Source organism: Oncorhynchus gorbuscha, linkage group LG21, assembly GCF_021184085.1.
Source record: "Oncorhynchus gorbuscha isolate QuinsamMale2020 ecotype Even-year linkage group LG21, OgorEven_v1.0, whole genome shotgun sequence".
Lineage (NCBI taxonomy): Eukaryota > Metazoa > Chordata > Actinopteri > Salmoniformes > Salmonidae > Oncorhynchus > Oncorhynchus gorbuscha.
Window position 1 is genome coordinate 25,221,931 of NC_060193.1, and position 56,052 is coordinate 25,277,982.

At 43.4% G+C, this 56,052-nt stretch overlaps 1 protein-coding gene and 1 long non-coding RNA gene across 3 annotated transcripts; one reads left to right on the top strand and one right to left on the bottom strand.

The window, feature by feature from the left end:
* Positions 1-12,278: 12,278 nt before the first annotated feature.
* Positions 12,279-40,163, bottom strand: LOC124008740 (coiled-coil domain-containing protein 149-like). Of its 2 annotated transcripts, none has more exons than XM_046320263.1 (12): positions 40,024-40,163; positions 27,946-28,107; positions 27,676-27,714; positions 24,303-24,410; positions 24,040-24,156; positions 23,673-23,845; positions 23,220-23,292; positions 22,797-22,953; positions 21,731-21,875; positions 21,371-21,447; positions 16,228-16,341; positions 12,279-14,918 (listed from the first exon to the last, which is right to left on the bottom strand). In XM_046320263.1, exons 1-12 carry the CDS (start codon positions 40,072-40,074, stop codon positions 14,371-14,373), a joined length of 1,764 nt encoding a protein of 587 aa, XP_046176219.1. In that variant the 5' UTR covers positions 40,075-40,163; the 3' UTR covers positions 12,279-14,370. The 2 variants fall into 2 exon arrangements, with proteins under 2 accessions (XP_046176219.1, XP_046176220.1); XM_046320264.1 differs by having other exon boundaries at positions 12,281-14,918; positions 22,869-22,953.
* A 4,596-nt stretch (positions 40,164-44,759) lies between these two features.
* LOC124008811 lies at positions 44,760-52,568 on the top strand. Its single transcript, XR_006834168.1, has 2 exons — positions 44,760-45,672; positions 51,153-52,568. It is a non-coding gene; the product is annotated as an uncharacterized LOC124008811 (long non-coding RNA).
* Positions 52,569-56,052: the final 3,484 nt, after the last annotated feature.

Here is a 56,052-nt window from a genome sequence, read left to right on the forward strand (position 1 = left end):
TATACCATTAGGAGAGACTAAAGATAAATAATATACTTCATTAGAGATCAATTTTTAATAAAGAAGTACAATCTAAGGTGAGTGTGTTGGGGTCAATGAAAAGTGTTGATTAGAATTAAAAAGGTATGTCGGGTATTATTCATCCTAAATCAGACAGTTTTTTTACATGGATGATATATTATCTCCAATATAAGAAAAGTACTCTAAACAATAGAACATTATGAAAAATATGGGAAACCAGACCTGGTACTCATAGCGGACTTTGAAAAGGCTTTTGATAAAGTACAACTGGAATTTACAGTGGGGCAAAAAAGTATTTAGTCAACCACCAACTGTGCAAGTTCTCCCACTTAAAAAGATGAGAGGCCTGTACACATCAACTATGACAGACAAAATGAGGAAATAAATCCAGAAAATCACATTGTAGGATATTTCATGAATTTATTTGCAAATTATGGTGGAAAATAAGTATTTGGTCACCTACAAACAAGCAAGATTTCTGGCTCTCACACACCTGTAACTTCTTCTTTTAGAGGCTCCTCTGTCCTCCACTCGTTACCTGTATTAATGGCACCCGTTTGAACTTGTTATCAGTATAAAATACACCTGTCCACAACCTCAAACAGTCACACTCCAAACTCCACTATGGCCAAGACCAAAGAGCTGTCAAAGGACACCATAAACAAAATTGTAGACCTGCACCAGGCTGGGAAGACTGAATCTGCAATAGGTAAGCAGCTTGGTTTGAAGAAATCAACTGTGGGAGCAATTATTTGGAAATGGAAGACATACAAGACCACTGATAATCTCCCTTGATCTGGGGCTCCACGCAAGATCTCACCACGTGGGGTCAAAATGATCACAAGAACAGTGAGCAAAAATCCCAGAACTTTTTGGTAAAAACTCAACTCGTCGTGTTTGGGGGACAAAGAATGCTGAGTTGCATCCAAAGAACACCATACCTACTGTGAAGCATGGGGGTGGAAACATCATGCTTTGGGGCTGTTTTTCTGCAAAGGGACCAGGACGACTGATCCGTGTAAAGGAAAGAATGAATGGGGCCATGTATCGTGAGATTTTGGGTGAAAACCTCCTTCCATCAGGAAGGGCATTGAAGATGAAACGTGGCTGGGTCTTTCAGCATGACAGTGATCCCAAACACACCGCCCGGGCAATGAAGGAGTGGCTTCGTAAGAAGCATTTCAAGGTCCTGGAGTGGCCTAGCCAGTCTCCAGATCTCAACCCCATAGAAAATCTTTGGAGGGAGTTGAAAGTCCGTGTTGCCCAGCAACAGCCCCAAAACATCACTGCTCTAGAGATCTGCATGGAGGAATGGGCCAAAATACCAGCAACAGTGTGTGAAAACCTTGTGAAGACTTACAGAAAACATTTAACCTCTGTCATTGCCAACAAAGGGTATATAACAAAGTATTGAGATAAACTTTTGTTAATGACCAAATACTTATTTTCCATTATAATTTGCAAATAAATTCATTAAAAATCCTACAAGGTGATTTTCAAATTTTTCAAATTTTGTCTGTCATAGTTGAAGTGTACCTATGATGAAAATTACAGGCCTCTCTCATCTTTTTAAGTGGGAAAACTTGCACAATTGGTGGCTGACTAAATGTGGCTGACCACTGTATATATAAATGCCTGGAATATTACTTTTTGGGGAATCTCTTATACAATGGGTTAAAGTTATGTATAGGCACTCTAGATGTAAAATAGTAAATTATGGCTATTAGAAAGTATTAAACTGTCAAGAGGAGTAAAACAAGGTTGTCCATTATCGGCATATCTATTTATTATGGCCATCAAAATGTTAGCTATTAAAATCAGATCCAACAATAATATCAAGGGTCTAGAAATCCAGGGCTTAAAAACAAGTGTCATTTTATGCTGATGATTCATGTTATTTTAAATCCACAATTTGGATCCCTCCACAGCCTCAGAGGATCTCCATCTTGTCTCATCGCTGCAACTCCCCAATGGGCTCGGGAGGCAAAGGTGGAGTCAATGGGTCTGAAACACTGTTCACCTGATGACAGAGGTCAGCCTGTTGGTATTTAAAATGCCATTGATAAAATGCAATTGTGTTCATTGTCAGTAGCTTATACCTGTCCATACCATAACCCCACACCACGGGGCACTCTGTTCACAACATTGACATCAGAAAACTGCTCACCCACACAAGACCAGACACGTGGTCTGGGGTTGTAAGGCCGGTTGGACGTACTGCTAAATTATCTAAAACAACGTTGGTGCCAGCTTATGGTAGAGAAATTAACATTCAATTCTCTGGCAAAAGCTCTGGTGGACATTCCTGCAGTCAGCAAGCCAAATTCACCCTCCCTCAACTTGAGACATCTGTGGCATTGTGTTGTGTGACAAAACTGCACATTTTAGAGTGGCCTTTTATTGTCCTCAGCACAAGGTTCATCTGTGTAATGATCATGCTATTTAATCAGCTTCTTGATATGCCACACCTGTCAGGTGGATGGGTTATCGTGGCAAATATGAAATACTCACGATCAGGATGTAAACACATTTGTGCACAAAATTTGAGAGAAATAAGCTTTTTGTGCATATGGAACATTTCTGGGATCTTTTATTTCAGCTCATGAAACATGGGACCAACACTTTACATGGTGTGTTTATACACTATTTTTGTTCAGTGTACATTCATGAAATAAACATTTATTTAAAGCGTCACTCAGCAGTTGAAACAACACGATCTCACCCGTTTCGGTAAACATTTGAGGAATAGGGCTGGAGAAATGTAGCCACTCTCAAATTTATAGGCAGGGCTATGGATGCAAGGACTGACCATCCATGAAATCAAAATGATAGTCTTAACCATATTGAGGCTATATAGTGTTTGTTTACGTTTAGAAATGTTGGAGTGAAGCAAGCCCCCTATTCTGGGTTCTGGTGGAGTACTACATTTTAACTAAGCTCATGAAGCATTTATAAGTTATATTCTTCAAGAATCAATAGGTTTATTTCATCAATTCAGAAGTCCAAAAATGGATGAAGCAACTGCAGATTGCCCCTTTAAATGTAAACATATTGTATTTTGTTAATGTCTAGTCCTGATATGTCTATTTACAATCTGAATGCATTTATACACTCAAAAGAAACAAAATATCTGCGCAATATACAATTAAATAACAAGAACACTATCACATTTTACAGGACCACTGTAGGAGACAGACAGCTTTGGGAAACTACAAATCACACAGTTAAACAGCTGCCCTACTCACCTTACAATAAAACCTTCTTTTTCTGTACATAGGACAAGTTAAAGCACTTTCAAGGGATAGTGTGACATTTAGGAAATTAAGACTTTTTTTTGTTTTTACCCAGAGTCCAATGAACTCATGGATACCATTGTTATGTCTCTGCTTGCAGTTTGAAGGAAGTGGAAGGCAGTTTCTGGAGCCATTACTAACTAGTGTTAGCGCAATACCTGGAAGTCTACAGGAACAGCTAGCATGCTAGTTGTTCCTGAAGACTTCCAGTAGAAAAAAAAGGGCTTAATTTCCAAAATGTCACAGTATTCCTTTATTAAGGTGTGGAAAATAAGACACCCTATGCCCATGCATGAATTGCAGCATTATTTCATAAAGTGACAGCAATATCCATGGTTTAATCACAAAGTTAGCCACATTTGGAATGTTAAAGGTCAGTGTTGATGAGCACCTTAGATGGGAAAACCACATAAATATCAAAATTGTATATTAGTTTTTTCACCCCTTATCCTTTCAGATATAGATAGAAAAGGTTTAATATGCCGGTGTCCCAACTTCAATCATTCTAACTGTAGACACACAAATTGATGTGGATATGTCTGCTTGTTGTCACATTACATTAAGCGAGCTAAAGCTGGTTGACTCATCAGCACTGTGTGAGCTAACGCTAACGCTAACTCTTCGACATCCACTGTATACATCTCTCTTGGCAACTGTGTGGTCTGGAATGATGTGTTAGCTCAATGTGACGCCCTAACCTGCTTTTAAAGGCTTAATGCGTGACTTTGCTCATGCAGGTGTGTCATTTCATTTGACAGAAATAGCTCAACCATTACTCACACTTGAAAAATAAAAGTGTTTTTTCCCCCTTCAACATTTAACTCTAGTCATCCCGATCTCATTTTAAAACACCAGCCATAACAAAGCGAGTGACTAACCAGGTTGTTGGATGGCTCATTTTGCCTGAGTGAGACAGTGTTGCAATGATCAAGAGGGAGTGTGTGGGAGTTCTAGATGACAAAGCTGGCAGTTTCTAAAGATGGTTGTCACACACTGGAGTAATGGAGGCCCTGCAGGTAGTGATGCCCCGAGGCGATGCACTGGAGCAGCCAACTCTAGGCAGGGTGGGCATTGAAACGCCCTGACAACAATGTGCCAATGTGCATGATGGGGCTTCTCTCAGCAAGGAGAGGGCACACAGACAGGCACAACACACATTTTCAATAGTTATGCCAAAGATTGAGTAGGGGGGGGGGGGTTGAAGGATACTCAATAACACAACATGTCAATTGACTATCCTGTAGAAGCTCCAAACATATCAGTCAAACTCATTCCTATCCAGACCTGGGTAGAATATGTATTCAACATAATCATAGTTGCGCTTGATTTAGCTACTCAGGCACAACAGCACTAACAGAATAGTCATGCAGGACAAGATAAACTGGTCTGTCCCCTTACTGCATGGGCTAGATCAGTGGTTCATGTCTCCTCTTATAGCTTCAGCCCACTCTCTTATCTTAATAGAGATCACACTGTAGAACTACACCTTGACAGTGTGCTGACCCCCCGGCGTGGCCTCTGCTTATTGGCCCACCACAACTCTCCCTCCATCATAACGTCATCTGATGCTGGCCTCACTGGGGCCCTTGGAGCCATTTAGGTGCCGCGGTCGCTTGTTTCCTTAAAGAATAAGCGGAAACTGCAAGGTAGGTCACAATGGATAAAGAACCCGTCAACAAATGTAGAAGAGCGACGTGGATGGAATTGTCTAAAGTCGAGCGAGGCGCCACTCGACACGACGCGATTAGCCACTCAACTTGGGTGATTTACAAAAATAATTTGCATAACTGCCCACGGATTCTCCAACTCAATTCCCTGTGCATAAACAAATCAAATTTAATATAAATAAGGCCATAAAAAGCAACAACCCGAGCGGTTCCGCGTGTTGTTTCCCTGGGACTTTGCCCTTGTGAGGAAGCACGACACATGTAATTGAATGTAATAAATAACAGTGGAGAGACGTAACTCTACAGTATATCTAGGACATTCGTGGAGGTTGATGTTGGGTTTGGGTGATTGATGCTAATGTTAATCCTAACGGGCGGCTGCTTTATTTGCTTCTTTAATCAAGGACAGTATCATCGAAGCCATTGCACTGACGTATAGGGATCCGAATGAATAGACGTAATGTAATAATCACAACATTGTTCAATAACCAGTTGCTCGCACAAGGGTGGGAACGAGGCGTATGGCTCATCCATGCGTGGGTGACAAACAAGCAGGAAAAAAGATCTGACAAGACATTTCACATTGTTTTTCCACCTCCCCATGAGAGATAATGACAGACCCGTCATCCACCGAGCAGAAAGTTACACTTTTCACATCACCAGGTGACAACCTGGTGGGCTCGCTCGGTGCACTCTGATTGGTTCCCTCTCTCAGGGATTGCTGACAGAAGTCAGGTAGCATAAAGAAGAGAGAACTGAGTGAAGCGCAGGACATAGACACAGCCATTGGCCATCAGTGGCCAGGGCACCTGGCTGGTAAAGTAATTAACCCCGCTGAGTGGTTGGCGTGGAAACCGCTGACTCCAAGTGTCCCACCCCCTCCTCTATCCCCCTAGTTCCCTTGGCGATGATGGGGTGTCAATTCCCCCCACATCCAGCTGCCTCCTGCCTCCTCAAATCACACCTATTAGAGCCAGCAGGCCCCGTGGTGACCCGGCTGGGCCACTGCGTCTGTCTGTCCAGGGTAGTGTGTGTGTGTGTGTGTGTGTGTCCGTCCAGAGTAGGAGGAGAGGGGGGCAGGTAGCTTGGCTGAAGCATTTGGAGCACAGCATCTCACCACCACTCCCTGTGAGAATGTGATTAGATTGCAGTGCTGCCAAAATCACCACACTGGATCTCACACACTCACTGAGAGGCACATATAATAAAGGCACAGCTGTGCACACACACAGTGTTAACAAATACTATTCTAAACAAAACTGCATTACTATTCTAAACAAATTCATACTAACAAAAGGGTGGGGTATGGGTCGTGGATGTCTCTGTCAGAGATGTGGGGCTGAGATGAGTTTTGGCAGGGGCTGCACAGTGGTGACCATGACCTAATTCTACCTGCCGTGGCAGAGAGACCCACTCACAAGGGGCAACAGCAAGCTAGCCTGGCAGCGCCCTGCTCTGTGACAACTACTTAACAACCAAAAATAGCACATACATACATACATACATACATACATACATACATACATACATACATACATACATACATACATACATACATACATACATACATACATACATACATACATACATACATACATACATACATACATACATATATATATATACATATATATATATATATACACATATATGCACACACACACAGTTGAAGTCCGTAAGTTAGGTTGGAGTCATTAAAACTGTTTTTTCAACCACTCCACAAAGTTCTTGTTAACAAACTATAGTTTTGGCAAGTCGGTTAGGACATCTACTTTGTGCATGACACAGGTCATTTTTCCAACAACTGCTTACAGACAGATTATTTCACTGTATCACAATTCCAGTGGTCAGAAGTTTACATGCATGAAGTTGACTGTGCCTTTAAACAGCTTGGAAAATCACAGAAAATTGTTGTCAGGATTTGGCCAGGGTTGTTCAGGTTTTTGGTCACTAGATGCACCCATTGTGCCTTTTGACCTTTTGTTTTCCCTTGATCCCCATTATTATTTGCACCTGTGCCTCGTTTCCCCTGATTGTATTTAAACCCTTTGTTTTCCTCAGTTCTTTGCTCTGTGTTTGTATGTTAGCACCCAGCCCTAGTACTCTGTGAACTCTTGTTGATCCCGGTGGACTCTCTTGTGGAATTCTGTTTTTTGTTCTTGTTTGTTTGTTTTTGAGTATCTTTTGAGGCTTTTTGTGCTATACCTTCCACCTTGTGGATTTACCTTTTTGTCTTGGAGGATTACCTTTGTTCTTGTGGAATTCCTGTTGAGGTTGTGGAGTTACATGTTTTCCTGAAGAACTTCACTTTTTACTTCATTAAATACACCGTCTCAAGTACTGCTGTGTCTGCCTCATCTTCTGGGTTCTGCCGACTATTTGTGGCTCAGTTGGTTAAGTGACTGTTTCTCACTCCGGAGACCCGGGTTCGTAACCGGGTCCTGACAATTGTGGTCCTTCTATAGCTCAGTTGGTAGAGCATGGCGCTTGTAACGCCAGGGTAGTGGGTTCGATCCCCGGGACCACCCATACGTAGAATGTATGCACACATGACTGTAAGTCGCTTTGGATAAAAGCGTCTGCTAAATGGCATATTACAATTGTCATGGCTTTAGAAGCTTCTGATAGGCTAATTGACATCACTTGAGTCAATTGGAGGTGTACCTGTGGATGTATTTCAAGGCCTACTTTCAAATCATGGGAAAATCTAAATAAATCAGCCAAGACATCAGAAACCAAATTGTAGACCTCCACAAGTATGGGTCATCCTTGGGAGCAATTTCCAAATGCCTGAAGGTACCACATTGATCTGTACAAGCAATAGTATGCAAGTATAAACACCAGGGGACCACGCAGCCGTCACACCGCTCAGGAAGGAGACGTGTTCTATCTCCTAGAGATGAACATACTTTGGTGCGAAAAGTGCAAATCAATCTGACAACAGCAATAGATCCTGTGAAGATGCTGGAGAAAACAGGTACAAAAGTATCTACATTCACAGTAAAAACTAGTCCTATATCGACATAACCTGAAAGGCCGCTCAGCAAGGAAGAAGCCACTGCTCCAAAACCCTCATAAAAAAAGACAGACAACGGTTTGCAACTGCACATGGCACTTGGTACTTTTTGGAGAAACTGTTTGGCCATAATGACCATCGTTATGTTTGGAGGAAAAAGGGGAAAGCTTGCAAGCCGAAGAACACCATCCCAACCGTGATGCAAGGGGGTGGCAGCATCATGTTGTGGGGCTGCTTTGCTGTAGGAGGGACGGGTGCACTTCACAAAATAGATGGCATCATGAGGCAGGAAAATTATGTGGATACATAGAAGCAACATCTCAAGACATCATTCAGGAAGTTAAAGCTTGGTCGCAAATGGGTCTTCGAAGTGGACAATGACCCCAAGCATACTTCCAAAGTTGTGGCAAAATGGCTTAAGGGCAACAAAGTCAAGGTATTGGAGTGGCGATCACAAAGCCGTGACCTCAACCCTATTGAAAATTGTGGGCAGAACAGAAAAAGTGTGTGCGAGCAAGGAGGCCTACAATACGGACTCAGTTACACCAGCTCCCAAGTAAAACAATTTAAAGGCAATGCTACCAAATACTAGTTGAGTGTATGTAAACTTATGACCCACTGGGAATGTGATGAAAGAAATAAAGCTGAAATAAATAATTCTCTCTACTATTATTCTGACATTTCACATTCTTATATATATATGGGGAGAACAAGTATTTGAAACCCTGCCGATTTTGCAGGTTTTCCTACTTACAAAGCATGTAGAGGTCTGTAATTTTTTATCATAGGTACGCTTCAACGGTGAGAGACGGAATCTAAATCAAAAATCCAGAATATCATATTGTATGATTTTTAGTAATTAATTTGCATTTTATTGCATGACAAAAGTATTTGATACATCAGAAAACCAGAACATAATATTTGGTACAGAAACCTTTGTTTGCGATTACAGAGATCATACGTTTCCTGTAGTTCTTGACCACGCTTGCACACACTGCAGCAGGGATTTTGGCCCACTCCTCCATACAGACCTTCTCCAGATCCTTCAGGTTTCGGGGCTGTCACTGGGCAATACAGACTTTCAGCTCCCTCCAAAGACGTTCTATTGGGTTCAGGTCTGGAGACTGGCTAGGCCACTCCAGGTCCTTGAGATGCTTCTTACGGAGCCACTCCTTAGTTGCCCTGGCTGTGTGTTTTGGTTTGTTGTCATGCTGAAAGACACAGCCACTACCCATCTTCAATGCTCTTATTGAGAGGTTGTTGGCCAAGATCTCGCGATACATGGCCCCATCCATCCTCCCCTCAATACGGTGCAGTCGTCCTGTCCCCTTTGCAGTAAAGCATCCCCAAAGAATGATGTTTCCATCTCCATGCTTCACGGTTGGGATGGTTTTATTGGGGTTGTACTCATCCTTCTTCTTCCTCCAAACACGGCGAGTGGAGTTTAGACCAAAAAGCTCTATTTATGTCTCATCAGACCACATGACCTTCACCCATTCCTCCTCTGGATCATCCAGATGGTCATTGGCAAACTTCAGACGGGCCTGGTCATACGCTGGCTTGAGCAGGGGGACCTTGCGTGCACTGCAGGATTTTAATCCATGACGGGGTAGTGTGTTACTAATGGTTTTCTTTGAGACGGTGGTCCCAGCTCTCTTCAGGTCATTGACCAGGTCCTGGCGTGTAGGTCTGGGCTGATCCCTCACCTTCCTCATGATCGTTGATGCCCCACGAGGTGAGATCTTGCATGGAGCCCCAGACCGAGGGTGATTGACTGTCATCTTGAACTTCTTCCATTTTCTAATAATTGCGCCAACAGTTGTTGGCTTCTCACCAAGCTGCTTGCCTATTGTCCTGTAGCTCATCCCAGCCTTGTGCAGGTCTACAATTTTATCCCTGATGTCCTTACACAGCTCTCTGGTCTTGGTCATTGTGGAGAGGGTGGAGTCTGTTTGATTGAGTGTGTGGACAGGTGTCTTTTATACAGGTAACGAGTTCAAACAGGTGCAGTTAATACAGGTAATGAGTGGAGAACAGGAGGGATTCTTAAAGAAAAACTAACAGGTATGTGAGAGACGGAATTCTTACTGGTTGGTAGGTGATCAAATACTTATGTCATGCAATAAAATGCAAATTAATTACTTAAAAATCATACTTGATTTTCTGGATTCCGTCTCTCATAGTTGAAGTGTACCTATGATTAAAAAAATTACAGACCTCTACATGCTTTGTAAGTAGGAAAACCTGCAAAATCGGCAGTGTATCAAATACTTGTTCTCCCCACTGTGTGTGTGTGTGTGTACACACACACACACACACACACACACACACACACACACACACACACACACACACACACACACACACACACACACACACATATATATATACATATATATATACAGTGCCTTGCGAAAGTATTCGGCCCAATTTTTCGGTTATTGATTTGTTAAAAAAGTTTGAAATATCCAATAAATGTCATTCCATTTCATGATTGTGTCCCACTTGTTGTTGATTCTTCACAAAAAAATACAGTTTTATATCTTTATGTTTGAAGCCTGAAATGTGGCAAAAGGTTGCAAAGTTCAAGGGGGCCGAATACTTTCGCAAGGCACTGTACACACACGCAGTGGGGCAAAAAAAGTATTGTCAGCCACCAATTGTGCAAGTTCTCCCACTTAAAAAGATGAGGCCTGTAATTTTCATAGGTACACTTCAACTATGACAAACAAAATGAGGAAATAAAATGCAGAAAATCACATTGTAGGATTTTTAATGAATTTATTTGCAAATTATGGTGGAAAACAAGTATTTGGTCAATAACAAAAGTTTCTCAATACTTTGTTATATACCCTTCATTGGCAATGACAGAGGTCAAACGTTTTCTGTAAGTCTTCACAAGCTTTTCACACACTGTTGCTGGTATTTTGGCCCATTCCTCCATGCAGATCTCCTCTGGAGCAGTGATGTTTTGGGGCTTTGCTGGGCAACACAGACTTTCAACTCCTTCTAAAGATTTTCTATGGGGTTGAGATCTGGAGACTGGCTAAGCCACTCCAGGACCTTGAAATGCTTCTTACAAAGCCACTCCGTTGCCTGGGCGGTGTTTTTGGGATCATTGTCATGAAAGACCCAGCCAAGTTTCATCTTCAATGCCCTTGCTGATGTAAGGAGGTTTTAACTCAAAATCTCACGATACATGGCCCCATTCATTCTTTCCTTTACACGGATCAGTCGTCCTGGTCCCTTTGCAGATAAACAGCCCCAAAGCATGATGTTTCTACCCCCATGCTTCACAGTAGGTATGGTGTTCTTTGGACGCAACTCAGCATTCTTTGTCCTCCAAACACGACGAGTTGAGTTTTTACCAAAAAGTTATATTTTGGTTTCATCTGACCATATGACATTCTCCCAATCTTCTTCTGGATCATCCAAATGCTCTCTAGCAAACTTCAGACGGGCCTGGACATGTACTGGATTAAGCAGGGGGACACGTCTGGCACTGCAGGATTTGAGTCCATGGCGGCATAGTGTGTTAATGATGGTAGGCTTTGTTACTTTGGTCCCAGCTCTCTGCAGGTCATTCACTAGGTCCCCCCGTTTGGTTCTGGGATTTTTGCTCACCGTTCTTGTGATCATTTTGACCCCACTGGGTGAGATCTTGCGTGGAGCCCCAGATCGAGGGAGATTATCAGTGGTCTTGTATGTCTTCCATTTCCAAATAATTGCTCCCACAGTTGATTTCTTCAAACCAAGCTGCTTACCTATTGCAGATTCAGTCTTCCCAGCCTGGTGCAGGTCTACAATTTTGTTTCTGGTGTCCTTTGACAGCTCTTTGGTCTTGGCCATAGTGGAGTTTGGAGTGTGACTGTGAGGTTGCGGACAGGTGTCTATAATACTGAAAACAAGTTCAAACAGGTGCCATTAATACAGGTAACGAGTGGAGGACAGAGGAGCCTCTTAAAGAAGAAGTTACAGGTCTGTGAGAGCCAGAAATCATGCTTTTTTGTAGGTGACCAAATACTTATTTTCCACCATAATTTGCAAATAAATTCATTAAAAATCCTACAATGTGGGAGAACTTGCATAATTGGTGGCTGACTAAATACTTTTTTGCCCCACTGTGTGTATAATATATATATATGAATATGATATATGATATATATGAATATGAGAGCGAGAGAATGAGAGAGAACGAGAGAGAGAGAGAGAGTCCCAGGTAATCCTGTCATAGAGAGAGAGCAAAAGTAACCCTCGATGTCAATCAATCTGTGAGATAAGATTGTCTTTAATAATTATATATTTTTTATATTTGTGTTTTTTATTCTTCTAAATCATGGATAGTTAAGCCTCCTTCTGGAGAGCTATTGTGTGTGCAGACTTTTGCACCAGTCATGCTCTAACACATTCGGTTCAACTGCAGGACATTGATTCACTGATGTGTTAGAGCAGGGCTGGAGCAAAGGCCTCCACACCCAATAGCTCGCCAGGAAAGGTTGGCCACCTCTGCTTAAGATATTGGAATGTCACGTCTGATACAAAGGAATTGGATAATAAAGTCAAGCCATATCTCATGAGTCTTAATGCAATTTGTTGTACAGACCTGAAGAGTTAAACAATGAGCATAGCTACTTTCCTTTGCAAATGAGAATAGAAATTCCTCTAAGAGAATATAAAGTATACTGGTAGTGAGACACGGGAGGATTCTGACTTCCCACAGTGCAAGCGGCAGGCTGTGACAGACCATCAGGGATCGGTGCAGGGGGGGGGGGCAGAAAAGGGAATTGTCAACTTCAATCCATGTCACAACTTGAGCAACCCAGCGAGAGCAGCTGAAATTGCTCACTTCTTCAATGCCCAGGGCTCTCTGAGCGGCAGTCAGTTTTGGTTGACTAGTACAGGGCAGGTCACGCATTGTAACCTAGGTTACAGTCTCACTTCTACAAAACGACAACTACCAGCTCCACGCCACTGCTCAGAAAATAACACATTTGTAGTTCTACTGTTTACCCCTTTGAGTAGTTAAATTTCACATAGACATTAAAGTCAAATTAGGCAAGATACCGGAGGATGAGGAACCCCCTTATCGTGGTGAATTGGCACGCAGGTTAGGCATTTCGCTAAAGCCCAAGGCACCACGTCGTTTCACAATTTCATTAGCAGCAAATCCCATCTGCTTTATAAAGTCATCAGATTCCTCGAAACGCCTCGCCAATATGCCAAATAAGCTGGCTGGCAGCGGGCCTACTCTGGCTGTGTGAGTGTGTGTGAGTGTGTGCGTACTGCGAACACACCACGGCTTCCCGGGATTCTAGATTTTTTTTCCTTCCTCCTATTTTGTGTCAAAGAGTAAAAATAGCAAGCAGCCTTCTGCAGAATAAGCACTTCATGGATTCTGGCTTTGATGCCGTTTGCTTGGAGGCCAGCTGCCACCTGAATGTGGGAAAAACTGAATCTGAATACCTTAGCAGGGCCTGGACTTTGGCTGTAAGTGTGTGTGTGTCCGTGTGTGTGTCAGAATTCTGGGGCAAGTACATGAAACTTTGTGTGACAAAATTAGTCAATGTGTTTATTTACAAAAGTGTAGTAAGACTGTGTGTGTGTGTGGTTATGCAGCTGGTAAACAAAGCTTTATAAGAGTAGACAACCATGACAAGCAGTTGGTTGTGAAAACAAGGACATTGACATTCCTCAGGCAGCAGTGAGGCTCATATTGATTATACGTCTGTGCTCCTATGCAACAAGTTAGACATGTGACACTGCAAGATATGACATTCAGAAGGATTTGAACATGTAAAATGAAATATTCCAGTGTATAAGGCACATGCAGTCACAAGCCAACATCTACTTTTCCATTAGAAACAGAATAAGAAAACGGCTCCATAATTGATTAGTGACTGTAACTATAATCTATATACATAAAGCTGCGATAATACAAATACATTAAACTCTCGAACAGTGTTCTTCACAGATTTCCATGCAAATCTAATACATTCATCACACTAACTCACAATGGCTCCTGTATGTGGGCAACAGAAAAAAAATAAAACAGCTCTCATTTAACTAGCAACCCGTAGGAATAAACAGGAAGCAAACAGCTGGGATTATCCTACCATGGAGGCAGTTTGCGGGGGGACTTTGCCATCTTTGCTATTTTCTTTGCTAAATTACTCCTGTAGGACATTAGACTTGCAAGTGGATTGATTTCAAGATTGTCTGCTCTTTTCAGAGCAACAACACTATCTAGATGCAAAGTACACTTCAGGCACTGACTGTCAATGGGAGGCTGAGAAAGCGTTCTCTCTATCCATTCTATGGCTGGGAGCACAAAAGGGGGGGGGGGTGGTTGGTCTACATCATCAAACATCACTTTTCAATGATTGTCGCTATGGCAACTGTCACTCTGTCCTGATTGACAGTGCAGGTCCCACCCATCTGTGCCACCCCAGTCTGGGGTCTTGAATATGGAAGCTGGCTTAGAGGCATCTTCTGTGTTAGGGAGTCCTGTAGGCTTCACTGCTTGATCATGGCAGGTCAAATGACCCACCTCAAGGGTGTCATCTATGGTAGCTTGCCTTACAGGCAGCTGTGGGAGGTTACCCAAGTCTGACTCCGCCTCTAAGGGTGGGGCGTCAAGCGCCAGGGCCGCCTCCTCTCCCTCCTCCACTGTGGAGCCCAGCTCCTCGTCCACTTTCACCTCATGCCCCTCCTCCTCCACGGGACTCTGCCCCTCTTCCAGCTCCGCGGCAGCCTGCTCCTCCGACAGCGTCACAATCTCCACTCCCCGCCTGTCACTCAGGCAGATGCAGTTAGCCTCCGCCCCGTCACTGGGCTCGGGTGCGCCCTCCCCGCCGACGCCATCTGCGCCAAAGTCACCGCCAGCTGTGGCCCGTTCCCACGACGATGCTCCCATTCTGTCGTCTAGTCACATTGGGAGAGAGGAGAAGAGTTCATTGTGAGAGGGTAGTTATAATGAAGCTGTAACACCCTCTTAACTCTACCTAGTGCTAAACTGTCCTCCCGGAGAGCTTCTGCGTGTCCAGGCTTTTCCTCCTAATCTGCTATAACACAGCTGGTTCAGCTAATCAAGGTTTTGATAAGCAGCTGAAGCATAGTCGAGTTTTAAATCAGGTGTGTTAGAGCAGGACTGGAACAAAAGTTCCCCAAAGCCCATTGGTAAACTAGGTTGAGCTTTTCCTTCCACATATACAGTACCTTAACAGTCCTATCAGGGCCAGTTTCATAATGCGCCTCAGAGTAAGAGTACTGATCTAGGATCAGTTTAGCATTTCAGATCATAATGAACAAGCGCATATGGACAGAGGGGGCTGATCCTAGATCAGCAGTTCAAAAACACCAACGTGTTCAGTGCTAGGGGACGCAGTCTGCTGATATTTGCATGTTGCAGTAATGATGGATAGTGGTCAAAAGACAGTGGTGACCCAACCAAATTCCTGTGGGTCCTTAATCCACATGCTATATCCAACCAGCCTGGGTGTATGTGGAGCGTAAGCTATGTAAAAATCAACCAAGTTACGTGAGTGAATATGCAGTGTGAACGTTACGGACATTCAAAACAACTCCACACCACATTACTCTGAGCACCTGTAAAGAGTTGATTGTTCCATCCTCCATTTCAAATTGAACAGAGAATTAAGATGTCATTACAGGATTAAATAACTAGCCACCCCTACTTCTCTTTGGAGTTGGGGGCTGTGTCAATCGACAAAAGTTATTTCAATAACTTGTGACTCAAGCACTTCCACGGCAAAGGGCCAAAAATAGCGACGCCCCTAAATTCTGCTTCCTCTCCAAAATATTTCTCCCATTCCGCGGATTACTGACCCATATTTGTGAATGTTCAGTCAAAAAGGTTGAAGACAGACCACAGAGAACACTTGCCCCCACAAAAGAGAGGGAAAGAAAATTCATGCCAGCATCCATATTTATAGGGCCCCCCCCTTCCCAAAAACACACCAACTTTTTGAATGTCAGCGGGCGAGAATTGTGCTCACATTTCCAAAATGCCATGGCATTTGAGGAGCATCAGGTACTTAGCCATCAGCACCAATGAGAGGCCAGCGTTGGAGGAGAGGCGGGAAAGGGGACTGGGCGCAAAATGAAGGGTGTGTGGGGAGAGGGGATGGAGCTAATTACAGCGTTTTAGCCGCTGCCCGAGGGTGACGTTTAACGAACGGCGAAGCCCAGTTACACACAATTACACACTCACCTTTAGGTGGCTGCGTTGCTGCGTGCGTTTGGGGCGGAGGTGGGCACGGCGTGATGCTGGGCGATAGGAGCTCAGGTCGCTGGCTCTCGCTCAGCATAATGTTGTCTCGTCCCCCTGTTAACCCAACAAACCCACAGGGGAACAAGAGTTACCTTCTGGGGAAGTTTTCCCCCACCCAGTCAGAAAATAAAAAACACCCAACAGACACAGATGCTAAAAACATGAGGGTGGTTTTCAAAAAAGGTGCGTGTGTAAGCAGGTAAGGACTGCGCGTGCTCCTTCACACAGATAAAGTCATATTCATCCAAATGCGCGCACACACACACACACACACACACACACACACACACACACACACACACACACACACACACACACACACACACACACACACACACACACACACACACACACACACACACACACACACACACACACACACACACACACACAAAACTGTGCTCACAGGAAGTGGCTGCAGTTCCCTGTCATCAGTCTTCATTAGTGATGGCTGCACGCCTCCTGGGCTGACGCCATATGCTACTCACAGGGGACCGTGCACCGTATACCAGACATCACACACATACCCACGCAAGCACAAACACCCTCGACACAAACTAGGGTCACTCAAGTGTGAATTAGGAACTAAAACATTAAAACATAAACAAAAGCAGATGAATGCTAAACGTGGATGTCAGCATGTGAAACATGTTGACTGTCAAACATGAATGGCACAAGCACTTGTGTTATGAACGCAGGGCACTGCTCATCTTTTCTATAGCACACCAGGGGTTGGGGTCAATTCCTCTTCACGTCAATCTATGGCACTGGATGCACACCGTACTTTGATTGTCCTGCGAAGTTCCCCCTTTTACTTTCCTCGAAAGCTGTTTATGAAAAAGGACTCTGCAACTTAAGTTTCTGTACACCTCATTTCACACATTAGCATATTTGTCTTAAATAAATGCCCGTTGGGATACATGCAATGGCAAGGCTAAGTAATACTTCAAACTTTCATCTAGGCGCTAGCCCTCATACAGGCTGAGAGCCTTGCTCGTTCGGAGTTGAGAGGGCCTTTGGTGACTTGAGTTTCTCAGGCTGCTTTTTAAAGCCAGTATTAAAGTGGTGATTATGTATGCAGAGCAGGGCCTGGGCTGAACGCAGCAGGTTTCAGCCCACGCCGTGCTCAGGAGGAGGTATGGAGGAGTGGGTTTATACCCTCCTGACAGCTGCCCATCCATCCGTCCATTCCTCCTCTCACAGACGTGCGTGCACACACACACACACACACACACATTAATAACTGCACACACACTAAGAGACAGACATCCCAACTCGCACGCACATATGCATGCATGAAGGCATTCATCCTGAAGCCGATTTCTGCCAAAACATATCCTACATACATGCTAAAACAAAGATAGTAGAGGTACCAAAGGAAGTACTACCTCCACGAATAAAACTACTGCTTCTACCTTTACACTGACACCCAAACGATAACACCCCATACTGTAGGCCTATCTCCCTCATCCAAAACAGACTTCGGACATCTCTCTGGTACCCAGCTTCTCTAGTCCCTACACCAGTCTCGGGGGGGGGGGTCACCCATCTCTTATTTTGACAACGAGACAGGTCTGTCACACCCAATACACCGCCTTTGTGAGATGCCAGCCCGCGACCTCGTGGATGTTGATCCGCGGAGAGGTGGCAACAACGACAGGGAAGAGTTTGGGAGAGTTTGGGAGAGAAAATAGAGAAATCTTTGTTTAAAAATACCTGGGTAATGACATGTCTATCTATCAGGGCATTGCACAATGCATCTTCTTCTCCAGTGTAGTAGGCTACTGTATATGAGAGTCTCACCCCGTTTGCTATTGAGTGTGGCTGATGCGCCCAGACAGGCTTTCAGTCTGCGTGTATTCCAGCGCTCATTGAACAGGGTATCACTCCCAGGGGGGGTTTGGGTTGTCGAGTAAATCACAAGTCTATTTGAGTGAGTCGCTTTTGTTTTTTTACTCTCCCTTTTAACTTGTCGTTCGGGAACAGCAACGCATGGCGTGTCCAATGTTTTGACTCGGGGCCTGCCCCCAAATCGGCCCCTCTGTTTTTTTTTCGCCCCGTCGTGACTGTCCATCTTGACAAGGCCACTCTCTCTCTCAATCTCCATCTCGCCCTCTCCCTCTGCCCTACGCCGATTGTGGTGGACAGAGTCATGAGGCACTTTGGGCCTCGTCTACAAATCCCCTAATAACAGCACATTCCCCTAAATGTGTTTGTAATGTGGGCAATCATTTTCAGTAATGGATGCTTGTCAGTTTTATGGCGGGAGAATGACAGTCTCATGACAGGCGAGCTTCATCGAGCTACAGCTCGCCACCTAAATCCCACCAATGCACTTTAAACACAGCACAACACCCCCCTCTGGTGCACACTGGAGAAACTCTTCTATAATCTCAACGTCTGACTGGCATGTCTGTGCATTGTACATTTGCTGTTCTTTCCATTAGATTGAGGGAAGCTGTTAAACTAGTTCAGATATTTACTAAATCATACGCTTAAAAAGTTAGTCTATTTCAGTATTTGAAAGCAGTAGGAATTGCCCATTTCGCAGGACTCTTATGTGACAGCATCAATCTCCCCAAATTACATGTCACTCATTAACCAGTAGTTTTGGAACACATATATTTGTCATGTTTCACTGCATGTACAAGTGAGTAACCTATACAAGTGTGAGGTGTGAAATGGAAATGCGTTTTTTTTTGCATATCCCAACCCCCCCCCGAAACATCAGAGAGTGGGGTCACGGCCAGGGATCAGCCATTATTTACGGCGACCCTGGTTAAGTGCAGAGTGACAGATTTCTCACCTTGTCGGCACGAGGATTAGAATTATATAAATATAAAATGCAACATGTTAAGTGTTGGTCCCATGTTTCATGAGCTGATAAGATCCCAGAAATGTTCCATACGCACAAAAGCTTATTTCTCGCAAATGTGGTGCACACATTTGTTTAACGCTGTTAGTCAGAATTTCTCCTTTGCCAAGATAATCCAGCCACCAGACAGGTGTGGCATATCAAGAAGCTGATTAAACAGCATGATCATTACACAGGTGCACCTTGCGCTGGGGACAAAGGGCCACTCTAAAAAAATTTGCAGTTGTGTCACACAACACAATGCCACAGATGTCTCAATATTGAGGGATCGGGCAATCGGCATGTTGCCAGAGAATTTTATGTTAATTACCATAAGCTGAAGCCAACACCGTTTAAGAGAATTTGGCAGTACGTCCAAACAGCCTCACAACCAGACCACGCCATCCCAGGACCTCCACATCCGGCTTCTTCACCTGAGGGATCTTCTGAGACCAAACACCCGGACAGCTGATGAAACTGTGGGTTTGCACAACCAAATAATTTCTAGCACAAACTGTCATTAGCACCATCAGGGAAGCGCATCAGCATGCTCGTCGTCCTCACCAGGGTCTTGACCTGACTGCCGTTTAGCGTCGTAACAAACTTCAGTAGGCAAATGCTCACCTTCGATGGCCACTGGCGCGCCGGAGAAGTGTGCTCTTCACGGATGAATTCCGGTTTCAACTGTATCGGGCAGATGGCAGACAGCGTGTATGGCGTCGTGTGGTCGAGTGGTTCCATGTCAACATTGAGAACAGCGTTGCCCCATGGTGGCAGTGGGGTTATGGTATGGGCAGGCATAAGCTACAGACAATGAACACTATTGCATTTTATCAATGGCAATTTGAATGCACAGAGATATCGTGCCGAGATCCTGAGGCCCATTGTTATGCCATGTTATGCGATCCGCTGCCATCACCTCATGTCTCAGCATGATAATGTATGGCCCCATGTCACAAGGATCTGTACACAATTCCTGGATGCTGAAAATGTCCCAGTTCTTCCATAGCCTGCATACTCACCAGACAGGTTATACCTATTGAGCTAGTTTGGGATGCTCTGGATCGCCGTGTACGACAGCGTGTTACAGTTCTCGCCAATATCCAGCAACTTCGCATAGCCGTTGATGAGGAGTGGGACAACATTCCACAGGCCACAATCAACAGCCTGATCAACTATGTGAAGGAGATGTGTCGCGCTGCATGAGGCAAATGGCGGTCACACCAGATACTGACTGGTTTCTGATCCACGCACCTGCCTTTTTTTTTTTTTTTAGGCATCTGTGACCAACAGATGGATATCTGTATTCCCAGACATGTGAAATCCGTAGCTTGGGCCTAATGAACTTATTTCAATTCACTGATTTCCTTAGATTTGACTGAGTTACAGTTCATGTATGAAATTGTTGCATGTTGCTTTTATATTGGTGTTCAGTGTAGCAACCTCTCGGTTACTGGCCCAACGCTCTAACCGCTAGGTAACCTACCTGTAGTTGTACCGACATTCAAATACATACAAAAGACGGACTCACCTTTTATACTGATAAACAGAGCAGTAAGTAGTCTCTCAGGAGAGACTTAACACAAATGTTATGAATCGAGTAACCAAACTGAGTAGGTGGCCATTGTGCAAGTGTGATTTAGCTCTGGGTTCCGAGGTTAAGCCGTAAGTGACTACGTACAGCAGGTGAGAAGATCCCAACAGGTGACATGAATGCACAAGGAGTGGCCTTGGGCTAGAATGGAGGTAGCATTAGGGCGATGGATATGAGATGGTAGTTTTTGGGAGGATGCCAAGGTGGCATGACAATGGAAAGCATGGGCTAAGAAGGGCAGTATATACAGAACACATACTCCCTATTCCCAGAGAAACGTGGTAGGTCAGGCCTGTAGGCAGCCGCAGCCAGGGAGGAGATACCCAGTTAATAACACAGCATTTCATTGGACTCCACCACCAATTGGTTAGTTCATTGGTAAATTGAAGTGTCAATAACGAAATTCTCAGTAGGTAAAGCTGGGTAACATTTCATCATACAGTCCCATTGGAGCTAGCATTAACCAGATATTTGCAAATAAATGTTGGTGGACAGTGTGTTTGCTAATGGTGTGGTGCTTTGTTCTCTGTAGTGTTATTTAGCTGCAAGATCTAGTATTATTCACCCAACTAAAACCCCACTGTCTAGGATTTACACTCATGTCAATGCGTTTGAACAACGTTACTGTAACTAACCTGGAAGACTCCACAAGCCGGACACCTCTAATGTCTTCAACTTCCTCTCCAGCTCAGCAACTCTATTCCCCAGAATCCTGTGTGGAGAAGGTAAACTGGAGGGTGAGTCACAAGGTCCCTTATGGCCCAGCGGCCAGACTGTAAACTAAGTGTGTCTCCACTGTTTGACTAGTAGGAGTGGAGAACATTGTGTGGCAAGGTTTATGAACTTAATATGGGTAAAGGTCAATGGAGACAAAGCACACCAAGACGTAAATAAAGGATATGAAAGAATAAGAAAGGGAATGTGTGGACTGTGTGTGTGTGTGTGTGTGTATAGGCCTGTGTGTACTGTAGAAATGTGTGTGCCAGTGCATATACCGGTTGGTGTGTCTCTGGTGCTGAATGACCAGGTTCTTCTCATGGATGGTCTCCAGCAGGGCCGTGGCTAGGGACTTTAGGTCAGAGATGGACTGGGGCGTGGCCGGGAGACTGCAGCCCTGCTCCTCAGACAACAACTCCTGCACTGCAGAGACAGAGAGAGAATATAAATCAGGAAAAGGGGTAAAGAAGGGGGCATAAAGGGGGAAGAGGAGTAAGTCGTTGAGAAGGAAAAAATAAAAAATACAGGGAGGGAGAGAAGGGAATAGAGAGAGTACGAGGGGGGAAGAAAGGGGAGGACATAAGTGAAACAGAGCGAGGAGGGAGATGAAAACAGATAGCAAGACAGACAAAAATAGGAGAGAAACAGTATATAGACAGGAGCGACACACAGGGTAGATGAGGGATAAAGAAAGAAAAAAAAAGCGAGAGAGAGAGTGAGTGAAAGAGTGACAGAGCGATAGAAACAGCAGTCTGTACAATAGGTTACCTCCCTGCTTCCTCTAGCTTGAACTGCTGCCCTACTGTGCTGGCTCTGCCGAGAACTGTCAATCAAGACCTAAGCTTTGCATCTCTGCCAGAACTCTGAATACAAATTAGGGCGAGTCTCAGGTGTTTCAAAAGTTAGGCACTGGAGACTAACATAACTCTAATGAAGAAATAATGTCTACTTAAGACAGAATGGGCATTACAGGTACTTATTTTTTTTAAATCTAGAACTGGAACCCTGGTGGTGTAGAATAAATATGATAGGCTTTTACAAGAGCCGAAAATAGTTTCTACACGTCTGGGTGCTACCGTAGCTTGATTTCTTCAAGTAAATAATGTAATGCAACTCACACTGCCACGCTGCAATACAGGTTCTAGAATAGATCCTTCAAATCTCAGGGAAGGTTCAATCATTGCAGTGGGCTTGCACTCACTAGCTAGCTAGTTCACATCTTCTACTCTTATGCGTCCCTGGGCTATGCATTACCTAGATTCAATGACAGAGGAGATCACTTAGAAAGTTCCTAACTGCTCTTCTCGGATCAGCTGCTCTGACCAGCATTCTTATCTTACTCACAACGGAGCTGCCAGTCGGAATTGGGACCTGCCATGTGGTTGCTGGACGCATCTGTATGCGATGGTGGTGTACCTTGTCTGGCAGAGAGGACTCCTGTTAGAGCACTGCTGTTGGACTTCCCAGACAATTTAAAGCTCTTCCTCCTCTCCAACGCAGTCTGCAAAAACAAATACACCCACCTTTATCAGCTGTCATCTCTAACCCTCTTTGGGACTGTCAAGAGACACTGGCTAGAATTCAATGTAATTGCAATGCAATGTTGACACAGCGCCTTTGTTTACTGCACGCACACACACACACACACACACACACACCTTATTCTGAAGTATCTAAACGTGAGGAGAGTCTAACTGATGGTAAAAAAGTTACTCGTTACTGCAATGCGGGTATTGAGCACACTCTCACAGATAGACACCCCTCTACCTTGTATTTCATGATGTTAGACTTCAGCAAGTTCACCTCCTCTTGGACTTGGTTGAACCGCTCATGTAAATACCTGACAGAGGGGGAAAAAAAGCTTTAGATTAATCTTTCCGGGCAAAAGAAGAAGAAATAGCAGCAGCAAACAACAATTCTTCATCTAGAAACACACACAGGACACCCTATGCCTATCTGGAATAGGAAGACATTGAAATAGTGCCAACCTCACAGTGTATGAAAATTTCTCCTTCTATGGTGTACAGGAGTAAAAATAAATTGTGCGTGCATAGCCCAATATACATTGGGGGGTATTTAATTGTGTTGAACATTGTGTGGCATGTCGTTTTTTTACCTACCTTAATTGAATGCACTGACTGTAAGTTACTCTTAATAGGAGCTTCTGCTAAATTACTCAACTGTAAATGTAATACTAGCAGAGAAGAGTCCACCCCTCACCTGTTCTCCATACAGAGGGCATCCACATCAATGATCCGGGTCTCGTGGCCACCCAGGATATGGTTGAGCTCCAGGTTGAGGCGCTCAGCCTTCTCGCTGAACACGCCACGCTCTGCCTTAACGTCGTCCAGCTCATCAGTCAGTGCCTTAACACTGTTCTCCAGCTCCTCCATCTGAACACACAGAGAGAGACAGTGGGCGAGAGAAACAGCGAGAAAGCGAGCGAAACAAAGAACGGTTGTCTCCTATCTTCCATTTTTTGCACTATTCTGAAAGTGCTGAAGAAGGAGAGGCACTGGGTCGTGTTCATTAGGGCACGATGTACCATAGAAAAAGAGCATTCCCATTGGACAAGATCCCTTCCCACCTGTAGCCCTGCCTTCTCCAGTTGGTGGACCAGGTCTTCTCTCTCATGGGCGGGAAAGTGGCGTGCCCCCACCTCCTCATCCCCCAGCCTCTGTCTAGTGATTGTCATCCTCAGCAGCTGTGGACCAGGGAGAGACGGGTCAAACAGAGGAACAGATTCACTGAGTTAGTATGAGAGATGTAGGTTTGTGTGTGTGTGTGTGTGTGTGTGTGTGTGTGTGTGTGTGTGTGTGTGTGTGTGTGTGTGTGTGTTTGACGCCCTACCTTGTTATCCCCCTGGGCCTCTGCCAGTCTCTGATTCAGCTCCTTCACCTCCTCGACTAGCTGTTTCCCTCGCTCCCTTGCGTTTCTCAGCAGCTGAGCCAAGTTCACCTGGGGAGAGGTCAGAGAAATAGAAGAATGCTTTTCTTTAATTCATACGAGACATAAATGTCTTCTGCTGTACTCAACCCCTCAGACACACAAGGTTGGAGATTGAAAGTACAGGATCAAATCAAACTGGGAAAGCTTCAGAGAGTGTTGTCCATCATATAAACATTGTGATAAAATTATAACATGTGTAACAGTTTTGAGGGATATACAGTTTAAGTCAGAAGTTTACATGCACTTAGTTTGGAGTCATTAAACTCATTTTTCAACCACTCCAAACAAATTTCTTGTTAACAAACTATAGTTTTGGCAAGTCAGTTAGGACATCTACTTTGTGCTTGACACAATTGTTTACAGACAGATAATTTCAAATATAATTCACTGTATCACAATTCCAGTGGGTCAGAAGTTGACATACACTAAGTTGACTGTGCCTTTAAACAGCTTGGAAATGTCCGTCTTTAGAAGCTCCGGATAGGCTAATTGACATCATTTGAGTCAATTGGAGGTGTACCCGTGGATGTATTTCAAGGCCTACCTTCAAACTCAGTGCCTCTTTGCTTGACATCATGGGAAAATCAAAAGAAAATCAGCCAAGACCTCAGAAAAAAATTGTAGACCTCCACAAGTCTGGTTCATCCTTGGGAGCAAATTCAAAATGCCTGAAGGTACCACGTTCATCTGTACAAACAATAGTACGCAAGTACACTCAAAAAAATAAAGGGAACACTAAAATAACACATCCTAGATCTGAATGAATGAAATATTCTTATTAAATACTTTTTTCTTTACTGAGTTTGAATGTGCTGACAACAAAGTCCCACAAAAATTATAAATGGAACTGAAATTTATCAACCCATGGAGGTCTGGATTTGGAGTCACACACAAAATTAAAGTGGAAAACCACACTACAGGCTGATCCAACTTTGTCCTTAAAACAAGTCCAAATGAGGCTCAGTAGTGTGTGTGGCCACATGCCTTTATGACCTCCCTACAACGCCTGGGCATGCTCCTGATGAGGTGGCGGATGATCTTCTGAGGGATCTCCTCCCAGACCTGGACTAAAGCATCCGCCAACTCCTGGACAGTCTGTGGTGGATGGAGCGAGACATGATGTCCCAGATGTGCTCAATTGGATTCAGGTCTGGGAAACTGGAAGGCCAGTCCATAGCATCAATGTCTTCCTCTTGCAGGAACTGCTGACACACTCCAGCCACATGAGGTCTAGCATTGTCTTGCATTAGGAGGAACCCAGACCATATGGTCTCACAAAGGGTCTGAGGATCTCATCTCGGTGCCTAATGGCAGTCAGGCTACCTCTGGGAAGCACATGGAGGGTTGTGCGGCCCCCCAAAGAAATGCCACCCCAAACCATGACTGACCCACTGCCAAACCGGTCATGCTGGAGGATGTTGCAGGCAGCAGAACATTCTCCACGGCGTCTCCCAGACTCTGTCACGTGCTCAGTGTGAACCTGCTTTCATCTGTGAAGAGCACAGGGCGCCAGTGGCGAATTTGCCAATCTTGGTGTTCTCTGGCAAATGCCAAACGTCCTGCACGGTGTTGGGCTGTAAGCACAACCCCCACCTGTGGACGTCGGGCCCTCATACCACCCTCATGGAGTCTGTTTCTGACCGTTTGAGCAGACACATGCACATTTGTGGCCTGCTGGAGGTCATTTTGCAGGGCTCCTACGACTTCCTCCACGTCTCCTGATGTACTGGTCTGTCTCCTGGTAGCGCCTCCATGCTCTGGACACTACGCTGACAGACACAGCAAACCTTCTTGCCACAGCTCGCATTGATGTGCCATCCTGGATGAGCTGCACTACCTGAGCCACTTGTGTGGGTTGTAGACTCAGTCTCATGCTACCACTAGAATGAAAGCACCGCCAGCATTCAAAAGTGACCAAGACATCAGTCAGGAAGCATAGGAACTGAGAAGTGGTCTGTGGTCCCCACCTGCAGAACCACTCCTTTATTGGGGGATGTCTTGCTAATTGCCTATAATTTCCACCTGTTGTCTATTCCATTTGCACAACAGCATGTGAAATGTATTGTCAATCAGTGTTGCTTCCTAAGTGGACAATTTGATTTCACAGAAGTGTGATTGACTTGGAGTTACATTGTGTTGTTTAAGTCTTCCCTTTATTTTTTTGAGCAGTGTATAAACACCATGGGACCATGCAGCAGTCATACCGCTCAGGAAGGAGACGCATTCTGTCTGGTAGAGATGAACGTACTTTGGTGAGAAAAGTGCAAATCAATCCCAGAACAACAGCAAAAGACCTTGAAGATGCTGGAGGAACAGGTACAAAAGTATCTATATCCACAGTAAAACAAGTTCTATATCGACACAACCCGAAAGGGCGCTCAGCAAGGAAGAAGCCACTGCTCCAAAACCGCCATAAAAAAGCCAGACTACAGTTTGCAACTGCACACGGGGACAAAGATCATACATTTTGGAGAAATTTCCTCTGGTCTGATGACACAACAATTTAACTGTTTGGCCATAATGCCCATCGTTATGTTTGTAGGAAAAAGGGGGAGGATTGCAAGCTGAAGAACACCATCCCAACCGTGAAGCACTAGGGTGGCAGCATCATGTTGTGGGGGTGCTTTGCTGCAGGTGGGCCTGGTGCAAAATAGATGGCATCATGAGGCAGGAAAATTACGTGGATATATTGAAGCAACATCTCAAGACATCAGTCAGGAAGTTAAAGCTTGGTCACAATTGGGTCTTCCAAATGGACAATGACCACATGCATACTTCCAAAGTTGTGGCAAAATGGCTTAAGGACAACAAAGTCAAGGTATTGGAGTGGCCATCACAAAGCCCTGACCTCAATCCTATAGAACACTTGTGGGCAGAACTGAAAAAGTGTGTTCGAGCAAGGAGGCCTACAAATCTGACTCAGTTACACCAGCTCTGTCAGGAGGAATGGGCCAAAATTCACCCAACTTATTGTGGGAAGCTTGTGGAAGGCTACCCGAAACGTTTGACCCAGGTTAAACAATTTAAAGACAATGCTACCAAATACTAATTGAATGTAATGAAAATATATAAAAGCTCAAATAAATAACTATTATTATTCTAACATTTCACACTGTTAAAATAAAGTGGTGATCCTAACTGACCTAAAACAATACATTTTTACTTGGATTAAATGTCAGGAATTGTGAAAAACTGAGTTTAAATGTATTTGGCTAAGGTGTATGTAAACTTCCGACTTCAACTGTAGCATGGGCATAGAGACAGCTTAATTTACCTGGTTGCGTTTTTCAGGTGGTAAAGAAGGATCTCCATCCTGAAAGAAATAGAAAATGTAACTGTAAGGTGAATCAGAGCATGAAGTGGTCCCATTGCTTTTCCCTCAAAATACTAAGCTCTATTTAAACAAACATTCATGGGTCACTGATTTTCCAGGTCCATAAAACACTTTTTAGAAACCATTAAACAAAGTCAAAGTCGTCATTTGGACAGATTATCACTACAGATAAAGATTTCTGAACATAAATAGACATATAGACAGACTCACAATGAGCTCCCTGTACTTTTTCTTGAGTCCTTGGTGGTGTTCTCGCAGCTGGTTGGCCATCAGCTTATACTGGTCTCTCTCCTGTTGACAGGTGTCCAGCTCTTTGGACAGGATCAGGAGGGCCTCCTTCTTGCTGTCTAGTTTACGCTTACACACCAGGAACTAAGAAACAATATCGGGGAGGGTACGGAATGGGAATTAACACCAGTTCCTACTGTGGATGCTCAAGTTGCATGTTCGGATGTCAAAGGAAAAAAACTATTGCTCCCATTGTTATAAAAAGTGTAAGGACAGGTTAGTATTTCAGAAAGTGTGGGCTTTGCACCAAGTGTTGAATAGCTTTCATTTAATCTGATTCAAAGCTTTGAAAGATGAAAATAACATGGTGAAAAACTATCAAGGCCCTTTCATTAAGTTATTTTAACAGGAAAAATAAAATGAGGAAACTAAACAGTTACAACCATGGTACGACTTCCCAATTAACCTCATCACTTTTGCATACACAGTATACTGACAGTTCAAGGCCTTGGGACTATAAAAAGGTTATATCTGCGCAAAGCATTGTTCTGAGATAGTCAGCATTAAAGTTCACATCCCAGAACTGTTTTGTAGCGAATTCTTCTTTCACAACACATCAAAGTCCTAACCTTAAAAAAGGTACCCAAAGTGCAGAGCATCAAAATCCTAAAGACATTTTGGGGGGTGCAATCGCAGACAGAACCGTATGGCTCTGAAATGGTTCAGCCAAAACGTTTTATCTGGCCTAGAAAGTTACAACTATTTAAATAAAACTCCAGACATTTAATGAATAAAGACAACACCCTTTCATCTTTCTAATCACATGATCAAATTAATGTTCATCACACATTTGTTAAAGCAATATTGGATAACTAGCAACATTGTTCAAGTTTAGCTCTGGATGAGTAAACTGACATAATATCTGGTCTCTGACATCCAAAGTCAGTAAACAACTTGCTAGTTATCAATAAAAATGTAAGTTAGTAATTTTAGTGAAATACCTCGTCCATGGAGCTTTTCGTATTGATATAGAACAAGACAAAAAACAGCAATGCCTCTAAGGGCCTTAAACGTGCTCTAAAGCACCTGCATTTATTTGTTTGGGTTTTTACCATAAAGAGCTTTCTTAAGAAAAGGTTATAAAAAAATCAATTCTAAGTAATTACAAAAGAGGACCAGAACCTATGATATTAAAAATAAAGGACTTGAGACTATACTGTTCTATCTGCAAAATGCATAGTTTTGAGATTGAGTATTTTTCCAAGTCCCAGATCTCAGAACTGTTGTGACGTCTTCCGCTTTCGTGATTCAATAAGTATATCACCTTACATACAAGTACAGTGCATTTGGAAAATATTCAGACCCCTTGATTTCTTCCCACTTTGTTACATTACAGCTTTATTCAATCTACACACAAAACCCCATAACGACAAAGCAAAAAAACTTAACACATTTTTGAAAATGTTTGATAAAATAAAAACATTTACATAAGTATTCATACCCTTGACTCAGTACTTTGTTGAAGCACCTTTGGCAGCAAGATTACAGCCTCGAAAAAACTTGGGTATGACGCTACAAGCTTGGCAAACCTGTATTAGGGGAGTTTCTCCCATTCTTCTCTGCAGAGCCTCTCAAGCTCTGTCAGGTTGGATGGGGAGCGTTGCTGCACAGCTATTTCCAGTTCTCTCCAGAGATGTTTGATCGGGTTCAAGTCCGGCCTCTGGCTGGGCCACTCAAGGACATTCAGACACCTGTCCCGAAGCCACTCCTGCGTTGTTTTGGCCATCTGCTTAGGGTCGTTGTCCTGTAGGAAGGTGAACCTTGGCCCCAGTCTGAGATCCTGAGCACTATGGAGCAGGTTTTCATCAAGGATCTCTCTGTACTTTGCTCCGTTCATCTTTCCCTTAATCCTGATTGGTCTCCCAGTCCCTGAAAAACATCCTGACAGCATGATGCTGCACCGTAGGGATGGTGCCAGGTTTCTTCCAGACATTATGCTTGGCATTCAGACCAGAGTTCAATCTTGGTTTCATCAGACCAGAGAATCTTGTTTCTCATGGTCTAAGAGTCCTTTAGCAAACTCCAAGCGGGCTGCCATGTGCCTTTTACAGAGGAGTGGTTTTCGTCTGGCCACTCTACCATAAAGGCCTGATTGGTGGAGTGCTGCAGAATGGTTGTCCTTCTGGAAGGTCCCGGACCTCCTGTGTTCGCTCTGTCTAACTCTGAATGCTCGGCTATGAAAAGCCAACTGACATTGCTGACCTGTTGCATCGCTTTACAACCACAGTGATTATCATTTTTCTAGTCACCGTGCTTCTGCATTGCTTGCAGTTTGAGGTTTTAGGCTTGGTTTCTGTATAGCACTGTCACCACGGCAGATGTTAAAAGGGCTTTAAAGGCACTGGAGGAACTCTGGAGCTCTGTCAGAGTGACCATCGGGTTCTTGTTCACCTCCCTGACCAATACCCTTCTCTGATTTCTCAGTTTGGCCAGGCAGACAGTTCTAGGAAGAGTCTTGGTGGATTCAAACTTCTTCCATTTAAGAATGATGGAGGCTACAGTGTTCTTTGGGACCTTCAACGCTACATAAATGTATTGGTACCCTTCCCCCGAGCTGTGCCTCGACACAATCCTGTCTTGGTGCGCCATGAACAATTATTTTGACCTCATGGCTCATTTTTTTTCCTGACATGCACTGTCAACTGTGGGGCCTTATATAGACAGGTGTGTACCTTTCCAAATCATGTCCAATCAATTGAATTTACCACAGGTGGTCTCCAATCAAGTTGTAGAAACATCAAGGATTATCAATGGAAACAGGATGCACATGAGCTCAATTGTGGCTTATAGCAAACTTAAGTAAAATAAGGTATTTCTGATTTTGTGAAATATCTAGCAACCCGTTTTCACTGTCGTGTTGGGATATTGTGTGTAAATTAATGAGGGAGAAAAATAATTGTATCATTTTTAGAATAAGTCTGTAACGTAACAAAATGTGAAAAAAGTCACGGGGTCTGAATACTTTCCGAATGCACTGTGTTTTGCAGATAGAACCTTATAGCACCAAGTAAAAAAGTGTTTGCGGCCTCCCGAGTGGCGCAGCTGTCGAAGGCAATGCATCGCAGTGCTAGAGACATCACTACAGACCCAGGTTCAATCCCAGACTGTTGTAGCCGGCCACAAACAGGAGACCCATGAGGCGGCGCACAATTGGCCCAGCGTCATCCGGGTTAGGGAAGGGACTCCTTGTGGCGGGCCGGGCGCATGCACGCTGACTGCGGTCACCAATTGGACAGGGTTTCCTCCGAGTTAAGAGAGCAGAGTGTCAAGAAGCAGTGCGGCTTGGCAGGGTTGTGTTTCGGAGGACGCATGTCCCTCGACCTTTGCCTCTCCTGAGTCTGTACGGGACAACACTAACTACCAATTGGATATCACAAAATTGGGGAGAAAACAGGTGCAAAAAATGTATAATCTGGAGTTTGCGCAGATAGAACTTCCTGATTAAATGTTTTTTATTGTAAATGTACATCTCACATCTCATATACAGTAACACTTGTCAGCTAACAGTAATAGGTAAATCACCTGTAACTTGACTTACAGTATCACCAGTGTGGCTGCTAGTTCAGCACTGATGGAAGAATACACAGTTGGCTATGCACAATATGCATTGTGTGAAGATAAGAAACACTGGAATATTCATGTGGAACCTTCCCCCCCACATACAGGTTGTCATGATAACAGGCACTCAATTATGCAAAGGATAAAGAAGTGATAACCAGTAGTAGCAAAGTGTAATATCCACAGTAAGGACACGACACAGCCTTCTCAATGAATGGACTAACTGTGTTCCCTCAGCCATCATACTTGGTGTGGTACAAGGGATGACTGTGTGATTGGTACACTTTTTGTGCAAACATTGAGTGTGTGCTCATTCTGAAGCCCAATAATGGGTAGGAGATTACAGGTTATTGCTGATTATTATTAACAATCGAGCCATTTTCAAATTCTAACCCACGGGATAACGACTGCCCCCTCTCATTGAAGCCACAGAAGTAAAAGTCAGACTGCGGTACTGCAGGCATTGTTTGCAGAAAACATGATCCCCCATTATAGTAAATGGAAAAATCACCATCGTTGTGGTCAATCTGTGTAAAGAATATATATATAATTGTTTTCTAATACACCAGATGTATGTCCTTAAACCAAAAGAAAATCCTTTTTTGTTTTTGTTTAAATCACACACATAAGAAGTTAAGGATACTTGTGTTGGTAATGGCAGCCTGCAGTACCCTGGTCGGCCTTCAACTGGAGTTAAAGGTGCTGCATGGTCAATCTGTTCTCTGCATTTACAGTGATAAGGCCTCTGCAGAAGTCAGGGCATTCATACTGTTCAGCAGAGCTGTTGTGAAGGACATTTTCAAGGAAGTGAGTTTGTGTTTATACAGGACCTCTCGCCCCCAACTACTGTCAACCAATCATGTCAATGCAGAGATCTATGGAACCCTCTGCACTGTTATAAAAATTGGAGGCACACGGCTATGCGGTACAGAGCTCAATTTGACCTCTGCATGTCTCTGGAGACTCCGCAATTGCATTACACCCTCCATACGGAACGTCCAACCACATTTTCAGATCAAAAATAAATTAGCTCTTTGTCAATAAGAGGGGGCAGCACTGAGCTAGCCTGCAATGTCACTTCCTGGAGTAGTCAGAGAGAATAGGCAAAGCTTGAGCGATAACTGAACCCAAAATCTGTCTCCTCCAGCAGGTGATGTTTACATTTTTTTTATTATCATAAATTCACTCATCAAGCAAGTTTTTGTATGAGGTCAATGAGAGAGTGTCGAAATTGGTTAACACATTTTGTATAGCTTATTTGCTACATGTGGTTTATTTGATCGAATGGAAGCATCATAATGATTAGGTTGTTACGAGTGTAGTGATAAGTAGGACACGTGACATCCCAGCAACTTTGAAAAAAAAGTTTTATATCGGAGTCGTGGCTGGTTGTCACTAGATACCACATCCAAAGTTGTATACCCTGCCCATTTCCATTCTTAAAATGTGATTGACATGAACCGCAACACCGCTAACCTTATGCCGAGCCTTGAATTAAGACCAAAAAGCTAATTGTTGTTTTCATTCATTTTTACGATATAGTCCATTTTTACTTTGTGGCTGTAGTAACTAGTGGAAACCGTTGTCCCTATTGTTCACACGTATCTGCCCTCTAATTGTCTGGAATGGTCCCATCTAATCTTGCTTCCTCCCGACTGCATTCCATTTTTGAAGACATTTATTTTCATTAAAGTAGCCACTGGAGTATCTGGTCAATATAATGGATAATCTGTGGAGTAGTTCAAACTTCGACTTCATCTTGTCATTGATGCCATGTCTTGTTTTGAGTGGTTTTAAATTGATTTCATATCAATGCTAATATTACATTTACATTTAAGTCATTTAGCAGACGCTCTTATCCAGAGCGACTTACAAATTGGTGCATTCACCTTATGACATCCAGTGGAACAGCCACTTTACAATAGTGCATCTAAATATTTTAAGGGGGGAGGGGGTGAGAAGGATTACTTTATCCTATCCTAAGTATTCCTTAAAGAGGTGGAAAGGTGTCTCCGGAAGGTGGTGATTGACTCCGCTGTCCTGGCGTCGTGAGGAAGTTTGTTCCACCATTGGGGAGCCAGAGCAGCGAACAGTTTTGACTGGGCTGAGCGGGAACTGTACTTCCTCAGTGGTAGGGAGACGAGCAGGCCAGAGGTGGATGAACGCAGTGCCCTTATTTGGGTGTAGGGCCTGATCAGAGCCTGGAGGTACTGAGGTGCCGTTCCCCTCACAGCTCCGTAGGCAAGCACCATGGTCTTGTAGCGGATGCGAGCTTCAACTGGAAGCCAGTGGAGAGAGCGGAGGAGCGGGGTGACGTGAGAGAACATGGGAAGGTTGAACACTTCGTTCTGGATGAGTTGTAGGGGTTTAATGGCACAGGCAGGGAGCCCAGCCAACAGCGAGTTGCAGTAATCCAGACGGGAGATGACAAGTGCCTGGATTAGGACCTGCGCCGCTTCCTGTGTGAGGCATTCTGCGGATGTTGTAGAGCATGAACCTACAGGAACGGGCCACCGCCTTGATGTTAGTTGAGAACGACAGGGTGTTGTCCAGGATCACGCCAAGGTTCTTAGCACTCTGGGAGGAGGACACAATGGAGTTGTCAACCGTGATGGCGAGATCATGGAACGGGCAGTCCTTCCGGGAGCAAGAGCAGCTCCGTCTTGCCGAAGTTCAGCTTGAGATGGTGATCCGTCATCCACACTGATATGTCTGCTAGACATGCAGAGATGCGATTCGCCACCTGGTCATCAGAAGGGGGAAAGGAGAAGATTAATTGTGTTGTCTGCATAGCAATGATAGGAGAGACCATGTGAGGTTATGACAGAGCCAAGTGACTTGGTGTATAGCGAGAATAGGAGAGGGCCTTGGGGGACACCAGTGGTGAGATGAGGAGACAGATTCTCGCCACGCCACCTGGTAGGAGCGACCAGTCAGGTAGGACGCAATCCAAGCGTGGGCCGCGCCAGAGATGCCCAACTCGGAGAGGGTGGATATGTGGATATATGATATATAATATGTGTCAAATTCACTAGCTAGCCTAACCATCAATGTATTTGAGAGACAAGTGGTCATTGTGCAAATGTATTTATGTTTTCAATAAACATTGTAGACCGAATATAGCTTAAAGGTTGTCAACATTCTACACAAACCTCATTGTTGTTGCTAAACAACCAACCTGTATTCATGGTTTGCATGTTTCGTCACAATATTGTTTTTAACGTTCGTTTTGGACTGATGGGTGAGTAGGGGAACGGATGATCTCTACATGTGTGGTTCCCACCATGAAGCATTGAGGTGGTGGTGTGATGGTGCTTTGCTGGTGACATTGTCAGTGATTTATTTAGAATTCAAGGCACACTTAACCCGCATGGCTACCACATCATTCTGTAGCAATACACCATAGTGGGACTCAATTGTTTTACAACAGGATAATGACCAAACACACCTCCAGGCTGTGTAAGGGCTATTTGACCAAGAAGGAGAGTGATGGAGTGCTGCATCAGATGACCTGGCCTCCGAAAATCCCCCTTCCCAAACCCAATTGAGATGGTTTGGAATGAGGTTTGGAAGTCAGTCCGCAGTGTGATGGAAAAGCAGCCAAGAAGTGCTCAGCATATGTTGGAAAAGCATTCCAGGTGAAGCTGGTTGAGAGAATGCCAAGAGTGTACAAAGCTATCAAGGCGAAGGGTGGCTACTACAGTTGAAGTCGGAAGTTTACATACACCTTAGCCAAAAACATTTAAACAGTTATTCACAATTCCTGACATTTAATCCTCGTAAAAATACCTGTCGTAGGTCATTTAGGATCACCACTTTATTTTAAGAATGTGAAATGTCAGAATAATAGTAGAGAAAAATATTTATTTCAGCTTTTTTTATTTTATCACATTCCCAGTGGGTCAGAAGTTTGCATACACTAAATTAGTATTTAGTAGCGTTGCCTTTAAATTGTTTAACTTGGGTCAAACGTGTCGGGTAGCCTTCCACAAGCTTCCCACAATAAGTTGGGTGAATTTTGGCCCATTCCTCCTGACAGAGCTGGTGTTTTGGAGTCAGGTTTGTAGGCCTCCTTGCTCACACACGCTTTTTCAGTTCTGCCCACAAATTTTCTATAGGATTGAGGTAAGGACTGTGTGATGGCCACTCCAATACCTTGACTTTGTTGTCCTTAAGCAATTTTGCAACAACTTTGGAAGCATGCTTGTGGTCATTGTCCATTTGGAAGACCCATTTGCGACCAAGCATGTCAATTAGCCTATCAGAAGCTTCTAAAGCCATGACATCATTTTCTGTAATTTTCCAAGCTGTTTAAAGGCACAGTCAATTTAGTGGATGTAAACTTCTGACCCACTGGAATTATGATAGTGAGTAATACAGTGAATTATAAGTGAAATAATCTGTCTGTTAACAATTGTTGAAAAATTACTTGTGACATGCATAAAGTAGATGTTCTAACAGACTTGCCAAAACTATAGTTTGTTAACAAGAAATTTGTGGAGTGGTTGAAAAACAAGTTTTAATGACTCCAATCTAAGAGTATGTACATTTCCGACTACAACTGTACATGATTCCATGTGTTATTTCATAGTTTTGATGTCTTCACTATTTTTCTACATTGTAGAAAATAGTAAAAATAAAGAAAAACCCATGAATGAGGCAATTAGAAATGGCAGACGGGCTCGTCGACCAAATCCTGCACCCGCAAACCTATGTGAACTTTCCTCCACATCTAAATGTGAGGAGTTCCCAGCATAAGATACCCAGCCTAATGTTTGTTATCAGACAAGCAAGACCTAATGAGAAGTTTGATGATATGTGCCCTAGCCTACCACGCAAAGGCACTATGGATATATTTTCCCTGGTTGACACAGGCAAGCTCAGGAAAGTGACATCACAATTTAAGCATTCTACCTGCCTTCTCGATCCTATTCCAACCACCTTCAAAACAGATTTGAAATGCATATTTGAAGAAGTGCAAGCTATTGTTAAAATCATTCACAATTCACAGGCACTTTCCCCACTGCACAAAAAACTGCTATGGTGACACTCTTCTGAAGAAAATTAATCTAGATTATTCAGCTCTCAGCAATTTTAGGCCAATCTCCAACCCTCCATTCTTTATTTTAAAAATATATATTTTAAAATGTATTTTTAATTGTACCCCCTTTTTGTGGTATCCAATTGTTAGTAGTTACTATCTTGTCTCATCGCTACAACTCCCGTACAGGCTCGGGAGAGACGAAGGTTGAAAGCCATACGTCCTCAGAAACACAACCCAACCAAGCAGCACTGCTTCTTAACACAGCACGCATCCAACCCGGAAGCCAGCCGCACCAATGTGTCGGAGGAAACACCATGCACCTGGCGACCTTGGTTAACGTGCACTGCGCCCGGCCCGCCACAGGAGTCACTGGTGCGTGATGAGACAAGGATATCCCTACTGGCCAAACCCTCCCTAACCCGGACGACGCTAGGCCAATTATGAGTCACCCCACGGATGTCCCGGTCGTGGCCGGCTGCGACAGAACCTGGGCGCGAACCCAGAGTCTCTGGTGGCACAGCTAGCGCTGCGATGCAGTGCCCTAGACCACTGCCGGGAGGCCCAACCCTCCATTCTTAAGCAAAATTCTGGAGAAATTAGTTTTCAAACAGCTTAATTACTTTAAGTGCCAACTAACTCAATTCTTTAAAAATGTTTTTTATTCCAATCTGGTTTTCGGGCCCACCACAGCACAGAGACAGCCTTAGTTAAAGTGGTAAATGATCTTGGAGCCAACAGAGTCCAAACAGCTCTCTGTCCTTGTACTCTTGGATTTAAGTGCTGCCTATTGACCATGATGTCCTTCTGGCCTCTCCAGTCCAGTTCTAAATTGGTTTAGGACCAATTTAACCGGTCAAGAGTTTGAGTTATGTTCACAAAGGGTGATGACAGAGAAAATAGATATCACATGTGGCTTTCCACAAGGTTCGATTTTCGTTCCGGTACTGTTCAGTACACGCGCGCACGCGCACGCACACACGCGCACACACACACTCCCTTGGCAGTGTTATCAAAAAGGTCAGCATTGATTCTCACTGCTACGCAAACGATACACAACTTCACATTTCGGTGTCCAAGTATTTTAGCTCCACAGAAATTATTAGACTGTATTAGTTATTTAAATATCATGGCGCACAACTTCGTCTAGCTAAATCAAGACAAGAGCAAGGTACTTATTGTTGGGGCCAAAGCACAGCAAGAATACTGCCACACATTTTAATTCACAGGCAATAAAGATAAAATCCCAGGTAAAAAAAACCTAGGTGTTATTTCAGATTCTGAACTCAATTTCAAATCACACATTAGGAATGAGACCAAATTAGCTTTTTTTACCGCCCGAGGAACATTGCCAATGTGCTGCCGTTTCTCTCTCATGCTGATATAGAGAGACTCATCCATGATTTTATTACAAGCAGGCTTGACTATTGTAATGCTCTCGTCTGGTCTACCCAAGAAAGCCATTGGTCAACTGCAAAACAAACAGAATGCTGCAGCACAGGTGTTGACCGAGACCAGACGGAGAGCGCACAATTCATCGGTTTTAAGGTCTCTGCAATGGCTGCCTGTCAGTTTTAGAATCAAATCGATCTAAAATCAATCTATGATTGTGCACACCAATAAATGTCAGACATGCTTTTAAGTTAGTTAGACTACATGACCAAAAGTATATAGACACCTGCTCGTCGATCATCTCATTCCAAAAACATGGGCATTAATATGGAGTTGGTCCCGCCTTTGCTACTATAACAGCCTCCACTCTTCTGGAAAGGCTTTCCACTAGATGTTGGAAGATTGTTGCGGGGACTTGCTTCCATTCAGCCACAAGAGAATTACTGATGTAGGGTGATTAGACCTGGCACGCAGTCACCGTTCCAATTCATCCCAAAGGTGTTCGATGGGGTTGAGTTCAGGACTCTGTGCAGGCCAGTCAAGATCTTCCACACGGATCTCAAACCATTTCTCTATGGACCTCGCTTTGTGCACTGGGGGGGCAATGACATGCTAAAACAGGAAAAGGCCTTTGTCAATCTGTTGCCACAATGTTGGAAGCATAGAATTATCTAGAATGTCATTGTATGCTGTAGCATTAAGATTTCCCTTCACTGGAACTAAGGGGCCAGCCCAAACCATGAAAAACAGCACCAGACATTTATTCCTCCTCCACCAAACTTCACAGTTGGCACTACGCATTCGGGCAGGTAGCGTTCTCCTTGCATCCGCCAAACCCAGATTCGACCGTCGGACTGCCAGATGGTGTAACGTGATTCATCACTCCAGAGAATGCATTTCCACTGCTCCAAAGTCCAATGGTGATGAGCTTTACACCACCCCAGCCAACGCTTGGCATTGCGCGTGGTGTTCTTAGGCTTGTGTGTGGCTGCTCGGCCATGGAAACCCACTTCATGAAGCTCCCGACTAACAAGTATTGTGCTGACATTGCTTCCAGAGGCAATGAGTGTTACAACCGAGGACAGACAATTTTTATCAATTGGCGGTCCCGTTCTGTCAGTTTGTGTGGCCTACCACTTCACAGCTGAGTCGTTGTTGCTTATAGATGTTTCCACTTGACAATAACAGCACTTACAGTTGACTGGGGCAGCTCTAGCACGGCAGATATTTGACGAACTGACTTATTTGAAAGGGGGCATCTTATGATGGTGCCACATTGAAAGTCACTGAGCTCTTCAGTAAGGCCATTTTACTGCCAATGTTTGTCTATTGAGATTGCTCGATTTTACACACCTGTTGTGGCTGAAATAGCCAAATCCACTCATTTGAAGGAGTTTCCACATATAGGTTATGTACCCAGTAGGTCCCTCAGGTCCTCTGGCACTAACTAGCCTTTTATCTATCCCATAGCCTAAGACCAAGAGGCATGGAGAGGCAGCCTTTAGTTACTATGCCCCAAGCCCCTGAGAATAGCCTGCCAGAGGACCTGAGGGGGCCCAAAACTGTGTACATTTTAAAAGAGATATTAAAACACACATTTTTAGCTTTGCTTTTCCTTAGGGTGCTTTTAAATAATTCAGTTCTTGTTATTTTTTTATTTTTTTACCCTCTCATCTCTGTTGTGTAGTAAATATTTCAGTTTTTATTTTCATTGTTTATATTTGTTTTTTCTTCTGAATCACATTGTGTTGCATTCCATGTCTGAAACGTGCTGTATAAATAAAGCTTGATTTGATTTGGAGGATTAGTGTTAAAAAAATACGCTGTGATAGGCAATATGCGCACACACAACCATATAATTATTCAAATGGGCTAGATAATAGTAACAAAATACGTATCTCGAAGAAGACATTTAATTTATCTTTCCATATGGCAACCCAATTCTATATTCTAAGCATCACTAATGGCTCACGCAACCGATTGTCACAGTGTTTTTGCAGCGCACTCACCTCGCTCACCAGGCCTTGCCAGTCACTTTCACTCCTTTTCGAAGAATTCATAATTTCGCAGCCTCTTCCAACACGTAAATTTCACGGTTTTCCTTTATTAGTTGGTACGCTACTGTCTTCAGCAAGGTGACTTCTCTTCTTTTGACTCCTCCTCCGCTTCGCTGTATCTATGGCCGTTCTATTAAGCTGGCCTGCACTGAGCCAGCCTCTGGCTCATCACGTGACCGGGCAAAGTCGGTGAGGGAGGAGCGCCATTCAAATCGAATAGCATTCTGAGCTGCTTGGTTATGTTGTCAACCAGGCAACATGGTCAAGCGTTCAGAAACATATACATATTTTTTTCCATAAAATATATGTTCCCGCTTTTGTTTTGAGCTGTCGTACAGAGCGGGATACCTGCCTCATTCCATATCGAATGCGATCAACTTTCAGCCGGGGCAAAACACGCAAACACGGGCGTCCGGGCGAGATTAATCGAATCCCCTCTGTTATTACTCATGTCAGCTGTTGCAGGTGGGCGGGGATGTCCGGGTGGGTCGGCAGAGGATGGAAATAATACATTTCTATTTTATCCTAGGCCTATTGTATTGAGAGAGGTGGTCAGTTTATATAAACAGTGAGCAGAGATGGAACATTTTGTCAAAGAGGATATGGGAAAGTCCTTGTAAGATATTTGATTTACCATAGAATTAAAGAATAGAACTCCAATGTTGATGAGCTGAGACCAGGCTTTGTGGAATTCAGCTCTGACGACATCGAGTCGCCCAAGATAATACTTTTAAAAAATATTATGAAACGCTAACCTTGTACCTATGTTTGTCCTTTGTAGTTGCATACCTTTCTTTGTTTGCTGAAATCCACACTTTTTCAATAAATGTTAATCAAATACAACCACCCACTGTTTCTTTATTGGGATTCCATTATCACATGTCCATTTGCGCTGAGTTTCATTTTACAGCAATGAGCAGTCACCGATTGTGATGAAAGTTTATTGAAAAAGTATGGCTTTCAGCAAACAAAGTGAGGCACGCAACTACAGAGGACAAACATAGGTACACGGTTAGCGTTTCATAATTATTATATTATTGTATTGTTCTTGGATGAATCGATGAAGTTGGAACTGAATTCCACAAAGCCTGGTCTCTGCTCCACTCTGTTGTAGAGTTCATCAGAAACTTTCTTCGTCGTGGAGTTTAGTCTGAACCAGTATCTGGGCAGAGGAGGAGAAGATTAATTTGACGAGTCTCCTCTCTAGCCCAGTTAGAAACCATCAATTCTCACATTAGACCAGTTTGAAAGCGTAATGTCAAAATACATTTGTTACTCACTAAATATGGAGTTTCGCTGAGCAACTATCATCATTTACTGCCATCAGCCCGGAATGTACTTGCGAATATTTTCTTTTATTTTTTTTACAAGCAACCCGAAAAATGGTCTCATCTCAAAAGTGCCTTCAGAAACTTTTCACCCCCCCCCCCCCTTGGCTTTTTCCACATTTTGTTGTGTTACAGCCTGAATTCAAATTGGATGAAATTGAGATTGTGTGTAGATCCGTGACAAACAATAGCCCATAATGTCAAAGTGGAATTATATTTTTACAAATTAATACAAAATGAAGAGTTGAAATGTCTGGAGTCAAGAAGTATTCAGCCATTTTGTTATGGCAAGTCTATCACGGCAATTTCAATCACAGATTCAACCATAAAGACCAGGTTTTCCAATGGTTCGCAAAGGGCACATATTGGTAGATAGATTTTTTTTTAAAGCAGACATTGAATATCCCTTTGAGCATGGTGAAGTTATGAATTACTCGTTGGATGGTGTCCAGTCACTACAAAGAAACAGGCGTCCTTCCACACTAGGAAGGAAACCTCTCAGGGATTTCACCATGAGGCCAATTAGGATTTTAAAACAGTTACAGAGATTAATGGCTGTGATAGGAGATAACTGACGATAGATCAACAACATTGTTGTTACTCCACAATACTAACATACACGACTGAGTGAAAAGAAGGAAGCCTGTGCTGAATACAAATATTCCAAAAAAAAAATTGTCCTGAATACAAAGAGTTATGTTTGGGGCATATCCAACACAATACATCACTGAGTACCACTCTTCATGTTTTCAAGCATAGTGGTGGCTGCATCATGTTATGGTTATGGAATTGAGCTAAGTACAGGCAAAACCGTCAAGGAAGACTTGGTTCAATCTGCATTCCAACAGACACTGGGAGACATTCACATTTCAGCAGGACACTTACTTAAAACACTAGGCCAAATATACACTGGAGTTTCTTCCCAAGACGACATTGAATGTTCCTGTGTAACCAAGTTACACTTTTGACTTAAACCGGCTTGAAAATCTATGGCAAGACTTGAAAATGGCTAGCAATGAAAATGGCTAGCCAAACAATGATCAACAACTACCTTGACAGAGCATAAAGAATGTTTTTAAGAATAATAAGCAAATATTGTACAATTCTATATACATATTGTCCTTCCATGGTCCTTCTGTAGCTCAGTTGGTAGAGCATGGCGCTTGTAACGTCAGGGTAGTGGGTTCGATTCCCGGGACCACCCATACGTAGAATGTATGCACACATGACTGTAAGTCTCTTTGGATAAAAGCATCCTCTAAATGGCATATATATTATTATATTTGTTATATATTATTGTACACCATTCTGTATACATCTGGCCATTCTTTGGACACTGTGCTAACAAACCTCCAAATGAGCTTCAACACCATACAACACTCCTTCCGTGGCCTCCAACTGCTTTTAAATGCGAGTAAAACTGAGGACATGCTCTTCAACCAATTGCTGCTCACACCCTCCCGCCCGACTAGTGCCACTACTCTGGACGGTTCTGACCTAGAATATGTGGACAACTACAAATACCTAGGTGTCTGGTTAGACTGTAAACTCTCCTTCCAGACTCACATTAAGCATCTCCAATCCAAAATTAAATCTAGAATCGGCTTCCTATTTCGCAACAAAGCCTCCTTCACTCATGCTGCCAAACATGCCCTCATAAAACTGACTATTCTAGCGATCCTTGACTTCGGGGATGTCATTTACAAAATAGTCCCCAACAGTCAGCAAGGGTAGCCTAGTGGGCGGCAGGGTAGCCTAGTGGTTCGAGCGGAAGATTGCAAGTTCAATCCCCGAGCTAACAAGGTACAATCTGTCGTTCTGCCCCTGAACAGGCAGTTAACCCACTGTTCCTAGGCCGTCACTGAAAATAAGAATTTGTTCTTAACTGACTTGCCTGGTTAAATAAAATACAAATATTTAAAAAACTGGATGAAGTCTATCACAGTGTCATCTGTTTCGTCACCAAAGCCCCATGTACTACCCACCCCTGCGACCTGTATGCTCTCGTTGACTGGCCCTCACTACATATCGGTCGCCAAACCCACTGGCTCCACATTTACATTACATTTAAGTCATTTAGCAGACGCTCTTATCCAGAGCGACTTACAAATTGGCTCCAGGTCATCTATAAGTCTTTGCTAGGTAAAGCTCTGCTTTATCTCAGCTCACTGGTCACCATAGCAACCCCCACCAACACCCACCATGCGCTCCAGTAGGTATATTGCACTGGTCATCCATAAAGCCAACACTTACTTTGGCCGCCTTTCCTCCCAGTTCTCTGCTGGAACGAATTTCAAAAATCTCTGAAGGTGGAGTCTTATATCTCCCTCTCTAACTTTAAGCATCAGCTGTTAGAGCAGCTTACCGATCGATCACTGTACCTATACACAGCCAATCTGCAAATAGCACACCCAACTACCTCATCCCCATATTATTACTTATCCCCTTGCTCTTTTGCACCCCAGTATCTCTACTTGCACATCATCATCTGCACATCTATCACTCCAGTGTTAATGCTAAAAAGTAATTATTTCACCTCTATGGCCTATTTATTACCTACCTCCCTACACTTCTACATTTGCACACACTGTACAAAGATTTCTCTATTTTTATTTTTTATTGTATTATTGACTATGTTTGTTTATGTGTAACTCTGTGTTGTTGTTTTTGTTGCACTGCTTTGCTTTATATTGGCCAGGTTGCAGTTGTAAATGAGAACTTGTTCTCAACTGGCCTACCTGGTTAAATAAAGGTGAAATTAAATGTTTTATTTATTTTTTAATCCAGGTGTGCAAAGCTCTTAGAGACTTACCCAGAAAGACTAATCCCTGCACAAGTTGATTCTAACATTTATTGTCTCAGGGGTTTGAATTAATACTTATCTAATCAAGACATATTACTGTTTGATTTTCCATTAAAAAAGTATTTTGTGTAAATCCATTTTAATTACACGTTATAACACAACAAAATGTGGAAAAAGTCACGAGGTGTGAATAATTTCTGAAAGCAGTATTGTTTTTGATGAATTCTCTTTGATTTTCACCTGTCGGTGAGGTTAAATGTGGAATGCCTGTCATTAGACAGCCAACACTTCCTGTCCCTTCAAAATAAGAGTTCAACCTTCGAACCAATAGCTGCCTATACCGTGCCAAGGTGAGTTTGCTCACATTTACTTCAGATTTTATTAAATAAATAAAAACTACACTTTACAGCTGTGTTTGAATACCCATACTAACATAGTATTAGTTTATACTAAAATTCTGTAAACGAACAGTATGCTTTCAGTTGAGTGTACAAGCTCGTCACCAAGCTACCGGAAGTTGATGCTGTTGCTATGCAACCTCTTGCTAGCGAGTTAACGTAACAAATTACTTTTTAGACATTTTACGACTTCGGGTGTGTTCTTAAATTCAATGTGGAGTGCGCTCCTAAATTCGGAGCATTGTCGGATTGTCTGTTTGTAAATCCAGAGCGTTTCGCTCTCAAAACGCACACTGGACGCTCGGGATGTTTAGGGTTGCTTTGAACATTCTGACCTTACAACTGCAGTCAAGCACCCAAGCTAACGCTGGCTAGCTTGCTAGCTCCTTCCAGACACAAATGAGACCACTGACCATTTTACTCGCCATAATAGTACGGTTAATATGAGTATTCGAACACAGCATTTGTCTGGAAATAAAATAAACTTCTCAACTGCGTTACTCATTCCAGTCAGCAGATGGCGATGTGCGTCTTTCGGGCGATGCTGCTCATGTGACGTAAATTCTAGTGGACGGGACCAGATGCTTCTTCAACAACAACAGCTATCGTTAGGTTGATAGCCAACATAGCCGAAACACTCAAGCGCTTTACTGTCGGTTGTTTTGGTGTATATTAATCACAGTGTTTTATCTACTTGTTACCCCATTTAATGTCATACTTTGTTGTTAGTCAGCTAAGTGTCTGGTTAAGTTAGCACTAATTTAGCTAGCTTTTATCCCCGACCATGAGCTCACTAAACTATTCTCCCCCTGTTTAAAAAAGGTCTGCTGGACGGAGAAAGAGGGTCTGTGGCTGAACATTGTCGTGAAAGAAGAGAAGGGACAGGTTGATGTCACAGTGAAAAAATAAGTAGAGGGCGAGGCTGTTACAGTGAAAGAAGAGGAAGATGCGTTCAGAATTAAAGACGAGGAGGATGTTGCCATGAAAGAGGCTACTGCAGTTCATGGAGTGAAGAAGGAAGGGGAGATTACTGTCACATTGACAGAGGAGACCGGATATCTAATTAACACTGGTAAGTAACTTACCGTCGTAATGGGTTTTTACTTTAGATATTCAGAGTTAGCTAGTAAGTAGCTAGGTTTCCATCAAATTGGCAACAGATTTTCATGCGAGTATAAATAAAATATTCGCATTTTCCAATCAGAGATGTTTCCATCAAATTCACTTGAGGATAAAAGTCGGCGCGTGATGACGTAGTGCACATAAATACCTTTTGCTTTAAATTCCCATGTACCGAATAATTGTATAGCGATTATTACATTGTGGACAAGCATCGATCATCATGTCAATAGAATAAGACCCTCGGTATTTATTGGAAAGTAGCATCAAGCTCATCACCTTGCACTTTCACCAACCTGTGAAGTTCATAACTTATTGCATCAGTAGCCTAATAAATTGTATGCTTTCCGTGCTTATAGACAACTGCCATAACTATGCTTTCCCTATGGATAATATCATGCTGTTGAAGATGATGAATTCCCCTCTTTACCGGTTACTCTGTGCAAACCTCCACCCTCCAAAAAACCCAACATGAACTCTGACATCGTGGCATCTCGATACTCATCAATTCCAGGTCTGACGCCATTGAGAAAATGGTAGGTGCGAACACCATGGTTATTGAAGGCTTGAAAAAGACTGGAGTTTGCATGTGGTGGGATCAAGGATGGGAAAATGAGTGGCAAAAGTTGAAAAAAGTGTGGAAAAGAATAACAATGTCTACCATAGACGTCTCACTGATCTGGAACAATACACAAGAAGATGGAACCTGAGACTCTACTGCGTGGAGAATGAGGATGTGTGAGGAGAGGCTATCTGCATCTGCCAAGGAGTTATGACTGCAGAGAATAACAAAGTTGGTGATACCATCGATGTTGTGCATATTTTCTGAAAGATGCAACAGCAAACGATTCAAGACCAAGGGGTATCATCATACACTTCACTGCCATATTCTACAGGGATGCTGTCTGGAAAGCTGCTAGGAAGAACGCCTTCCTCCAGAGCTGTTTTGCCGAGCATCTCAGCCCGGAGGACATAGAAAGAAGGAACAAGTTGTGGCCAACCATCAAGGTAGCACGAAATGAGGGAAAGGCTGCTTACTTTGTCAGAGGACGAGGCTTCATCAACGGTTCAGAAATCCATATTCCTCCCTACAATCCCACCAGAAGGAACAGATTGATGGTTTCGGCCATGGTATTCTCATTTTGCTTGTATGGATTAATGTTACCTAACAAGCATCAGGTGACTATTTTTTCGGATTACTCCGGTACCTCAATTTTTTTCTTCTTGTATGACCAGAAGGCCTATTTTGTTTACAGACTTATGAAGACTGAAAGTTGTATTTATTTTTTAATGTATACATTAACTAAGATACTGTCGACACCCAGGGGGAAACAATCTCACCACTGAGGAAGAGGTGGTGGGAAATGTTCAGGAGGAGGCACAAGGACCTGAGCATGAGGAGGCCGGACACCCTAGACAGGGGGAGAGCTCAGTGTGCCACACATCTGACAATTTCTCCCCAATTTCGTGGTATCCAATTGTTAGTAATTACTATCTTGTCTCATTGCTACAACTCCCACACGGGCTCGGGAGAGACGAAGGTCGAAAGCCATGCGTCCTCCGAAACGCAACGCAACACAACCCAACCAAGCCGCACTGCTTCTTAACACAGCGTGCATCCAACCGGAAGCCAGCCGCACCAATGTGTCGGAGGAAACACCGTGCACCTGGCGACCTTGGTTAGCGTGCACTGCGCCCGGTCCGCCACAGGAGTTGCTGGTGCGCGATGAGACAAGAATATCCCTACCGGCCTAACCTGGACGACGTTAGGCCAATTGTGTGTCGCCCCACGGACCTCCCAGTCGCGGCCGGCTGCGACAGAGCCTGGGCGCGAGCCCAGAGTCTCTGGTGGAACAGCTAGTGCTGTGATGCAGTGACCACTGCTCCACCCGGGAGGCCCCTTCACTTTTTATGAAGGAGAGTGGGCTGAGGGAGAAACCCAGACAAATCTATAACTGCAGTGAGTCTGGGTTCCATAGCAACCAGAGCAGGCACAAAGTGCTTGCTTACCGAGGTGCAAAACACGCATACCAGCAGGCTATGGGGACCAAGGAGCACATCACAGTGCTGGCCTGCTTCAACGCAGCTGGGGAGGACGTTCCCCCCGTTTATCATCTACCCCAAGTGTTTCCCCGGTGGCCACTATACACTGGGAGCCCCCCCCCCCCCCCCCCCCCCCCCCAAGCCTTGTATGTGCGGTCAAACAGTGGTTACATTGACGGGAACCTGTTCAGGAAGTGGTTTCGGCACTTCATTAAGCATGCAGTGAAGGAGCGCCCTCTCCTTCTCCTCTTTGATGGGCACAAGAGCCACATGGACCTCGAGGTGCTCGCGGAGGCACTAAGGGGAGGGGTTATACTTCTTTGTCTTCCACCACACTGCACCCATGTCCTGCAGCTGCTGGATGTGACATACTTTGGCCCTTTAAAGGCTGAATTGTCAAAGGTAGCTGGAGTATTCTGCTACCCATACCAGCACTGCAAGGGCATGCGCTATGTGGTGGAAGGGTTCAAGAAGTGTGAACTCTTCCCTTTTGTCCCTTCAGCCATTGAAGGGTTCTGTTTAATGCCGTCTCGGTCCCTACCAGGTCCCAGCACTGCCTCTCCTGGAACCAGCAGCACTGTGCCTTCCACCAGCACCGGGGAGGAATGCACACGCGGGTGAGAAGGAGAGGGCTGAGCCAGAGGAGAAAGAGTGTCGGGCAGTCTTCAGGGCACAGGAGATGGCTGCCATGGATGAGACCATCGACGCCATCACCTCTGCTGGACCCCCTGTGGAATCACTCCTGACAGCTGCATCACCACTGCCAGTGCCTCCCTGTGTGCTACACCTGTAGGAGCCGCCAGAGTCCCCAGCTGCAGAAGAAGGCCACGGGCTTGCTCTCCCGGCCACAACATCGCCAGCCCCTCAACCCCACGCTGTTGAATATGCTGTTAATACGAGGTGCTACGCTAGACTTTGGTTTTAGTGTTGGCAAATTGGCTTAGTCTCGTAGTGAGGAGCCTATAAAACGTTGCTAGATTCATAAACATATTTTGGGGAATTATTAAATGTATTGGAATAAATCACCAAACTATTAAACTAGCTAGCCAGTTATGGTTAACTGTAGCTAGCTACCTGACAGGAGTGCTAGCTACATACGTTAGCTTACAAGGTACATTAATAGCTTTAGGTTGGTTGTTTTTAAGCTCAACTTCAAGATTTTCACCAAGGACGCTGCCTCTCCGATCATCACGTTCCCTTGCTTGGTAAGGGACATTTTAAGGTACACTCGGATGTGACAATGTAAAACGTCATTCAAGGGCTGTAGGGTCGAGGGCTGTCTGCTTTGAGTTTGAAACACCCAGGTGTTGGAACCGGTTCAGGGAATAGAACCAAAAACCGGAAAATAACTTTTGGGAACGAAAGTGATATATACTGTTTTGAAACAAAACCGTTATTTTAAAAGCATGAGATCTGGTTAATAACGTTCTTTTACATTACAGGCATTTTTTTTTCAGTCCCACAAAAATGCAACAAAGTACATGCTCAAGGCTCTAACTCAAACGTATTCGAGTGCCTGCCTGCCAGCTGAAAATGCCCGTGTGTGTGCGTGGAGACTACCTGCCCCCCCTCCGAAGCTTAGTCTACTGGAGCCTACTGATGTTACAAGAGTGATTCATAAATTAGGGAGAGATTTTAATTAGAGAAGAATGGATTAACTTTTTTCATAACTTTTTACCCCTTTTTCTCCCCAATTTCAAGGTATCACATTGGTATTTACAGTCTTGTCTCATCGCTGCAACTCCCGTGCGGACTCTGGAGAGGCGAAGGTTAAGAACCGTGCGTCCTCCGAAACATGACCCTGCCAAGCCTCTCTGCTTCTTGACACACTGCTCGCTTAAACCGCACCAATGTGTCAGGGGAAACACGGTGCGACTGTGTCAGCGTGCTTGCGCCCGGCCCACCACAAAGAATCGCTAGAGCGCTATTGGACAAGGACATCCTGACCGGTCAAACCCTCACCTAACTCGGACGACGCTTGGCCAATTGTGGGCCGCCTCATGGGTATTCTGGTCTCGCCGTCTGCAACACAGTCTGGGATTGAACCCGGGTCAGTAGGGACGCCTCTAGCACGGTGATTCATGCTTTAGACCGCTGCACCACCCGGGAGGCAATGGATTACATTTGTCAATGCTAGTTATGGATACTGTAGTTATCACTTTTCACATTGGATTTAAAATGTTTTTATTTCAATTCTGCTGCCGCTCTGCACACACAAGCTTGTTAGCCAGCTAGCTTGCTCTGGTCCATCAAAAGCCAACTCTCTCTTAAGTTCGAAGACATACAGTTCCTTCATTGAATCCACTCCTCAAATGGTATAATTCTGTGGACCTAATTCAAATAATGCACGTCATAACAATAAGATGCCCTGTGCTTCAAACCAATGCCCCGTGCTTCAAGCCTCGCTTGTCACCTGCAACATTTCTGTCGCATCTCGCGCCCTACACTTGTCTGTCAAATGCATGTAAATAGCTTGCCCGTTCCATAGCAAGCTGCTCCATCCACACTGATTGGTGAAGTAACTTAATGTCTGTTTAAAAAGGAACTATGATATGACGCATTGAGATTTGAAAAATCTATTTTGTTTGTTGAACTACAGTAAGTGAAGTGGCTTAAAATCCGGTAACATAATTACATAATGGGTCCATGAGCTGTACTATACAGAAATTCATAATTATTCATGTCATTATCTTCATGGTGATGTATCATGAATAGGTACACAAAGGTAGAAAATGTAATATCCTCTTTTGCGTGTTTAGTTATTACTCTACACAAAAGCTATTATTCTAATGAACTCCGCCCCTCATAGATGTCTATGTTTCACAAGTTTGGACATCAAAGTACAGATAACTAGAGTACAGCACAGAAGTGTAGGTTTGAGTTCAGTACACTAGAATAGAGTAAAGTATTGTATTTTTCATGATAGAAAGTATAGTATAGGACAGTAGAGTAGTGTTCGGTAGAGTATCGTTCAGTACAATACAGTACAGTGTACTGAAATCTACTGTACAGGCATACATAATTGGCATACATTTTAAAGTGAGTCTCAGGGCAATTCCGTAACTGTGGAATTGCCCAATAGCAGTAAATCACTTCAGGGGTTTGTTGTGTATATGGGCAATATACCACACCCCCTCAGGCCTCATTGCTTAATAATTGTGCTCTGCTGAGCCTAAAAACATGACATTCCAAGAGAGCAAGATTTAGATTTGAAGCTCTACATCATTCTTATACCCACCCCAAAAATGGAGAGAAAAAAAACGCAGCAAGTTTTATATTTAATGATGAAATGTTGTGAAAACTAGTCTTCGGGTTTTGAGCAATCTAGTTTGGATTAAAAACCCATGTGAAGACTGTTTTATAATTTATCACTCTGTTTGTCTTTGGCAGGAGAGGGACCTGACTCTCGCCATGACAGCAGGAAGAGTCCTTCAGTCCTTTTACCAAGTTAGGGAGCCTGAAAAACCATGAGAGAACACACACAGGAGAAAAGCCTCACCACTGCGCCCAGTGTGGAAAAAGTTTTATTTGGTTATGTGACCTGAAAAGGCATGAGAGGACACACACAGGAGAAAAACCTTTCCAATGTTCCCAGTGTGGAAAGAGTTTTAACGATATAGGGTACTTATTAATACATCAAAGAATACACTCTGGAGAGAAGCGTTACTGCTGCTTCAAATGTGGGACAACTTTTACCTGGTTAGGGAGCCTGAAAACGCATGAGAGGGCACACACAGGAGAAAAGCCTTTCCAATGTTCCCAACCGTGGAAAGCGTTTTACCCAGGTAGGGGCCCTAAATAAGCACAAGGACACACAGGAGAGAAGCCCTTCCAATGCTCTCTGTGTGGAAAGAGTTTTACTCAGTTAGGGGGCCTGTATAGGCATGACAGGGCACACACAGAAGGGGATAAGACCTACCACTGCTACCTGTGTGGAAATATATTTAGCCGGTTACGGTATCTGAATAAGCATGAAAGGATACATACACAGGAGGAGAAGACATATCACTGCTCTCATTGTGAAAATACATTTTCCCGGTTAGAGGACCTGAAATCACATGAGAAAATAGAAAGGCTGTGTTCAGACTTATGTTTTTGACTTGAGAATGTGTTTTTGTTTATGCCTTATGAAATCAAATTGTATATTTGAAAGCTTGCTTGAAAATAGTCTTATTTTTGTATTATTGTTTGACATGATTATATATAAATTCAGATGTATTAAGTTTGTATTATGATATATTGAATACAAGAATAAACCCCTTAGATATTCATTTTATGATTTGTATATTTTAAAATGTAAATTGTTATTTAAGTAACAACTTGCACAGGGCTTGGCTATTCTAAGCCAGGAGGCTGATAGGCTCCTGTTCCGATCTCCTATTTCTGTAGTTTGAGGCAGCTTGATGTACAAGTACACCCCCTGGACAGGACGTTAGTTTATACAATTATTATATAGATTAATGGTATTTTGCATTTATTAATTCTAACCTTGAAAACCTCTTGAATTGAAAATATGATTTGGATATTGCTAAATTAATTTGATTGGATAAATTGTTTGGATGTTGAAAATGTATTTGATAATGATTTGGATATTTAAAAATCTAAATGGTTAAATCAATGAATAGTGTGCATTTCTTGTCAATGTATTTTATTGAGTTAATTTGTGTATTAGTCGTCAAGCTAAATGTGTATGAAATTGTGATGTTGTTCTGAGAACATTGATAAGTTGTTGAAATGAATGTTCTCATCATATTATTATACCATGTCAGAGAAAATTCTCACTCATTTAAAGTATGCACTAATCAACACATGCTTCTTTTTGTACGTTTTAGTGTGATATTATTCTTTAAATAGGGCAATTTGCAGTAGAAACAATAACAAAGCCTTCTTCCTGCCCATTTTTCAGTGAAAAGCTTTGGGGTGGGTGTGCAGAAATGTAACCACTCTCAAATTCATAGACCGGTACTGACCGTCTATGTCTATGATATCTAAATGATCGTTTTAACAATATTTTGAGGCTACACGGTTAAGTTTTAAATATTTTGTGTCAATCAATCAAATGTATTTACAAAACCCTTTTTACATCAGCAGATGTCACAAAGTGCTATACAGAAACCCAGCCTAAAACCCCAAACAGCATGCAATGCAGATGTAGAAGCACCGTGGCTTGGAAAAACTCCCTAGAAAGGCAGGAACCTAGGAAGAAACCTAGAGAGAAACCATGCTCTGAGGAGTGGCCAGTCCTCTTCTGGCTGTGCTGGGATGAGATTATAACATTTAAGGCCAAATTGTTCTTCAAGATGTTCAAACGTTCATAGATGACCAGCAGGGTCAAATATTAATCACAGTGGTTGGATAGGATGCAACAGGTCAGTACCTCAGGAGTAAATGTCAGTTGGCTTTTCATAGCCGAACATTCAGAGGTTGAGACATCATGTGCGGTAGAGAGAGAGAAAGTCGAAAACAGCAGGTCTGGGACAAGGTAGCACGTCTGGTGAACACATCCGGGTTCCCGTGCCGTAAGCAGAACAGTTGAAACTGGAGCAGCAGCATGACCAGGTTGACTGGGGACAGCCAGGAATCATCAGGCCAGTTAGTCCCAAGGGAAGATCCAAGGGCTCAGGTCCTCCGGGAGAGAGAGAGAGAATTAGAGGGAGCATACTTAAATTCACACAGGACACCAGATATGACAAGAATTATACCAGATATAACAGACTGACCCTAGCCCCCCGGCACATAGACTATTGCAGCATAGATACTTTAATTGAAATAAGTCAATTAAATAATTAATTTGGCCCTAATCGATGGATTTCACAACTGGGAATACAGATATGCATCTGTTGGTCACAGATACCTTAATAAAAAAAAGTAGGGGTGTGGATAGGGCTGTGGTGGTCATGACATTTTGTCTGCTGGTGATTGTCAAGCAAATTACTGTCTCACTGTAATTTACCATTGATTAACATAAACACTGCCTGCATAGCATACAAGTCATTGATGCAGAACTTAGGAACATCTACTTTTTTTTAAAGTTTAATAAAACCATTTCATAAATCCATTTTTTATTTTGGAAAGGTCTAAAGAAAACGATATGAAGAAAATGTAGTCTATTTCAGAAGAACAGAATAACATACTCTGAGTTGTGCTTATGTTGGGCCCTGATATGGCTAAGCCATATGGCTGTGGGCTACACTAGTTCATTTAGCAGACAAGATTTGCTTGGAATTCTGTGGCGCTATTATTTTATAGTATGAAGAATACAATTGAACATAGCTGAATAAAATAGAAATGATTTTCTCTCCAAATGATATTCAAGGAAGTGCGCAAATGTTGCTATTCTGTGTTGAGCAGTTAACAAAGAAACAGGTCCTCCTGTATGCTTAATTTAGAGTTAGTTATGCAACTTTAGTTGTGATACAAACGTCAGGCTGTAAGTGTTCGATTTTTAATACATTCTAAGGCTGCATAATGCAACTAAATATGATTTGAAAAAAGTTTTATGAAAGGCATGAGCTCTGATTTGTTTTTGTGCAGTCTGCACACACTTCATCAGTCTCTCATTCATAATTTATCAAGCACTTGATAATATTCTCACCAGCCCTCGAATTTCCTGGCGGCATACCACTTGTGTGGCCGTAATGTCCCCTAAAAAAAATCCATGCCTTTTGCGGCCGTTGTGCCCTTGGGATGAATATAATAATTATAATTCCCTTCTCCCAGCTGCCGTGCTCTGAATCACCTCTCACTCACATGGCTCTCTCAGATACAGTGGGGAGAACAAGTATTTGATATGCTGCCGATTTTGCAGGTTTTCCTACTTACAAAACATGTAGAGGTCTAATTTTGATCATAGGTATACTTCAACTGTGAGAGACGGAATCTAAAACAAAAATCCAGAAAATCACATTGTATGATTTTTAAGTAATTAATTTGCATTTTATTGCATGGCATAAGTATTTGATCACCTACCAACCAGTAAGAATTCTGGCTCTCACAGACCTGTTAGTTTTTCTTTAAGAATCCATCCTGTTCTCCACTCATTACCTGTATTAACTGCACCTGTTTGAACTCGTTACCTGTATAAAAGACACCTGTCCACACACTCAATCAAACAGACTCCAACCTCTCCACAATGGCCAAGACCAGAGAGGTTGTAAGGACATCAGGGATAAAATTGTAGACCTGCACAAGGCTGGGATGAGGTACAGGAAAATAGGCAAGCAGCTTGTTGAGAAGGCAGCAACTGTTGGCCCAATTATTAGAAAATGGAAGAAGTTCAAGATGACAGTCAATCACCCTCGGTCTGGGGCTCCATGCAAGATCTCACCTCGTGGGGCATCAATGATCATGAGGAAGGTGAGGGATCAGCCCATAACTACACGGCAGGACCTGGTCAATGACATGAAGAGAGCTCGGACCACCGTCTCAAAGAAAACCATTAGTAACACACTACGCCGTCATAGATTAAAATCTTGCAGCGCATGCAAGGTCCCCCTGCTCAAGCCAGTGCATGTCCAGGCCCGTCTGAAGTTTGCCAATGACCATCTGGATGATCCAGAGGAGGAATGGGAGAAGGTCATGTGGTCTGATGAGACAAAAATAGAGCTTTTTGGTCTTAACACCACTTGCTGTGTTTGGAGGAAGAAGAAGGATGAATTCCACCACAAGAACACCATCCCAACCGTGAAGCATGGAGGTGGAAACATCATTCTTTGGGGATGCTTTTCTGCAAAGGGGACAGGATGACTGCACCGTATTGATAGGAGGATGGATGGGGCCATATATCGCAAGATCTTGGCCAACAACCTCCTTCCCTCAGTAAGAGCATTGAAGATGGGTCGTGGCTGGGTCTTCCAGCATGACAACGACCCGAAACACACAGCCAGGGCAACTAAGGAGTGGCTCCGTAAGAAGCATCTCAAGGTCCTGGAGTGGCCTAGCCAGTCTCCAGACCTGAACCCAATAGAACATCTTTGGAGGGAGCAGAAAGTCTGTATCTGTATTGAAAAGGTCTGTATGGAGGAGTGGGCCAAAATCCCTGCTGCAGTGTGTGCAAACCTGGTCAAGAACTACAGGAAACGTATGATCTCTGTAATTGCAAACAAAGGTTAATGTACCAAATATTAAGTTCTGGTTTTCTGATGTATCAAATACTTATGTCATGCAATAAAATGCAAATTAATTACTTAAAAATCATACAATGTGATTTTCTGGATTTTTGTTTTAGATTCCGTCTCTCACAGTTGAAGTGTACCTATGATCAAAATTACAGACCTCTACATGCTTTGTA

Coding starts and splice junctions, on each gene's coding strand:
- LOC124008740 (XM_046320263.1), bottom strand. CDS start 40,074: ATGAATTCTTCGAAAAGGAGTGAAAGTGACTGGCAAGGCCTGGTGAGC. Junction 24,157..24,302: donor AGGCCCAGGGGGATAACAAG/GTAGGGCGTCAA, acceptor CCTGGTCCACAG/CTGCTGAGGATGACAATCAC. Junction 14,919..16,227: donor AGCAACGCAGCCACCTAAAG/GTGAGTGTGTAA, acceptor CAATGTGACTAG/ACGACAGAATGGGAGCATCG.